The following is a 69,103-nucleotide window of genomic DNA, read 5'->3' as shown; positions in this document are numbered from 1 at the left end:
CTTCACACCTTTAGGGGAAAAAAAAAAAAAAAAAGGAAAAGGTAGAAAGAAACCCGTTTTATAATTCTGTTTGCAACTGTGCAGAACTATGTCACTAAGATACATACCAGAATGGCAAAATACCAGTATTTCATCCATGCACACCCTGGGCTTTGCACAGAATGATACTACACAGTACTTCTGTGTTGGATATCAACCTGCCCCTTCTGCAAGCATGACTGTGTGCATGTGGCTGAGCTGACACGCACAGCACTAAAGAAGGTCAGAAGGTGCCTTACACACTATCTGGGTTCTCCAGCCACCTGCACGGTGGCAAATGCCATTAAGGCACAAACAGCTACATAGGTAGCCCATCCTATCTGTTCTGAGCTCTGTGTTCTCTCTCTTTACCTTGCTGTGCATCCTCACCCTGGGCTGGAGGAGAAGCTGAGTAGGACTATGCAAAGCTGACTGAAGTTACCTGCAGGGCCCTGCTTTATCAGCTTCTTCTCCAGGTTAGGAAACGGCCTTTTCTGGTGGCCAGCTTTCCGAAGAGGGTCTCACACAGGCAAGAGACGAGCTTCTGCAGAACCAGAAGCAGGCAGGCTGTGTCCGGGCTGTGCTGGATGTGGCGTGCCAGACAGGAGAGGGGGTCTCTGCCTGTGCACTAACTCAGCCAGGGCCAGAGAGGTGCAGCACAGGCAACGCACAAAACCGACAACACGCTGTGCAGGATACAACAGGGACACATCATTTCCTTGATGTCCACAAGGCCGAACCAAAACCTGGTTCATGCTCATCTGCGACCCAGGCACGTTCCAGGCTGTCTGCCCTCCCTCCTCTCCCCTCTGTGTGTGTAGCTCTCCACATTACTCTTGACCTCTGCATTGATCCTTTTTTTCTGCAGCCACTAATTCTTCCCACTGACCGCAGAATGCCCCAGAGCTCTTGGATTATGACCTCCAGAAACTTTGCGCTAGCCTTTCCTCTTCCTTTAGTTTTCCAGAGGGAGGCAACTGGGTGTCTGTTATTATCCCTCCCATGGCTGGAGCTCTCTGGTTAGGGGCTTAGGGTGGTCTGTCAGTTGTCCAGGCTCTGCAGCCGCCGACTGCCTCTTGTACCAGGGAGATCCACCTTCATCTGGAAGCCAGAGCGGCCACCCAAGCTCAGCCCACCCCTCTCGCCCACCCACAACTCTCATCAAAATAGCTTTGGGGACCATGCTGAGTGCAGGAACGCGAAAGACCGGCCCTGCTTGTTTGCCCGTGATGTGACAGTCAAGCCACGGGATTTCATGTGGAAAACACCGAGGAAGTAAGAAGAAAGAGCAAGGAAAAGCAAATCTCTGAGACGGTAAGGTATTTTTCTGTTTGCTTTCCTTTTTTATCGTTAGTGTTTGTTGGGGGTTGCATTTTAGTCTGCAGGACTGTGTCACAGCCCCCGGACACACAGGAGAAACAGACACTTAAGGCAAACAATGTTTGCCTCATTAGCTTGCCCTTCTCTTGAGTAAGTTCACAGACGGCTTGTAAGAAAATGTCAGCGTCCCACAGAATCTGTAGTATCTGAAGCAGGAAAACAAACTCCTCTTTTCTTGCTGGTGCTTAAAGACAGTGACAGTCCAAAAACTAATGCTCTCTTCCATTTGGCTTAATGCATATGTGGTACGTCTCTTTCAATAGTGGAGAAAAGTGATAATTTTATAGGGAGATCAAAGCTTCAGGCACACTTACTGCATGACTAGTTTTCTGCTCTTTCCAAAGCCACAGCTAGTCACAGTTGCAGTATCAGATGCATCATTCACCCTTCCACTTCCGTCTGCATCGGGACTTGCAAGCAGTGAGCTGCAGACACAGCATTTGCCGTGCACCGAGCTTCATGTCTTCTAGCACCACATCTCAGCATTCCCTTGCAGAGTTCTGCGAAGAACACGTGCACACCCACCAGCCCCGAGCCCAGCCATCTGCAGGAGGATAGCACAAGAGAAAGTCTAAGACCCTCTCTGACTCCCTTCCACCACTCAGAGGCAAATCACACCATCAGTCATCAGGGGCTGGTAAAGACTGAACTTTTCTTCATACCTTTACTTTGGTCCGTCTCCATTTTCTCTGCTGTTTATAAATTTGACATGTTGAGGCTACCGCTCATTTGTGATCAATACCTTTCACAGTGAAGTGACTAAGAATATAAATTTCTTGTGTCTGCCACCTACTACACTGTGCTTTACTACAGAGCAGGACATAAAACAAGTTTATGGTGCCATTTTATCACTAAGGACCAAGTGAAAGCAACCTGAGATGGGAGCTGTGAGAGAAAAGCAGAGCTTGTTTTATAAAGTATAGTTTATATTCTTACAGATTTGAGCATTACTTTTTCATGGCAATGAGGCTTTGGGTTTCTTGTGTTTCCAAATTAAAAATATGATGCACAAATGGGCCATACACCAAACTCCTCTGTAAATTTTGCTATGGCAAATGTCAAACAGGGACAATGGTAGGGAAAGTGTGTTTTCCTTTCGCTTTCAGGAGTAACAAGGGGCATATAAATACTTAACTACTTTTGGGTTTGGGACATTTTCAATAAGGAACACCTGGGGAACTAGTTCAGCTTCTTAACCCTAAGCACAAAGCAAGGAACAATTCCACGGTTAGAGCTCAGGCAGAAGAAAACAGAGCAAAGAGGCAAAGCCGCCCAGCAAGCCCCACTGTTCCGCAGGGGGCAAGGTGAGGTCTGCGGAGAGCAGCAGGAGCCACAGGCAGGTGCAGGCAGTGGTGCCTGGCAGGGGCGGCTGCATGGGCGACATCGGCCCTGGAAGGTGGGAGATCAGCAGGGCGAAGGTGGAAATAGTATCTCGACAAGGACAGAGGAGTAGGATTAATAGCAAGAGTGGGAAATGAGGATAGCCACCCTCCTTCAGTTTACAACATCAGGAGAGCTCCCAAGATCTGGTAGGGGCAGCAATGCAGCAACTGGGGAAGCGAGGAGGGGCTGCGTAGCAAGGGAAGAGCCAGCGCACCTGCTGGGAAGGGTACGGAGAGAGGGGCACATGCAGCTAGCAATTACTCAACTTCTCCTTCACAACTAGAAGGGTCCTGGTGGCCTCTCTGTGGCCCTCATTAGCAGGGAGGGATTTGGGAAGCATGCAGCTAGCAAAAGAAAGGACAGTCCGCAGGAGCAAACCATTCCCGTTCTGCTGAGCTCAGCAGCCACAGGGAAATCTTAGTTGCTTCCAAAGCTTTCAGTGAGCAGGAGCGTGCTGCGGCTGGACTAAGGCTTCCAAACAGAAATGACCTTACGTGTTTAAAACCTGTGTCTCAGCCTGAACTTTCTTGGCCTCAATATACAGCTGACGGGTCTTTTTGTAACTTTGCTGAGTGGGATATCATCAGTTAGGCACAACATCTGCTGTCGCTTAAGAAGAGAAGCTGTTCCAAGTGTCCTGAGGGGAGCAGACCATAAGAAATGGCTGCACGGTGTCTAACCCTGTGTCCTGTCGCCAGTCGTGGCCACCAGCAGGTGCCTGGGGATGCAAAGCCTCCAGTGACACCTCCTGGTATGCACTCTTGCCAAGAATGTGCAGCTTATGGACCTCTCCAGAGGGATTCAGGAAAATCTTTGCATTTAATAGCTCAACAGGATTTCCTGTCCATGCTTTTACACAGTGTCCTCTTGAGATCGTGTAAATGGCCATCATTCATAGCATCCTACAGCAAGGCTTTCCACCAGTTTAACTACATATTGTATAAAGATTCACCCGGTTTTGTTCAGTGTGAACTTGCCTCCTGCGAGCTTCATTGGCTGAACCCTAATTGTCCCACAGGGAAAGAAAATAAACAATAAACTTCTCTGGCTATTTATGCTTTTATATGCCTCTGTCACATATTGGAGCTTTTCTGGGCTGAAGAGTCCTGGTCTGCACAGTCTTCCTTCACATGGAAGATACTCCATACCCCTGATCTTTGCTGTTCTCCTATGAGCTTTTTCCCACTCTGTCTTTATGAGATGAGGCAAATAAAGCAACACATTTAATAACTGGGTGCAAAATACATCTAAACAGTTTCTCAGTTTTGTTAGCAGCTTCTGCAGTCCTTGACAGTTGCTCCATCCTGAATAACTTCATATTATTTGTAAAGATCGATACCTCATCTGTCATTGATACCTACTCCTAAGTTGCTCGTGAAGGCGAAAAACAGCCTTCTGACCATTTACTGAACGTTTACCCTTATCTTCTGTTCCCTGTCTTTTACCCAGTTATTTAACCATGCAACTGCCTTCCTCCTTATAATGTCTGAATTTCCTTAAGAGCCTTTGGTGAAGGACCTTGCCAAAAGCCTTCTGGAAAACCAGCAGTCAAGCCCCTATTAATATGCTTGTCAACTCCTAGAACCTGCAGGTTGGCGAGACAAGACTGCTCATCACAAAAGCCACACGAGTCTGGCTCAGTATCTATATAATGGTCCAAATCTGCATTAGATACAAATTAAATTTCTAATACAAAACCAAAAAGTCCCAGACATTTGATGTGCGGAAGGAAGAAGACAGAAACAGGGCAGTCAGTAATACTGTTGGAGAAGAGTGCTTCAGCAGAGATGGTGAAAAATTATGGAGGATTAAGAAATATTTCAGAGGGAAATAGAAGTAGCAGTGATGAAATTTAACTTGGAGTAAGTAAACACACATTAGCCTAAAATAATCCCATACTTCAATTACTGAGCACAATTACTGTGCTCTAAGTAGGCAGAACCTCTCCATAGGAGCAAACATAAATAGCAATATCGATTTCTGCCCAGCCTCCACCAGAAGTTAACAATACAGATAACGTCTTTTTTAAATGAGCAGAGGAAAATCAAACATATGACATCTTTATATTCTTCAATGCTACTGTTGTATTTGAAATTATTTGCTAAAGCAAAGATTTTGAGACAAAGGGACTAGCTGAAATGGTAGCAGGAAAAATAAGCTTTAGAGGTCCTTTTACTGTAATATTTAGCAGTGTCAATGGAGAGAAAGAAAAGGAAAGATGCAGCGTGTTTTACAGTTATTGGGAAATATATTTAACATGTGTAAGTAAACTGTGGGATTCACCGCTGCAGGAGGCAAAATATCTGTGATGACCTTGAATGATTAAATGACACATCCCAAAGTATTGTGAAGGAAATCACATGGGCAAGGCCACAAACAGGAGTCAGAAAAAGATATTCCACATTAATCTGTAATATTAGAGAACTGACTAACAGCAATAGGAATTACTGGTCCTTGAGGAACTTTTCACTGGATGGATCAGAACATGGTGTGTGTGGGGTGATTTTCCTTTTGAAAATTGCAAAGTAATAAATATGAAATGTAAAAAAATTTCTATTTTTCAAATGCTAACTTAATCCCCCCTAAATTATAGAAGCAGCTAAGCCAAGCAATGTGTGATCAGCCAGCTAGCTGTCTGCAATATTTATGGGTGTCATGGGAATAACAGTAAATGTCAGAACTGAATGTATGCTGTCATGGCCACTAATGCAAAGTCACAGCAACTTAATTCTTCCGGTCTTGTTAGTGATACAAGGCTTAAAATGGTTTTAAATGCATTTGGAGAGTTCTTCGTTAAAAACCTTATGAATGTCCAAATGCTGGCATGTTTAAAAGATTTTTGGAATAACGTATCATGCTAAACTGTCTGAGAATGGCTATGCATCATTGTAAGTATCAGCCTGGCTTATTCATCTCCCAGACACTGTGAATTTGGACAATGAAGCCAAATCCAGAATTCTCATTTTGTTGTACCTGTCCTGACTTCAGTGGAGGACCTTCCTGAGCATGATCACAGCATTAACTGAATACAGGAAATTAAGAACACATTCTGCGTGATGGTGAACGCCTTAACTTGGATTGATTTCAGAGGAAATTAACTTTAGGAAGAGCTAAGAATCCTCTAGGGATGACCTCTTTAAAAAAACCAACCACCAAACCAACCACGACCCCCCAGCCCCCGAAATACAAAATCAGACAAAATTCCTGACAATATGTATGTAGAAGTCCTGATTTGGTCATTCTACAACCTTGGCGAAGAGTGAGCTACCAACTCTTCCTTGAAGATGATCATACTCTGATCTCATAGCCATTGATACATGAGAGTTTCAAAGATGTGTAAAGAGAGCAATGAATTTCACTGCAACAATGATGTAGCCAGGAGATAGCTTTTAAGGACCAGATTATATGAGCATGTAACAAAGCCACTGACTTCCCTATTGTCATATTTTGTTCGCCATTTTACATATAGTCATATTACAATAACGGTAAGTTTTCATTTCTGTGATTGATTTGTGAGGAACAAAACTTTGGGTTTATCTTGCCTGAGGTAGTTCAGATACTTACCCACCTGGATCTGAAATATCTATGCTCTTACGATCCAGCCACTTGTCCTACATCTTGGGAACACTTCAAAATTTTTCCAAATTATTTCAAAAAAGATGATCTGTGTGAATGGATAATTACAAGAGACAGCCATGTAAGGCTTGTCCTACCCTTAAAACTTTTTGTATCAGAAGATGCTTATCTAGCCAAACTGCTTTGCAACTCAGGCTGACCAGAGCACACCCGTTGCTACCGTAGCTCAGCTGACAGATAGTATCTTATGAAGCTGCATTAGCTTGGTGGATTAGGACCACCAACTAAATTCCTGCGCTCTGCACCCCAAAATCATGATAGTAGTGCATGAATTTTTGGGAGCATGAATTTATAGAGCACTCGTCTTGATAAACATCAAAGTCATCAACCCTCTTTCCTCCACAGACAATGGAGTAGAGCCCTATGCTGGGAGCCCTCACCAGCATCTTCTGGTTCTCAAATGCTGACTTAGGGGGGCTGCCTGTCCTTGGAGCGAGTGTGCCCTGGGCTTGGGGGGTGTCACCTCAGTACCCTTCCTGCCCCCACCCCCACCCCCGCAGACTGCTCACCCATCAGACCCCAATTCACAGCACAGAAGGGTGCTGTCTGCATCCTGCTGACCCCACACCAGGGAACAGCAGGGAGTGAAATGAAACCGGTTTTATAGAGGGTGCAATTAAAGGAAGCAAGAAGTTCATCATCCCCCTTTAACAGGTGGTGAGTTTAGGTAAGCTGCTCTGATGACAGAACTGCTGTGCAGTTGGATAGCCACAGACTTCTGAACTTTGTGGAAGATAGGTCTTTGGTTTACATTTTGGTCACAAAGGATTTTTCTTCCCACTGACATACAGTCCTTGCCCTGACATACAGCAGACAAGCTAACAATAACATTTTTGTTCAGCTCTGCAGAATCAGTTTGCAAAATGTATAATTTACATTGTTAAGTTGGTAGGGTTTTTTTGTACTATATATATGTATAAGCAAGAGAAATGTAGAAAACTAGGAGGTTATTACAAAAGGTTGGAATGGAGGTTAAGTACTGGCAGAAGAGGATTATGAATTTCTGGCAAAGGCCCACCTTCTCGTCTGTACAATGGACAGATCTCTGGTGTCCCGCAGCAGGGAAGGAGAAAGAAAGCTAGCTGCAGAGAAAGGCACAGCTGTGAGAGAGGCAGACGCCAGAGAGTAACTGCCATGGTACATGGCAAATAGGGGCGTGCGGGCTAACAGCAATTTGAGTTCACATGGGTGAAAAAGAAGGAAAGCACTGAGTTCATATGTCAATGATACAAATTAGTAATAAGCTATTTGTTCTTGCAGCTCCCATCACCTTTGGCTAATAACAATCTTTGACGATTAAAGTAACAATTTAAAGTCCTCAGGACCAAATTTAACCCACTGACCAAGAAGTGGCAAATGAATCCACTCTTGTGGCTGAAGTCAAGAATGGCCAGTGGTACGAAAGGGACCGCTGTTTCTTTGTGTTAGTTTTAGGGAATCATGCTCTGCATTTCAGTTATGGACTACGTATTGCTGGCTCTGCCCTGAGTTACGGATGATACACTAAAAACCTCACCTGTCCCACCATCAGGTAGTCATGGTCTTCTGGCACTCTTGCTGCACAAGGAGAGAGAAACCCAAATTCATTTCACCGAAGTAATGCAAAAGACAACCTCAGGAATGCCAAGAAGAATTTATTGTGAAATGGACATTTTTCTGGATTTTTCAGATTTGCTTTACTTAAGTTTTAGCTGTTTACACTGAGCAACATAATTCTTAATAAGTTATTACCGAGGGGAAAAAAATTGCAAAGCGTCTTGGGAAGATGACAGCATGAGCTTACTAGAATCGTAGGCCATTAATTCCTTGGGTAAAGCAGCATCCTTCTGTGGTGCTGGATTTCAGCTTTGATGACAACATTGACAAAATTTCTGCTTCTGGTTTAATTTGAAGTGTGAAACTCTGTTAAGCAACCCCACCCAAACATAATTTTCCTCACTTCAGCTATGCAGAAGAGCAGAGGGATTTTGCTTTCAGTTTAAAAATAGGAACAGTTTCCCATCAGTTTATTCAATTTTGTTCCCTTTCTGGAACTTACTGCGCTTTTACTTGCCTTGGTGGTTAGGGGCTGTGCTGTAAACCAAAGCAATAAGGACGACTTTAGTTAAAGAAGAGGTTTGGTTTTGTACCTTCTTGCTAAGAAATCTTACGACAACTCCAAGATAATGTATTTTGAGGTCACAAAACACACAGGTGCTCAGTCTTCTCACTACTGTCTTGCTTTGAGGGCAGCCAAGACAGAGGAATGTCATTTTCTTCTGCCACTGCTGGTGACCTGTGGGCAAGATGCAAGCAGAGAGAGAGATCACCGCACTCTTCCTTCCCTGGCTCCCTGCTCTTCTTTGCCTGTTGGTTCGTAGCAGATTCCTGTTCTGCAGCGGTAAGGATGGTTCTGCTGGTTCCTGCAGTCTGCCTGCAGTCACAGCTGGCAGCACAAGGCTGAGAAGAAGGCAGATCTGCACCAGTGCAGCTCAGGCACCGCCTCAGAGCTGTGCCAGCGCACAGTGCAAGCACTCGCAGTGACAAAGGTGCCGCTTTAAGAGTTCTAGTCTTTGTGAATGTAGCTAATCTTGTTCTTTTTTCCTCTCTCTTTTCTTCACACACACGCACCCCCCCACACCCTCCCTTAGCCAAGTAACATTATGGTACCCAAAACATCCTGTGGCAATTAGTTCCCCGGTTTCCCTGTGATTAAGTACCTGATTTGATTTCTCCTGTTTGAAATCCTCCATGAGTCGTGCTTGCCTCCTTTACACTAACTACAACTTTACTACCTATATTTTTATATAACTGCCCCTCTGAAGATTCCTTCTTCAGTATTTCCTTCCGCTGAAGCTAGTTCTTACCCTCGCTGCTGATTTTCTCTGCCCCATTTTAACTCCACTTGATCTGTTCTGGCGTGGGGATCAGAACTGCACAGGTCTGGGGGGTTTTGGGGCAAATGTGACACAATTCCCGATTTGTTCCGTGTTCCTCTGCACTCCTTATAAATTCGCTTTTCCTTTTGTGAACTGCCAGTGGTTTTTAAGCCGACACTTTTGCTCTGCCGGCTGCATTCCTCCCGGAGGGGTATGCACCAGCCCGGGGTGCCCCCGGCACATGGAGCAGCTCCCGAGCCCCCGCCGCCCGCGCCCCTCTCCGTCCCCGCCGCCCGCACCCCGCGGCAGCCGCGGCGCCCGGGCAGGTCCGGCTGCTCAGCAGAACCCGCCCCCGCCCCGCCCCTCCCTGGGATTCGATGTTGTGTCACGTGGCCCTGCGGCCCCGCCCCCTTTTCCGCGCGCGGTCCCGGCGCCGGGCAGCCATGGCGGGGCGCGGGGCTGCGGAACGCGTGTTCCCCGCTCTGCCCCGCCTGCAGCCGCTTTCCACGGCCCGGCGCCCACCCGCGCCGTGGTTCAAGGACGTCCAGGCTGCCCCCGGGACGGCTGTGGGCTGGCAGCGGGGCCGCCCCGAGCGGCAGCTTTCGGCCCCGGGCCTCAGCCGCCCGGTCGCTCACGGAAGCTACGGCAGATGCTGGTGGCAGCGGAGCTGAGGGGCCGGCGGGGTGAGGGGACCGGCGGGGCGGAGGGGGTGGCCGAGGGGACCGGCGGGGCGGAGGGGGATGGCGGGGCTGAGGGACATGGCCCGGCTGAGGGGACATGGGGAGCTGAATGGACGGGGGGAGCTGAGGGGGATGGCGGAGCTGAGGGGGAGGTTGAGGGGGATGGCGGGGCTGAGGGGGAGCTGAGGGGGATGGCGGGGCTGAGGGGGAGCTGAGGGGATGGCGGGGCTGAGGGGGAGCTGAGGGGATGGCGGGGCTGAGGGGGAGCTGAGGGGGATGGCGGGGCTGAGGGGGAGCTGAGGGGGATGGCGGGGCTGAGGGGGAGCTGAGGGGGATGGCGGGGCTGAGGGGGAGCTGAGGGGATGGCGGGGCTGAGGGGGGGCCGGGCTGCGGCCGTGCCGTGCCGAGGGACCGGGGCGCTGCGCGGACCAGCGCCGCGGCGGGGCTGAGGGCCGGGGGCCGCGCGCGGCGGGCAGCGCCTCGCAGGCGGGGCACGGAAGCGGAGGCCGCGCGGGCGGCGGTTGAGCGCGCGGCGGTTGGTGCCACCTACCGACACGGACGCGTCGCAGCAGCCCGTCCCCGTCAGTGCCGACACCTTCCCCGCCAGGCTGTGGCGGCTGGTCAACAGCCCGCGCTGCCGCTCCGTTCGCTGGGGTGCCTCCGGCCAGGGGCTGGTCATCAACCAGCCGCTCTGTGAGTGCGAGCTGCTGGGCGCCGGGCCGGCCGTCGCCGCGCAGCCGGGTGGCCGTGGGGCAGCGGCAGCCGCCGGTTTCTTCAAGACCACGAACTTCAGCAGCTTCATCCGGCAGCTCAGTCTCTATGGCTTCCGCAAGGTGGGGATGTTGCCGGGGAGCAGTGTGGTGGGGCCCGGGCCTGGGCCGGGCCCAGAGGGTGGACAAGGCAACGGTGGCAACTGCACTGGGCCCCTGCATCACTTCCGCAGCCCCCACTTTCGCCGCGACCGCCCCGACCTCCTTGTCCACCTGAAGCGCCTGACGAAGGGCAACAAGGCGAAGATGGCAGCGGGCCTGGATGTGACCAGCCGCCCACCCAACCGCTTCCAGCGCTTGCCTGGCACGCCACTGAACGGGCAGCCGCTGCCTCCGCCCTCGACGCTCAGCAGGCCTGGTGAGTCAGAGTGGGCCATGTGGGGCCTTGGTGGGTTTTTGAGAAGCGCTGGGTAGCATGGGATTTGAAAATCAACGCTCTCCTGAGGGAGAAGGGTTACCTGTCCTTGCCGGTGGCATCTCAGTTCAGCTGGTGTAGGGAAGCTGTTGTTGTTTATGCAGGTAGATCTGCTGCCAGTAAGCATGAGTAGCATGGTTCACATGTATTTCAGGCTGCCTGTAGACTACAGTACAGTCTCCATTGCGTGCTACACTAAGAACACCCTTGCTCGATCTCTGTGGAGCTGGCACAGCTCTACCAGATGAACGTTACTGCTTCTTGCCCGTCAGTAAGGATGCCCATCAGTAGGGATGCTTAATATGCTGTCATTACATGTGTGTGAAGCAGTGAGTTGTGTGAAGTGATAACTAGAGCATCCTGTTAGTTTTGTGCAAAGGAGACAAGACCTGGTAGTAAGATTTTTGTCAGTTGTCTCCTGAAAAAGAATTCACAAGCTACGTAGTTTTTAAAACTGATTGAATGAGTAGGTGAGAGCTAATTAGAAAATAATACTGCTGAAAAGCCCTAGAACGTGTTTTCTTTCTTTCTAACCCTCTTTGAGAGGATCTGAGTTTTCCCAAGACAAGTGTGAGCCCTCAGGATTATTCCACAAATTTTGTGTCGGCCCTAAAGCTTTGTAGTTGGTGCTGTGTAAGGAAGATGTGAATATCTTGCTTTGCAGTGCTCTTGGGCTGCTGCCAGAAGAGCACTCCGGCTTCCCATTCCCTTGGTGGCGTGTTAACTGTCATCTTCCTTGCAGCTGATACAGCAACGTGTTGGTTCAGCGCAGTGATCGGAGAAGACTTTAATAGCCTGGCTGGCTCTTGGACCCGAGTGATGCACCCCATGGGTGCAGAGCTGTAAGGCGCGGTGTAGGAGAAGCGGCAGGACTGTGCGACCAGGAGAAGGGGAGAAGCAGTTGACGGTACTGCTGTCTGCAGCACCGGCTGGCCTTTAGAGCAGAGTAGGGTATCCCCATACTCTTGGTTACTGTGTCAGGGTAGGAACTGTCATCTAATTCAAGTGGTGTTTTCCGTGATGTGTGTGGAACTGCACGTGCAATACCAAGAAGACAAAATGAAGCATCTGAGAAGGGATGGAACTTATTTCAGTAGGGAGGCTAGGAAACATTTAAACTAATGATTTGATGTTAACCTTGTTAAGGCTAAGATGAGTCATTGCAGACTTCAGTGACGTGGTTTGTCTGATGTAACGCAGACCATTGGTAAAGGAAATTATGAGAAAGAGATGACTTTCATTTTTTGTCCTCTGTTTTTATGGCTGCAGTTTCAGAGTTTTTGCTCTAGGAGTCTCATTTTCTAGAAAGACAGAACAAGGAAAACATTGGGGTTTCTATGCAGTCAAGTTCTGACAGGCTGACAATGCACTGTGCGCTCTGTACTGACTGTTTAGGGGCACGTCTGTTCCCAGTGTCTTGCAGGGTGTAACGCTCTGTTAAACATTCAGGAACAATTCCTGGACAGCAACTGGAGGTTGGTAACTTGGCATCCCGTGGTGTCTTGTTTACGTGTTAGAACTAGATAATCTTCATGTCCCTATCCAAAGGTAAAATATAAAGAAAAGAATTTTCATACCCCTGTTCCTTCTCTGTTTATAAATGGTGAAAGTACTGAACAGGAAATAAACGGTCCTATACATTAAGTCTTAGCAAATCTTCAGGGTCAGCTGGTATTTATTTAGTGATTCTTAATGGTTAAATGTGAACTTGCAGAATAATGACTGTATGTTACTGATTTCATCAGAGGAGTGCAAGAGGTAAATGTGAGGCTATTTTTAAAAAAAGTCCTTTTGGCTGAGAATTGGAAACTACAGGTCTGAGAAAGCCTGGCTTCTAGATAAACCCTATTGACGTGAACCATCCTGAAACTTGTAATTCTCATGGCTAAATGCAATCCTGCAGGGGAGTCACAAATGCAGTAGTTCTTGCAGAAATCAATGAGCACAGGCGTTTGTGGTGTTACTGTCAGTGTTTCCACAAAGTCACCAAAACAGAAATTGAGCTGTCATGGTATAAAAGCAAATACCATTTCATGAAACAGTAACTGTCTGAGAGAGGAAACTATAAAATAATAGAGAAGAATAAAAGGACTGTCTAAGAAATAACAAAATGGCAAAGACTGGGATATTTTAGTCTGCACTGAACTAGTTGAGCTGAGAAAAAATTGGCTTTGAAATTTTTTTCTTGACCAAATAAATGACTTGTCATAAAGTACTTGCAAAGTCCATTGGAGGATTTTGACATTGCCCTTCCCTTAGCTGTTTGTGAGCTGTCAGTAGTGGAGTTTGGTCAAATCTTGCTTTATGATGTCCCTTTTTTAGAATGTATTGTCTGATTTAACACACCGTACTTTCAAAATTGCTTTTGTTTGGTTTAGTAAGTTACTACACATTTTGATTTATAGCACATTTCTAAATATGGGTAACTCGTTACTGCCAGTTTAAGGAGATTGAATGCTACGCAGACACCTCTGTGTTGGCGCTTCACTCGTGTGCCACACAGCAGTTAGTGCATGCTCGGGTCTAAGAGTACAGTCTCCTTTCTGGATTAAGTACGCTGGAGCAAAGGTAGTCTTCCCAAATCATGTTGTAGAGCCTTGGCTCCTCATATTGCCTTTCTTTGCCTGTGAAAACTCCTTTCCTTAACACTTGTTTCGCTTTATTTTGTACCCACTGCAGGACTGCTGACTGTAGGACAGTTTCATCAACTTTACGGTCAAGGTGTTTTCCCTCCTTACTCCTACATGGCAACCTCGTGCCAAGCCCCCAGCACTTCACCAGCACAAAGATTAGATCCGACTCCAGTCCCTTCCACTTGGATCCAGCAGGGACCACTTGGGTTGCTGCCAGGGCAAGGGGCTTCCCCAGCTTTTCCAGATAAAGGGGCTGCCTTTCCTGTACTCCAGACACTTCCAACAGGAGCCACGTACACCCTCCAGCCTGTGGCTTCTCTTCCGCCACTTCAGCAAGGGACTCAAAGCGTTGCCGCATCCATTGCAAATTGCAGCAGCTCTGCATCTTCAGTGCCGTACTCACAAGCCTGCTATCCAACAGGTATGAAAAAAAATTTCTGCATTTGCTTTTCAAAAATAGATTTTAAAGTGAGACTTTCCAATATTTTTCTACAATACTCCGCCATGTGTATATCTCAAGTGAGAATTAGAAAGTGTCAAGTCTAAAAGGAAGATGGACCTAAAGCAAAAGGAGTTTCTGTTTGGTATTCGTGCCCTTCCTCCAGATTTTGTGTGTCCCCTGGTGATTTTCTGGATAGCCTTTCTGTTGAGGTGAAAGGGCGAGGAGAAGAATATTTGTCCATTACTAGTCGGTGTGAGGCTAACTTTCATTTTTGTTTTTTTAATTAAGCAAAACTTGGACAATGATATTAAAGCACTGAGACCTTGTTAAGAAGTAGTATCCTAGGCCTTGGTCTCATGTTTTTCCAGGTTAAGGTTTTAAACTCAAAGATCAGTCAAAAGTATTGTGCAGAACAGGGGTCCTCAAACTTTATAAACAGGGGGCCGGCGCGCGGATTAGATGGCAGGAAGTCATCTGCATCTGCTTGGTTTCCCCCTCCAACCCCCGGCACGGGTGGGGGTGTTCTGTAAATAGGGGGGGCTGGATTGAGGACCCTGGGGGGCCATATCCGGCCCGTGGGCCGTAGTTTGAGGACTCCTGGTGTAGAATATTTCATTCTGCTCATACTATTTTTGTATCTAAATTTTTTTTCTTGCTTAGCTTCTTTATGTTGTATTTTTTTATGCACTGAAAACTAGAAAGTACAAAAGTCTTGGCTCCTTTCTTTTTTCTAAATTATTTCTGCCACAATTGTCAGTCTCACTTAATCACTCAATTGCAAAGTAAATCAGTCTCACTGAAGTGTTTTTATTCTTCAGAAGAGGAGTTGAAGCAAATTACTGTTCTTTTCCTTGCCCTTACCTTGAATGGGAAAAAATCACATGATAGGGTATTTTCTGGGGAGTGGTGGTGTATTCGTTGTGGGTTTGTGGTGTTTTTTTTAGTTTCCCTAAAACTTCTGAAATTCAGAACAGTGACTCTTTCCTTGAACAAACTAAAGCTCAGTTGTTATTCTTTCCTTCTGCCTGCTCCTCCTTTGGCAGCCGCACCTTCACAAAGACAGCTATCTATCCCTGTTTAGAAATCCTACGCAGTGAAATCATTACATCTTTTGTGCATGTCTTCTGAGACCTCTGCTGAGAACATTTCGGACAATAATCAACAGTTTCTGTAACGTCATTTTTGTCAAGGAAGGGTTCTGAGGAGCTGGGCATTTCTTGTAGACACACTTAAATGTTTAAGAGACAGGCAACTTCTGCCACGTGCTCCTTATGCAAAGATTTCTGTGGTGGCCAGAGTGTGGAGCCTGCCTTACCAGCTGCTAACTATCAAGTCTTCTCCCAGGAGCAGGTGTCCTGAGAGTCATAGAATGGTTTGGGTTGGAAGGGACCTTAAAGATCAGCAAGTTCCCACCCCCCTGCCATGGGCAGGGACACCTTCTATTAGACCAGGTAGCTCCAAGCCTCATCCAGAATACTTGCTTAATTAAGGTGGGAGGTGGGAGGTGGTCCCCGCTTTGCGTTTCTATTGGTTACAGAGCATAGGCTGAAACTCATCATGATGAATTGTAGTTGTCTCTGTCTCAGCTAAGGCCCCAGCCCTCTCCCGTAGTCAAGGGAAGGAAAGGGGCGTCTTGGGTGCGATTTCACGTAGCTCGGTTTAGAGTTTGTCTTGGGGTAAGATTACTGGTGTCCTGGAAGTGCCTGTTTTGAAGTACTGCCTGTAGGGGAGCTGAGGGAGACCAGCGTAGATTTAGACATGAATATGGAGATCTCTCTCACTGGATGACGCTCGTTGCTTTAAGTTTAAAGGATAACTTGGCTATGTTGCTCAGGTAGAACCTTCTGGGGTGGGAGGTGGGTGTGAGAACGCAGCGAAAACATACCAAATTTTGCAAGGTGTAATCAAAACTAAAATACAGAAACTTAGGGAATCTGAGGCGTTTGAAACCTCCAGTGAATTAATTAGCGTTTCTGAGAGTGTAAGTGACATTTCACTGGAGTATGATAAATCTTTTAATTTTCACTGTCACTCTAGGACTGTCTCAGCGGTTTTACTTCTGTGCCTGTGTATCTCTTAATCTCTCCGCTATCCTTTCTTCTATATATTATAACATACAGAATGCTGAAAGCGTGTTTCTTCAAATGTCCACATGAAAAAGTCTGGTTTCCTTCATCATGAAAGCACAGCAGCAAGATTAGTTTGTTTGGAAAGTGATAGTTAACCTTAAGATATGTATTTAGTAAGTGAGAGAACTAAAGAATGTATGTTCAATCTTATTCTTGACTCTCTTCATTTCACTTTTGAAGTCCCATTAAATGAAATCAAAGTAGAACTTTGTCAAAAGATTTCTTTTTGTGTGTCTTCAAACTTGTTTGTTAACTTCCGTGACAAAAAGATTTCCCTGGTTTTTCATTATGATTCTTATTGAAAAGTCAGTAACATAAAATACGCTCATCTAAGTCTTTTTTTCCCCACTAGCCTTAGACCATAATTAGTTTAAGGATTTAGTTCTGTTTACTTTCAACTATCTGCAAAACCTTTGACAGTAGTAGAATCGCGTCAAAGAAATGCGTTGAAGCTTTATTATCCGAGAGTGTCTAATAATGAAAAATCAGTCATGGAGACCATGTGAGAAATATTAGTGCCACCTGACAATGCAAGTCCAGTCGCGCCTTTTGAATGCATCTGTGGCTGTAGGGTTCATTTACCTATGAAGACCTTTCTGGTGAGTGGTAGTTTAGGAGTAGTCATGATATTCTTCGGAATGATACACTCTTGGTTAAGATAATTCATTTTCTTTGTAAGTCTTAAAATTCACATGGTCACAAGTGTGTATGAACACCTAGGCTCAGCTATGTGAATACGCTTTCTGTGGTGTATTGTGACAAGAAACTCAAGCAGCCAAATCAGAGAGGTGATACTAAGACACAAAAGACTCTGATTATGAGGTTTCTGCATGTATGTGTGTGTGTTACCAGTTTTACAATATATATTTTTAATACATCTATACATATCTTAAATATTTTTAAGGTTAAGAAATTGGTCTTAAAATGACTTGGGAGGTAACAATAAATTTCTGGAATGTCGTTTACTGTGTGATTATTGAAATGTTTAATCAAAGTAAGCAATAGAACTGCACACCAGACACAAGTTCTGGCAGTCTGATAGCTGTGTTTGAATTCTTGCAGCCACACCACAGAGCTGTTCAGCAGCAGCCCACACAGATCCTCTGGCTGGCTGTGCTGGTCCTACTGCTTCAGCGTGCACCCACGACAGCTTTCTCCAGGTGAGCGTAGCCTACTGAAAGGAGGTGAAAGAGAAGGAGACTGTATGAATGAACTGCAGGTTTATACACTTGTGAAATTAAGGATATAAATTTGAAAACTGATCTGCTTGATGAAGTGAAAGTGATGTGGTTTACAAATACCTATTTCAAAGAACCACTGAATGTTAAACGGGTAGTTTTGTAATTCAAGTTAGGTTTCAGGGTAGCAGCATAGTGGGTGTCCTCATCAGTGGAGTGTTTTTGCTTGACTTCACCAGAATCACTTTTAGTTAATGAGCCTGCATTTGTATTTGAAGAATGTTCTTGCCTGGACAAAAAGAGATTCTTTAATATTATGAAAATACTGAGAAGCAGCTCCACTTCTTTGTCCCGGACAGCTTCCTGCAGTCCTGAGTTTGATTTGATGAACGAGGAAAACTAAGGTGACTTTGTGGAATGGGCCCCACCTCGGAGATCTCTTATTAAAGGTAACTCCAGTACTTCTTGTAAATGCTTTATGTAATTTTAGTGGAAACTGCGCCTTATTTGGAGGGCCTGGCTTATCAGATATCAGAAGATCTGAAGTAAAAATGCAAGAGCTTCCTTTTCTATTACAGCATAACGCATATACTTTTTTCCCCCTCACAGAGGACAAGCGAAGCAAGTTATGCTTATGCGTGTTGAAAAAGGGTTGACCTACCCAAGCTTGATCATCCAGTTTCCTGTCTTGCAAATATCAACCTTTCTCTTTTATTCGTGACTTATAAGCTAATCCAAGATGGGCAGGTTATGGCCAGGGTAACACGTTAGTGTAAGGCTATAAATAGCCAACAGCCAGTCATGCCGTCGATATTGTAGTATTTATTTTTCGCACACTGCATCTTTGTCCTCTCACTTTCATTGTGAGCTGCTTTTTTCATCCAGGACATGAGGATCCATCTGAGCGATGGGCAGTCACAATTAAATAGCTTATCTCGGAAGGCCGAGATCCATGGGATAGTAAATCATTCCAAAGGAGTTGTCAGAGGTGGTGTTGTGGCTAGATTGAAGGATAATATACAGTGTCCAAAGGGTCTAGTAAAAATCAGTTGTTTGGAGAAGCAAGTCCATGGGCGGCGTGTGGAGTCAGAAGAGCTTTCGGCCACTTGCTAGTGGTTGCTTTGTTTCCTGGAAACCCCCAGCAAAAAGCTGCCGAGCATCTGGGCAGACAGAAGGCCAAAGGCAAGCAGTGCCCTGTATCAGTTCCACCAGGTCAGTAACCGGCTGTCTCTGAGCAGGGTAACACAGCTATCGTACCGCGTGGATCAACGGGACTTCTTGAGATTTCCGAGTCTTAGCATAGCCTAGGTCATTTCTCCTGGAACGTGGTGACAGGCTGTGCAGGTGGTACAGAAGACAGCAGTTTGCCTGCGGTTCTTGCTGAGCTGTGGGGAATAATCAGTTTGCCTTTTGTGTGTTCTGGGGCATATACTTCCCCAAACTTCTGCTGGGGGATGTGGCAAGCTGCAGTATTGAGCATCCTGCCCGGCTGGTGTATTGATCATCCATCAGTAACCACTTGCACAAATCCTCAAAAGCGGTAAAATTTATCAGCCCTGGCTGACTAAGCATTTTTATTGTTCTTCACAAAAAATAGAACTATTGCATGGTATATTTCCTATCGTTCCACTCAATACCTTCTACCAGTTGCAGGAATTCAGTGCGATGCTGTTGAAGTGTGGTTTGCGGGGCGTTTTAGGCTGTTTGGTCACGCTGTGTGCTGCTAGGTAGGAGTGGCAAAGCCTATACGAAACTGCTGGACCAGTCCCGAAGACAGCGAACCGTATCGGCACACTAGTAGTCAGCAAGCTGGTTACCAGCCCCGTTTCTGTTGGATCCAGCCGGTGCTTTGTGGTCTCAGAAGGAAAAGCGGGCACTCTTGGACAAGGAAGCCTAACCTTGTGCTGTTCTTACTGGGTCTTGCAGAGAGCATCACTTTTAAGTTTAGGAGAGATTAAGACAGGTGGAGTTTCTGGGTCTTGGAGGCCAGCTGCTGGGCTTGTACAGTACGCACCTGAGCTGCTGAAAGTGTTAGGTGACCCTGACTGGAACATGGGCAGACCAGGCCGGTAACTAACTGGTTGGTTGGCTGCAGTTTGCTCTCCAGGAAAAGCTACAGAGAATTACTGCGTGGAATGGCAAGGGGACATAGGTGGTTATACCCAGACATGGTGGCTGATGATGGTGTATCTCACCAGGTTTCTGAAATCGGGGTTTCAGAGGTTTGTATTACACTCTCATCACGGTTGGTTACAAACCAGGGAGCTCAGGTACAACTTCTTACCCATTTTTCATTTGGGTTCTCTTAAGTGGGGTTTGGATTAGTGTGATGAATCAGTATCCTTGGGTAGGAATGAGTCTTTTGAGAGACCTCCTGCTATCTTCTGCAACAGCAGTGCTGGCAGCTCACAACCATTAGCTCAATACTTCCCCGCTGCTTTATCATAGATGTGAACTGAGGCTACATACGGGATTTCAGCGATTTTTTTTAATTTTTTTTTTCCTGCCCCCACCTCGTTTTGTTTTTTTTTAATAGCAGCCCTGCCGTTTGATTATTGCTATTACCATGGTTATTAAGCTGTCGGTATTTCCTTGTGGAACTGAAGCAAGAGGTAACGGGAAATGGAAGAAATAAACGTGCAAGAAAAAAGAAGAACTTTCTGACCTTAAAAGCAGTCCTAAGTAGTTTGCTTTTATTTGTAATAAGGAATGATAATCAGCCATGTTATTTCAAAAAGAAGTCAAGTCTGAACTAATTCCGATTGCCCAAGCACTCAAGCCAGATTTGTGTAGTCCTAGCGGTCCCTGAAAAGGTGTGGTTGTGCTTTAATTCCTGCACATGCCACGCTAATCTTGTAAGTGAAATGCCCGTCTTCTCTTTCACCACTTCTGCTAAGTTAGACCATTTTTCCTCTTGAGCTTGAATGACCAGCAAGCTATTAGTCTTTCAGGCCCTGACTTCTCAATCTTTTATCGGTTTTCCTTGTTTCATTGCTGCCTCCCCCCATCCTTCTCCAGGTGAACTAAAAGGATTTAAATTGTACCTTTGTGTGGCCCCTTTCTCCTGTTGGAAATACACACGAGATCCTGTAGTGCATCCAAGAGGACAATATGTGCTATAACAGCTTCAAGCTGAGGTCCCCTAAGAAGAGGCAGAAAAAGCTTCAGTATGGGTGGGTTGGTTGGTTGGTTTTTGGCAGGGATGATCTTATTCCTGGATGGTTTGGTAATCCAGATCTTACTTAGAATCCTGACTACTTATGACACTAAACAAGCAATGCAACAGAAATGAAACACCTTATTAACATTTTAAAAAAATAGAACTGAAAAAAAATCAAATGAGAGGAATAATGTTTGAACCTATCTCATAAAAACATAAAGGTGGCTTAGCCTTTAATGAAAAGATTTTGCTTAACTTAACCTAAATTTCTCAAATTCCAGGTTTTATTTCCCCCTCCGTTTCCCCCCACCCTCCACAGTTTGTGGCTATCTGCAAACTGGCACATGTACACGAATCCACACTAGGACTTGCCTTCACACACCCAGGAGACAGGATCTCATCTCTTTGTGGTATCTCCATCAGGGAGAGACCAAGTCCTTCACTGGCATTTGATCTGATACGGCTTTCCTAGTAGGTGATCCTGTAGCTTCCTGTTCTCTAATTTACTCGTCTCTGGAAGTAGCTTTTCATTAACCATGACCTCAGCTAAAAGGTCTAAGGATAGTCAGGCACTAAGGACTACTCCTTCATACTGGATCTCTTCCAAAAGAAGGCTGTATTTTAAATAGACCTGAGTTTCTGTTCAACATCATTGTATGACTTGTATTTGTCAGAAGAAATGACCCTTCTAGTGTCCTTTGACTGAGTCACCTCCAGAAGAAGTAGCAGTACAGACACTGGCTGTTAAAATGTCATCTATCATTTCACTTGGGTAGGACTTGCTGCTTTGGAAAAACTCTTTCATTGTCTTCATTCTGTTTTAAAGGTTATTCGATATATAGGAATGCTACTAAAAAAATCATCACTGGATTGCTGATTGTGTCCTGTCGTCCTGTGATGTTATTACAGTGAAAAATTTTAGTAGTGTTCAGACGTGATCTGTGATGGCAAAGGCAGTCTCTGTAGGTTCTACAAGAAGTGTTTCTGACCTGAAATTCTGTCGGGTTTTTATGCAGATCGATGCAGACTTTGGGTTGTGCCTCTGTGGGACATTGTCATGACCGGAGAGTCCAGATGTGAGGCTGTGACAGGCAGGGCAGTTTTGCAGTATTTGCTTTCACCGGTATTTGAACTCCCACTCATCCTGGGACTGGGGCGTTCCTGGGGGGCACCCCTTGTGTAGATGTGCCTATGGACAATCACTTGAGGAGGAAAATGGTATTATTGGTTAAGAAGCGGTGAGTTCCTCAAGTTGTGTTGTCCATATGCACATTTACAGCATGTGGACCTTTTTCTTTTGCTTAAAAATGATGTGGTTTATACTGATTTTTTTATACTACAACAACAGGAATGCTTGAGTTTTAGAAGGAACTGAAGGCGGGTGGATTTTCTCTCTCATTTTCTATTACGTATGTGGCACGTGAAGAGGGTGGTTCTAGTGTACCCCCACAGGTCCTACTAAGACCAGAAGTCTCTGATTTGAATGCTTGGGTATATTTAACACCTGCGGTGCAAAGGGTGTGCAGACAATGCATCTGCAGGCATACACCAGCTCCTAGTAAGTAACCTTCTCTCCAGGATAGACCATGAATAGAAGAAAAGAAGCGTGCCAAGAGTAAGGTGGTTAATGAAAACCAAGACAAAGCAGTAGCTTTTTTCTTTTTTCTTCTGGTTAAACTTGCTATTAAACTGAGAATAACGGACAATCTTTCAAGCTTTTGGATAAATGGATAAACAGAATCAATACACATCCTGTCATGGTAATTTTTTGATACACAAGTTCACTGTATTTTGTTTTTTCCAGAATCCTCCAATGCAGTCATCTTATGAAGCTGAACTGATGCCGTCTGACTGGCTATGTAATATATCTGAAGAAAACAAGAAGGCAGAAGTCAGTCTTGAAGCCACGTTTCAGGTTGCCGCTGAGGTGCATTCATCATGCAAAGCTGAAAAGGTGGGAGTGGCACCTGTAGAGAGCCAGTATTCGATCCTGGAGTTTAATGGAAATCAGGCACCGCCTGTTAATAGTTACGCACCACCTTCAACTGAGGAAAGCCAGCTGGAATGTCTCACTCTGTAACTTCAGACACATAATTTCTGGTGGAAGCAGATGGAGCACTGAATTTGTCTCCATTACAGCCTTCTGACATTCTTTGTGCTGCCGATCCCACTCTGTCTATAGAAACTGCTGCTGCTGCTAAAATACTACAAGAACTTCTGACCACACAGGAAGCAGATGAAAAACGGAGCAAAGAACCAGATCACCGCCCAGCTGAGTTCTCCCTCATGTTTTTTCAGGAAGAATTGTTCAGTCCAGAGCAGGTAAGGGGTAAGGGGAGGTAAACCAACATCTTTCTTGAGCTAACTATATTTGATAGTAATGCTAGGGTCTGGACCGGTAGCTTTTCAATATTCTTGCCTGCTTAAGAACTGAAGGCTTCTTTAATTAAGCTTTTAATGTACAGTGAAGGGTTTGCTTGGTAAAACAAGATATAAAAAAGAAGACGGAATGAAAAAGTATCCCATGTTTCCCATGTTAATGAGCATGACATGTGTCAGCCTGTTGGCCAAGTTAGGGTGCTCATTTGCATGGGAAACATGCGTAGTGCAGGTGTATTCGTGGTGATGAAGTGGATGCTTTTTTAGGTTGTAACATACCATCTTTAATCTCCAACAAAGAAGAGTATTTTGAGAATTGCTGCTGGAGGCAGATTTTTGCTTAAATTTAGATAAACGGTTAGATTGTTTCTGATAAATAGTTGTAAGTTCTGTTTTCTGTGGAAAGTATAGTTTATTGACATTTGACTGGTATAAAGCATCTTCATTGGTTTATACTTTGTGGTGTACAACAAGTTGTAATTGTACTTCGGTCTACCTGTACCTGGTCTTCCCGGTATGTAAAATTGTAAGTCTCATGAGGGGTGAGGGGCATTCTAGATGTTACTCTGTTAAGGCAGCAAATGCGTGCTCTGCTTTTTGTTTTGTTTTGTTTTGAAAACAAGGTAAGCTCAGGAGATTGACTGCATCTGTTTCTGCTGCATGAGACCTACCTTGCATGTAGGCACTCAATCTCATTTTTGTGTGTGCATTGAAGCTACTGTCTTATTGTTCTGTCGGTAGCTTGACGCCTTCACTGAAGTTTCTAGATCGGAAATCATCAGCTGGCGCAAACCTCCCGTTGTTGCTTTCAGCATTATAAAGATTAGTATCTTCCTCTTGGGTATCTTTCTAGAAAGGGGTGTGTATCCTGATCAAGCCTCTGCATAGCTCAAGCCTAGACTAGACCGTTCTGCTCAGTACCGTGTAGGGAAGAGCACATCCCTGTGCTAGTGCATAGAGTTGGCAGCACTCCTTAATTGGTGCCCACTCATTATATTAAGTGTTGACCGCACTTTAAATGTTGTCAGTTTTAGAATTTTGGAACTGCATTTTTAGAATGATAGGTTGTCCCTTGTTGAAGGCCTTTGGAGTCCGTGACCCGAACTTCCTTGTCAAGAACTGGGGGAATTAAGCACACGAACCACGTAGTTGTTTGGGAGGGAGGTTTTGTATATTTGTGAGAATCCTGATGTTGGTCCTGGACTGTAACGGGTTAAATAACTGGCCTCATTTTTTGAGCAATTGAAAAGCAATTCAGGGACTGTTCAGCGTTTTGTTTGACAGATTCCCTCTTTCTGTTAGAACTACTCTTCAACTAGTCTCCTCCTCCCAAAGTCGGGAGAGGGAAGGTTAACTTTAACACCCTACTTGTCCAGAGCCTGGGGTCATGGCAGGTGCAGAACTCTCCAGAGGAGGCTTCGGTGCCTGTACTCCTCACATCAGGCTCCAGCACAGTTCTCTTCCTCATCCCGGAATCTGGAAGCACTCAGGCTTTCAGTGGCTGTTGGTACCATGTGTTTTAGAGCAAGCTTATGACAGAATAGTGGGCGTGCACAGAAGACCGCTCTATTCCTCTCTACACAAGCAGAGGGGGAGCAAATTCCTCCACTGTTCATACAAGAGCATCAGAACAGCTCTGCTGGGTCAGATCAAAGGTTTGTCTTGCCCAGCGTCAAGTCTCAAAACAACAACTGTAACCTGATGTGTAGGGAAGAGCAAGAACAAGGAGCGCAAACAGAGCAGGGCATTCCTGCTTACACATTCCAGCTACTTTCAGCCGGAAGACTTGCGATGATACTGTGTACTTCATCTTGGGTTTCTGCTCTGTGGACTGAAGTCAGCCCTTGAAACTGTCGGTTTTAGCATACGGGACCTTTTGACCAAGCTGGTACTGTTTTGTTTTCTGTTTCGTTCACAGTATTTCCCAGCATTTAATTACTCTTGTGACCAGCACTGAGCCTTGAACTGTCTTCCTTGTAGAAGTAACAGTTTAGTAGAAACCTGCTTTATTCTGTTTTCCCGATTTCCTAAAAGACAGCAAATTAAAGAGCAGCTCTTTACATGAAAAGAGTTAGTACATTCAACAGGTCAGATCCAGCGTTGTCCTCTCAGCCTCAGTGAATTTCTGTCCTAGACTTTTAGAGGCTTTGGCCTTCAATGGGCACCTCTTATTCCACTCCTACTCCTAAGAAATGTTTTATTTTCTTCTTAAAGTGGAAATAGAACATTTCTGTAATGCTTGATCAAGAGGAATTTGCCTCTGATTTCGTTCAGTCTCCTTGGCAGCATACCTATGTGAAGGCTGAAACGCTTGCTTTCTTTGGGGAAGGTGAATCCAGCAAACCCTGTTCATGCGAGTTGCTAATTTTAGTACCTCAGCTTCCCATCATGGTTCCAGCTGGGTATAGGTATAGTCCAGTCAGTGTCTCGTAAGTCGTGTAAGTAGTGAGATGCAGCAGTTTTGGCGTTTTTCAGTAACTGAAGTGAAAAGGCAAAACTTTCACGTCTGTCAGCTTTGGTAGCTTTGCTTGATTCTCTGCCAAACAATGTTTTGGACTCTGAAGTTGCAGAAGTATTAGACCTGAGTGGAGGGTCTGTCCACAGGTGCAGTGAATCCATGGTCAGAAACATGTTCGCTTAAAAGACCGAACAATAAAAAAAAGGGATAGCTTGGGAACCAGACTTGTGTGGGCTAGGCTGATGCTGTTAGGATGAAAATGGTATTATTACCTATTACATTAGATTACTGAAGAGTTGGTGTGTAAGATTCTATAAACACAGTGATAAAAAGAAATCTGAAAGGGGTGCTGTGCAGTATGACTGCTCTTCAGTTTCCACACACGCAGCTGTAAGGGTTAAAATTGGACACAGCATTGGAAGTACAGGTTCACCAGTGAGGGGGAATGAAATTTCCTCAGTTTGCTGGCCACGCTCGTCCCGGTGTAGCCCAAGGTGTCGTTAGCCTTACTGGGCACTGCAGCATCCCCAGGTCCTTTGCAGAACTGCTAGTTAGAGTGTCTAGACTACTTTCACCACGTGTGCTAGTAACAGTTTCTTGATAATGGTTATCCCAATATGCATGTTACTTGTTTTTTCTTTATCAAACACTGCAATTTGGTATCTACATCCCCTGCCTGGTATTGCTTTTCATTAGTCTCTTCTTTTTAAATAATGAAGTTTGCAGAATTGTTTCTAGAGCAGTTGTCCGGTGGAATATCCGGTTTAGAATGCTTACCTGAGAAATCTTCCCTTCTCTCACTACTTGATGAAGGCTGCTCACTGATTTTTCTAGAACTTGCTATTATGGAAATGTCACCAGGAATAGAGAAGTCATCATCACTCGTGAGACTTGGATTCTAGCTGGTGAAGGTAGTGACCTACAGCCTGCCTGCCTTCTTTGTTTTTGTGCCTGGGAAGGAGTTGTGGTTCAGACATCAGACAAAAGGCACTGCTAGCCACGTGTTTTTCACGTGGCCTTGTTAACAGTACTAAAGCAATACATCCAGACAGCACATTTCAAAGAGGAAAAACCGAGTCAAATGGGTATCCAGCAAGTGCAGGAGGTGTGTGGGAGGGAACTAGTTCTCCCTGGAGTACTCCATTACTGTATTTGCACAGGCCTTTTTGAATGTTATTATACAACTTTGTCAAGCAATGTATGTGTGTTTCTATTGATACGTATACACATAGCCTGTTATATACTCAACATTGAGTAATGACAGACTCAAGGTGGTGAGCATGATTTTTGGAAAGACTATCTTATTACCAGGTGTGACCTCTTGTCTTCTGTAAACTCACACATAATGGTTTTCAAAAGCTTTTTTTCCCCTTAATAGAAGGAAACATTGCAGGCTCTGAGCAGTCATTCATCTTTAGGTTATTGATGCATAAGATATTTGCAGAAGAGATGACTATTCTAGAACAGGTGATACTGTGAAAATTTTTCTGTCTAAAGGTAGATTCCAGGTGCTTAACTTTGGGCCTGTACTGCCTCAGTGAAAATGAAACAGAACTTGGTTGTCCGGGTCTTTTTTTTTTTTTTTTTTTAAGCTACAGGTTTTTGCCACATGTTCATGGAAATGTACCAGTTTGCCAAATGGTTGCCTGCAAAATACATGTAGAGCAGCAGCAGAGGGCTCTAAAAAGCAAGCAACACGTTGTAACTTAATGTCTTAACGACTGGATGGGGTGGGGTGAGATTCCCAACCAGAAATGTGTGGTTCACGTGTGGTTCTGCATCACACAGCTCTGTCAAGTTGAGCTAGATCTGTCGTTATTATTACACGTGCTGGTAAGAATGAGTGCACCTATATTTCTTCTAGCTTATTTCTTCTAGCTATTTTAATAACTGAGGGAAAAGTTCAGACTGTGGGGACATGTACCCTAACTTTGTGTATTCTAGTTTTCTGATCTCATATTTTGCTTAATATGATGTTTTGTAAGAGGTTGTTTCAATTTAGCAACCTTAATTCTGAGTTAAAAACACTTACTATGTCAACTGTCTAGGCAGTGTTCACCACCTGTTAGATGCCCTTTTGGAGTGGAGAAGAATAGCTTTTATTTTGTTTTATTGGTTTTATATTAGTTTTATTATAAGATAACATTGAGTGATCTTTGGTTTTATTTCTTTTGGTGTTGTGTTGTGTTTTTTTAAGGAGAATACTAGTGTTAAAAGTGAATCCAGGACATCGGAGACAGAAGAGAGACAATTCACTTCAGGAGCTGAGCCTGTGAACGAATCTGTAGAACAGACAGATTCATCTGTAAAATCTTTCTCCCGGAAAAGACGCAGTTCAGACACAGGCAACTCTCTCGGTAAGAAAGATTCTACGTTTTCTCAGAGATTACGGTGACAGCTACTCTGAAACTAACTATTACAGAAAGGGGAGAGTAGAAGAATTGTTGTCTGCCATGTAGATACCTCATTGTTCCTTCAGTTAAAATACTAAACTTGTACAACCTCTTAGTGTACTTATCAACACACTTCAATAGAGACACGTATGCTAATTACTCTGATGTGGGAAAGGGTATAAATTATGTAAGTAAATAAAACTTGAAGTTCTGGGAGTTGCGCCAGAAACCTGGATGTCACAATATTGAGATTTAAGTCCATAGACGTGTTCGCTGGAGGGCGACAGTGCTGTGAAGGAAACACTGAGTAATGAGGTAACTATGGAAGTTCCAGGGGCAAAACCCACCAAACTGATGAAGCTAGTGTAGAAGTCTGAACTCTTTGTCTCAGATCACTGAACACATTGTACCAGTCTGGTAGTGTCCTGAAGCACATGAGAAAAACAAGCCACAGAGTATCTGAGGCTAAAAACTTCACAAATCTAGTAACTGAAGGGAAAACCTAAATGTCCACAGAATTAGAGAGACGTAAGAGGACACAAAAAGTACTTGGGATCCATTCTAGAGGGGAATTCGGTTCAGCCTGCAAGTCTCTAAGAAGCTGTTTCCCTCACAGCTGTTCATCAAAGAGCCGATGGTGGGGTTTGAAGAGCTGTTGCTCACTTCAAAGGGTGGTTTCTAGATTCCAGATCATGATGCTAGTTAATAGTTCAGCTCATAATGCCCATCAGTTTCAAACATTTAAGTAAGGAATAAAGTCTTTCTGTCAGGAAGCTGAGAAAAAAGGTGGGATGCCACCTTGAAAAAAGACAAGCTTTTGTTTAAAACACATAATCGAGAGTTCTTGTTCAATTACTTCCTGGTATCACAGATAACTAGCAAACTTCTCAGCTTTCATATCTGAAGCAAAACATTTGCTTAACGTGCCAGTTGTAAAGTTATGTACAGGAACATGTTGGAAAGCATTCCCATGGGATTGTTCCACAGGGATGAAACACTGTTATGCTAATGCTAATTAGCAACGATTGGCATAGTCTACTCTCTGGGAAATGTGACGGTCATCCAGGTCTGCAATTCCACTGTTGTACCTTTGGGGCTTGGTGTGCATGTTAAGGGTAGAGATAGACAGCACACCTGAGCCAAACGTGATCAGGCTCAAGCTAGCCCAAAGTCAGTTTGGGTGCATGATAGAAGCCTCCAAGCTGGCATAGCCTGTCGGCTGCATGTCAGCTGTAAGCCTGAAGCAGGCAGGCTCAAGTGCAAGCTGACTTGTGCTGCTCTGACTACACCTTTGTCTGTCAGCACCTCCTGTCCTCTGTGAGACTCTGGAAACAACTTCTTTTTTAATCTCTCTGTGCTAAAATGCATCACGATGATTTCCAGGTGTTTCTTGGCAACTTGCCCTCTGAGTGTGTTGGAGTCCTCTCTGTTTTCCTGTTTTCCTTTGGGCACTCCTTTGCAAGTTTTCTGAGCCTGCAGTTTGATACATGCACCCTGCTGTGAAAAAGGCTCTTCTTCCATCTATTTCAGTAGGCTGTTTTTTTCTATGTTAATGTCACTTTTCTTTAACATCACTTTTCTTTGTTACGTGGTGACACCAAGTTCTAGATACCACACAGCGAGAGCCAATATAATGTGGTACATTTCAGTGACTGGGAGCAGCTCTGAGCCCAACCCGAGGTGTTAATCTGTAAAAACGCACCAAGAATCAAACCCGCCTTTGTGGAGAGGGCATTGCTTCCCTCCAAAGAGTGGACTGGACTTCTTTGCATTTCACAGCTGTTCTGTAGCAAGAAAAGACAAGCGTCCTTTCCCTAAAACACCGTCCCCAGGGTTTCCCTCCGTAGCTGCCAGCCCATCTCTGCAGCACCATAAATCACTGAGATGGGTTATCTGCTTCCTTCAAATGGAAAACCAATGTATTTAACCAGCCTTCTCAGCTAAATTCTAGTTTACCAGTTTTAAGAACATTCTGCCCAGCAGAATCTAGATGAAAGGTGTCTCTAGTTCATTGTCCTGTCTCCAACAGTGTCTTCGGCATTTCTGTACCATTAAGCAGAAAAGGCCTCAGTAACCTTCAGTTGATTTTTAGAGTCCCTTTTTGAAGCTGTGCAAACATTTAGCATCCACTGTGGTTTTTGTAAGTTAATGTCATTAATGCAGATTAACTACACAGCGGGTGAAGAACCCTCCTCTTCAACTACTTCTGAGTCCTCCCGGGAGCCAGAGTCTGCTACAAAGGGTGCAGAACTTAACTCGGCGCTAAGATACATCATTGCAAATGATTACGGGCTGTGTCATCTGTTCCCTTCCCACTCTTTTTCTTGAGAGGCGATGGATATGGTGCTCTAGCTCCTGCCGTGTTTATCACACGGAGGTGCAAGGAATAGTTCACCTTTCAGGGACTGCTTTTTTTCAGCCCCAAGCTCACTCTTAGGACATAGATTTGAAGGTGCTGATGATGCATCTGCTTTTCCCACTACTTTCTAGCTGAGCTTGTCTGTTAAAATGGGAGTTTTGAAATAAATCTGTCCGCTTTTGTTGGCAGCATACACACTTGCAACAGGAGTCCTTTTGGACTTCACAAAGGATTGAGAGGAACTCTGTAAATACTTTGAGTCTCCTTCCCCATCTCCTCTGCATTGTGCTCCACAGGCACACTCAGCTAGTGAGCACAGCTGTACTGGACCTAATATCTGTGGCTTGTGCTTCCTCTTCTAAAAGAGCACGGGAGAAGGACCAGATTCTGATGGGAGGAATTTTTGTTTGCAGCCCGTCTTTCTGGAAATAGGCATCTCAGAATGGAGCAGGGGGCGTTTGTTACTTGTGGATTGAAGCATTTAAGCTGATGCTGAGACATTAAGCAAAAAATCTTTCTTTCTCGATGGCTGACCATATATTTTCTGTGAGTCGTCTAGTCCTGCAAATAATCTGATGACTTTCTCTGACTTTTTTTCTTTTTTATGCTGCAAGGTGCCCTAGACATTTACCACCCACTCCCATGCCGCTGCAGTTGTGTCACTGTGTGTTCTCTCTCATTCCCTCCAAGGTAAATAGATTTCTAGGTGCAATTGCTAAGGGCAAATCTTCATTCAGGCAAGGTCTCCCATGCTGTCATCTGTTCCCTTGAACTGTTTCCTGCACCTTCCAGCCAAAAATACTGTTAATGTTCATTTAGTTTTCCTATCCGGTCACAGTGAGATCTCTTCCTACAAAGGTGTTAAGAGTTAATGTGGGGACAGGCCTGGCCCTGAGCTCTTGAAGCTGAGCTGTGTGAAGCCCAAAGCGAAGTTGCTCTCGGGAGTCCGAGCGGCAGCTGCTTGCTCCAGCTCAGTTGCCATTACCTTGACGTCATTATATATTCATTGAAGGCATTTCAAATTGCCTGTCCTGGCAGTCTGCTCTTTGGGATGAGTGGGTGTCATACCCTGTGTCTTAACTTGCCATAATTTAGAGGTGCATTGTTACAAGCCCCCTCATTTCTCCATCCCTATGCGTTTTCAAGATGTGTTCCCAACAGAGTCTGCTTTGGCAGGAGGCAGGTGTCAGAAAGTGCAAAAGTGGTGCCTATTGGGCAGGAACTTTGTAGTACAGAGAACGAACAGAGGCTGGAAGATGTGAATGTGTTTGTTTAGAGGTTAAATTTCTTGTGGGTGATGTTTGCAGTGGTAGCGCTGTTGTGACTTTATCGGGGTACTTGTTCACTTTCTTGACCTGCAAGATCTGGCCATACGTGGGAAGTATCTCTGTGTTGCTGTGGATCGAGGTAACTGTCAAAAAAGGAGCCTCTTGTCTGTCCTCTCTGTGACGCCACGAGTTTTTTTCTGGGATCCTGGTGCTGGCTGTGGTGTGCTTTGAGGCAGTTGTGCCTTTTCTGGGTAAACAAAGGGATATGGCACAAGCAGGTCAGGCCTTTCTGTAGATACTGCCAGGGGCTTATAGTAATTAATGTTTGGCTTTTGGTATCCATGGTGGCAAAGGCATTTCTAAATAATACATACTGAAGAATGGGAGCACTTTTCTTATAATCTGCTTTGGGGTTTTATATTTAAATTTTTGAAAAATTGGAAGAATTCCTGTTTCTTTAAACAGTAGGCCTCAGGTGATCAGGTTATAGTCTGACATTGAAAGCATATTTTATAGTACCTGATAGAAATGCAATTGCTCTGTATGCTGCCAAGGGAAACATATCCAAGCACTGATACGTACTCAGTGTTCCCTTTTCTTCCTAGATCTCCGTCTACCGGTGGATGTACCTCGGAAGCGGGGGTGCTTTCTGGAGGATGAAATAAGAGAGTGAGAAGTGGGTGACAAATGTGCAGCAGCTGCCAGCTGGATTCCCCTGTCAGACTCCAGCAGCCGTGGAGCTTTGCCCACAACAGCCACTTTGGATCATTTCAGCTGTGTTTAAAAAAAAAAAAAAAAACAAACCCCAACAAAACACCAAAGACCACACACAAAAAAGCCCCAAACAAAACAACAAAAAACCAGCAAAAAAACCAGCCCCACACCACTCTATTTTTTGCTTTCTTTTTAACTTGGTAGGGTATTGTTCAGTAGGCCTCTTTCATTACATTTTCTACCTGTCAAGTTATAAAGCACCGAGTGGTCAGAGTAATTAATATGAAGTAATTCCTTAGCTGTTTGTATTCTTTAGATTTGGAAAGTCTGAACTTTACAGGAACCCTTAAACACTTTCTTGAGACATCCTTACTGGGAAGCAGATGGGTTTTAGTGCTCTGTTAGGAATCTGTTTCACTTATTTATTTATCTATTTAACGTTGTTGGGAGCTACAGTATGCTCGGCATAGGTGGTGGTTGGTGCTCTCGCTGTCTTTGCTTGCAGTCGTACCGTGGCCCTTTACTGGGGATCGTGTATGAAACAAAAGCATTGGAAAGTCGCAAGATTCTGGGTCTGAATGGGTCTGAGATTTCAGGAGAGCAGCTAAAGGAAAGATGAGCTAATTTTCTAAGTGATTAACCAGGAAACCTTCTTCCTTCCTGAACCAGCTCTCTGTTTCACCAGCAAGTGTATGTATGTCACAGCTGCTGATCTTTTACGTTCCTGGGGAATTCTTCTGGTTTAATAATTTCCTTTTGATGCTAATGGTATCTGTAATGATAAGTTATTTATTATTCTAGTACTCTGTTCTAATTATGTCTTGAAAATATTTTTTAAACTTTTAGAGGAAGATTGTACTTATGTTGATAGCAGATCTTAAGTTTTTAATAGCTATACATTTGTGTTCATGTTAAAATACTGTTTGAAGGATAAAGGGGGCACATCCTCTACTTGTGTTCAGGAGATCCATGTGGAAGAGCACCTAAACCATCCATGTAATGGCTTCATGCGTGTTCATACGAGCCAGCCCTGAGCAAAACGCACGAGAAGGGAGCAGAGAAGCTGTCAGGACCGCCTCGGCTTGTGTAGCTCCCAGCTGTGGCCGGGATGTGCTAAGGGAGCACCGGGCAGTAAGATGAACTGAGGCGAAACCTTTCCTTACAGCTTCTGTAATAAGATCTTTCTTAACCAGTAGTAACTTCTGTAATAAGATGGTTTGTAACAAGATACTACTTTTTTAAAAATAACTTTTGTAATAAGATGTTTTGTAATAAGGTATTTTAAATAAGTAGCACCTTCTGTAATAAAGATGTTTTTACCGATAGTCTTGTTACCGGGAGCAGGGTGGGATGTGGTTTCCCGTGTGTGCCCTGTTGTACCCCTGCCCAGGCAGGGTCGGCCTCAGGTGATCAGGTTCTAGTCTGCCGTTGGAAGCGTATTTTGTAGTGCCCGACAGAAATGCGGTTGCTCTGTACGCTGCCGAGGGAAACATACCCGAGCCCTGCTGTGTACTCAGCGTTCCCTTTTCTTCCTAGATCTCCGTCTGCTGGTGGACGCCCCTTGGAAGCGGGGGTGCTTTCTGGCGGTGACAGATGTGCAGCAGCTGCCAGCTGGCTTCCCTTGTCAGACGTGTAGCGATGTTGCAAGAAATGGAGCTTTGGCACGGCAACGGGTGTCGCATCGGTGTTCTCTCCGTGTTCTCGATGACCAGGGGTGAGTGTGTCACAGCTGGAAGAAACAGCTGCTTCCTGTTCCAGCGGTTCTCGCTGACACGTGTATCAGCCAGCGGCCGCTGCCCGGCGGAGCAGTTCCCAGGCCGGCAGCCGCTCTTCCTTTGCACCCAGTCCCAGTTCCTGCGGGGCGGCTGCGGCAGCGAGGGGGGCGGTGCGCGGGGCTTGCGCTGCTGCGGACACTCCGCTCTGCTTGGCCGCGCTGCCTGCGGCGGTGGGTGCTGCCCTTGATGCTGCTGGGGGCTCTGGGCGCCGCTGGCACCTGCCTGCCTGCTGCCTGCGTGCCACCGCGGGGACTGCCTGCTGGCTTTTAACCCTTTGTTATTAGAAATACCGACTGGGGGGGGGGGTGTGGGTTTAAAAACAGCGACCAGACATCACCAGACCCATGCAGTTTTCTTAAGCTGCAGGAAATAACTTTGGCCCAGGATTTACAGCCCAGTTTCCACCCGCCCCGGCCCTGGGCTTCCCGGGCTGCAAGCACACGTTGCTGGGCCAAGTTGAGCTTCTCATCCACCAACACCCCACAGTCCTTCTCCTCAGGGCTGCTCTCCATCCGTTCTCTGCCCAGCCTGGTGTTGCCCCAGCCCACATGCAGAACCTTGCACTTGGTGCTTCTTTCCTACTTTCCATTAGATCTAAAGATGTGGGTGACCTCCCTTCTACGGAACATGCAGCAAGAGCACTATGTCAAATCAAGGTTCTCTCTCTTTGAGGTTCAGATTTTTTTCACAGATTGGTACTTGCGTAATGGCTGCTTAGAAAAGAAATCTTTGCCCAGAGGAGCCTGCTGTGTGGCCCAGCCCTCAATGAGGTGTTCAGGCCTGGACATAACTTTTAATACCAAAGTGCAAACCAGTTCTGTTTTGATGGAGTTCTGAGAGTTCTGACACCGTTTAGGTAACAGCATGAAATGTTGGCATGTGGCTGAACTTTGTTGATTCCATAGCTGGTAAATATTCCCTGGTCAGCCTTCCAAAAGTAATCTGCCCAGGGGGATGCAGGAGGCTCGGCAGCAAGTAAAGCAGGGCTTTGCAGGGTGGGGGGTGGTTTCTCATTGAACGTGTCCTCAGGGAGACTGACATGTTTGAAGCAAACGGGAGGCTGGTGGAATAGGTGCACACAGCCAGTGTGCGTGTTGTAAATAGATGTTATGATTGCTAGCCTTAGACTCTGTGTTAGCAATTACTATATCCAAATATAAAAAAATTGGAAAATATCAGAGCTGCACAACAAAGGACAGCCCTGGGAAGCACAAAAGCCGGGAAACAAAACCAGTGCATTTACACGTACCTTAACTCTGCATCTTCGTGTTATATGGTTTGCTGTTAGATGCTGGCAAAACAGAGTGTATTACTTCTGGAAGAACTAAATTCTGCAGCAGAGTAATAATGGGTGCTGCTTATCGTATGGAGCCTTTCCCTCTTTGTAGACAAGTCAGCTAAGAAGTTAACTGTATTTGTGATTGCTTTTGCTAAAAATGGTCTGGCGCTGGAGGCTGTCCCAGTGTGCCTCCCCAGCCGAGGGCAGAGCCGTGTCTTTTTGCTACTCTAACGTTGTTCCTTACTTGATAATACCGCTGTAAGGGTACCCAGTAATTCACAAGTGGAGCTGCGACCCTTTGCAGCCTGGGATCAGATGAGAAGATGCCAACAAGTGATGTTGCAAGGTGGGACAAGTGCTTGCCCCTGTGTCTCTCTCACTTTCATGCACTCTTCAGCCTTTGCCCTCAAGATCGAAGTCTTTTGGCCAGGAGGCTCGATGAGGCCATGGCTGCTTCTGGAGTGCCTTGTGCTGCATGAAAGGGGAAGAGATGAGAAGCCCTACGCTCAGTTCCTCCTCCTCCTTGCTCATAGTTCAGGAGAGAGCGCAGAACCCAGCTGGAGTGTGTGCATCCCTGTAGGGACTCTGTAACCGTAAGGCTGGTAGACTTCAGAGCTTTGGGAGAGCAACTCTGAATTCATTGGGTCACAGATCTATACAACTTGCCACCAAAGGTACCACGTGATCAGTTTTCTATACAAAGTGTAATTTAGCTGTTAGGCAAAGCAGAAGTTCAGGTCTCCATCTCTGGGTCCTCAGTGGAGATGTACAGCAGAGATGCAGGAGCCTCCAGGCACAACAGTGAATTGTGTAAAACAACGCCAAGGATGCAATTAACTATTCAGCTGACTGCAGAGGCAGACGGGCACTGTATGCCAGCCGCTCCTCGTTATTACTCTGTCTGCACAGCCACCTTGAGAAGACCTTGGGACTATGTTAGCGAGAGAGCTCCTCACAGACGCTCAGCATCACCTTGCCTTGTTCATGCTGCAGTGGCTGTCGGGGCAGCAGCGGGAAACCAGCGGGCGTTGCTCCAGCACCATGGCTGAGCGCTCAGTCTCGGGCTCTTCAGATCACGCCAGAGTGAGCCAGGAGTTTAGTTGAGACTTGAGAAACGAAAGCACCTGTAGACGTGCCTCTCAGCTGGGAACCTTTAGGTGACAGCTGTGTAAACCCTCTCTCGGCTTTTTCTTGTTTCAGGCTAAGCTGTTTGGCTTTGCGTTGTGGATGAGCACTTTTACAGCCAGAAAATAAGAGAGGTTACTTGATGCTTTCTGGATGATTGCTGTGGGCTAAATGGCATGTACTGATGGTATCAGATGCACTTTAGCCTTGTGCTCCAAACGAATCTGGGAGTAAAAACTCAACTGATAAACTACAAATGCACCGCATACTCTGGCTTTGGGTTCTTGAGTCATTAAAAGTAAACTGAGGCTCTCTAAAGAATAATTTTGTCCACATATGTTAAAACACGATGGCACCTTCTGCCATTCCAGTTTCAAGAAAGGAGCTTTTTCCTTTCCCCCCCCTCCTCCTCCTCCTCCTCCCCCCTCCTCCTCCTCCTCCTCTGCGGTGCGCGGCGGGCAAGAGGCGCGGGCATCTCCTCTGCCGGGCAAGCTCAGCCGGCAGCCTCTGCACTGCGAGGCCCAGCCAACTCGGGCGAGTCGCCAGAGCCCCGGCGCGGCAAAGTCCCTTCAGTCCCTTCTGGCCACCCTGTCTGGACTGCGCGGCCGGGCTGAGGAGGGGGGCGGCTCCCCCATCTCTCCCTCTCTCCAGCTCCCGGGCAGGACGAGCAAGCCAGCACCAGTGGGAAGCGCGCGCACCATCATGTCAAAAAAAAAAGAAAAATGGACTCCGAGTGCGGGGTGTTCCAAGACAAGTGGACTTCTGATTATTTTTTCAGGGAGTACAAAGAGCGAGCTGTTTGTCTGATATGCCAGAATTCAGTGTCTACGTTCAAGGAATACAATTTGCGTCAACACTACGAAACTCAACATAAAGATAAATATGATTCTTTGGTCGGACAAGTGAGAAAAGTTAAAATATTAAGACCGAAACATGGGTTGACAACTCAGCAAAATACTTTTGTGAAGCAAAAGCAGCTCAATATATCATCACTTTGAGCAAGCGATCAAGTTGCCAAGCTTATAGCATGCGCTGGCAGAGCATTCATAGAGGGAGAATTTGTTAACGTGTTTTGGTAAAGCATTTAGAAGAAGAATTAAATTATTTAAACTAACCCTGGTACTGAATTGGAAATTATAATTGAAAACCATACCTGCATTGTGGCAAAATACGTAGATACACTATTCATGGTGGGTGGGTGGGTTTTTTTGTTTCGAATGATCTACTCACTTGCATAAAGTGCTTCATATGTGAAACTGTATTAGGAGTCATCTGAAAATACTGAGGAAAAATAAAATATTGTGGAGGCAATACTGAGGCAAAACCCATCACTCGGATGCCTGGAAAAGGCAAGAGCACGCCTGCAGTCCAGGCAGTGAGGCTGTGAAGAGGCTGTGTAAGGACACTGGTGATGACTAATACGTTGTCCTCTCTAGATGCAGACTTGTGTGGTTTGCAGCAAAACAAAATAGCACGTCAGCACAGGATACGGATGCATTTCCACAAGTCATGACAAAACAAGCTGGTTTGCCTTTACAATTCATTTATCAAAGCCGCGGGGGTCCCGGTCCCGGTCTGAGCCCCGTGGTTCCCGGCCCGGTCCGAGCCGCAAGGGTCACTATCCCGGGGTTCCCGGTCCCAGTCTAGGTCTCGAGCCCTAGTCCGGTGAGTCCCGGTCCGAGCCCGGGGGTCCTTGTCCCGGTCGCGAGCCACAGGGGTCCCGGTCCTGGGGGTTGCGGTCCTGGTCCGAGCCGCAGGGGTCCCGGTCCCGGTCGTCCAAATCCCGAGCCATGGGTGTCCCGGTCCCAGTTCCAGTCCCGAGCTGCGGGGGGTCCCAGTCCTGGTCCCGACCTCAGAGCCTCGTCCCGGTCACGGTCCCGAGCCGTGGGGGCGCCGGTCCCGGCGATCCCGGTCCCTGTCCCGGTCCCCAGCCGCGGGGGTCCCAGTCCCTGTCCCAAGCCGCGGGGGGTCCTGGTCCCGGTCATCCCGGTCCCGGCGGTCCTGGTTTCAGGCCCGGCCTGAGCTACGGGGGCGCCTGTCCTGGCTGTCCCGGTCCCTGTCCCGGTCCGAGCCGCGGGGGTCCTGGGCCCAGACATCTCGGTCCAGGTCCCGAGCCGCGGGGGGCGCCAGACCCGGCTGTCCCGGTCCCCGTCCCTATCCGAGCCGCGGGGGTCCTGGTGGTCCTGGTTTCGGAACCAGCCTGAGCCGTGGGGGTGCCGGTCCCGGACCCGGTCCCGAGCCGCATGGGTCACGGTTCCGGGGGTCCCGGTCCAGGTCACAAGCCGCAGGGGTCCCGGCCACGGGGGTTTCGGTCCCGGTTCGAGCCGTCAGCCGCAGGGGTCACGGTCCCAGGGCTCCAGGTCTTGGTCTCGCTGCGAGACGCAGAGGGTCCTGAGCCGCAGGGGGTCCCAGTCCTGGTCCCTGATCCAAGCCGCGGGGGTCCCTGTTCCGGCCGTCCCAGTCCTGGTCCCCGTTCGAGCCGCGGGGGTCCCAGTCCTGGTCCCTGATCCAAGCTGTGGGGGTCCTGGCCCAGGGATCCCGGTCCTGGTCCCAAGCTGCGGGGGTCCTGGCCCCGGAGATCTTAGACCTGGTCCCGGTCCGAGCTGCGGGGGTCCCGGTCCCGAGGGTCCCGGTGCCGGTCTCTAGCCGCGGGGGTCAAGGTCCCGGGGGTGCCGGTCCCAGTCTTGAACCACTAGGGTCCGTTTCCCCGGGGTCCCGGTCCCGAGCCACGGGGGTCCGGGACCCGGTTCAGTCCTCAGCCGCCAGGGTCACGGGTCCCAGTGGTCCAAGTCCCAGTCCTGAGCTGCGAGAATCCCGGTCCCAGTCCCGGTCCCGGTCCCTGTCCGAACCGCGGGGGTCCCAGTCCCGGGGGTCCGGGTCCCGGTCTCGGTCCCCAGCTGCGGGGGTCCCGGTCCCGGGGTCTTGGCCCCAGTCCCGGTCTGAGCCGCGGGGATAACTGTCCCTGTCCCGGTCCCGAGCCGCGAGGGTCTCGGTCCCGGGTGTGGCGAATGAAGTGACGGGACGCCGCTTGATGCAAGCAAGTGTCCATTTATTAGTGATTTTCTTACAATTATATATGTTTCTACCTTCTACATATTACACACTGATTTAACCAATCTTAAGCGTAAAAAACACTGATTGGTTAATATTTAAGGCACACCGTTAGAACAATAGGTACTTACTAGTTTATCTTGACATAGCAATAATTTCTATTCCAAAGTTGGGGAGTTTCTTTCTACGCGGCTTTCTTGATTACATATTGGCGCCATCCGTTCCCTTATCTGGCTACTTGTTTCTCTGTCCGTCTGGTTGCCTCCTCAACTGTAGCGGCTCAGGGGTCTGCAGTTAGCTTGTTCCTTTGCTCCCAGGGCTTGTGCCCTACAAGTTCTAACAAGTCTCTGTTCATCAGGCTATCAGTACTTGGACTCTTGTCCTTGAGGCCTTGTCCTACATCTCCCCCTTCCTGTTGCACAAAAAGAACCCCTGAAATCGAGCAAAAACAAGGCACAAGTAATAGAACAAATAAAAAAACAACCAAGACATATTATCAATGTCAAAATAACCCACTGTCTTTGTTCCGTACAATTTTACAATTTCCCCTTTTTGTTTTTGAACAGCTAGTACCAGGTTTGCCATGTTCTGCAGGGCCCTTGCAAACATGACAGCAACCAAGGTAATAGCAAACAAACAATACTGCCAATTGAGTGAATGGATGCCAAAAAAGGCTGAAATTTTCTCAGATTTTGATAAAATGTTGCTGCAATGGGGCGCCTAAAATCCACGCAGCACATACCATCAAAATCCTCACAGCCATGTCCTTGAACCAACAACAAAAAGCAGTGGCAATTTTGACTCACATTCTTAACTGCCTACCAAACAAGGTGATTTAACTCTTTAATGCTTTCCCTGCTGTTACTCTGGATAAGAGAAGAACCGTGCGACACGTTCCCATCATAGCCTCCTACTACATTAGCATCTACAGAAAGACAATTATCGACATTCAAAGTGTAAACAATATCAGCTTCTTTTGGATTAACATTATACATAGGTGGAAGGGCACACCAAACAAGAACTGGTTCAGTCAAAAAGTTCGAAACATCGCATGCCTTCTCTGAACATACCTCGGGGTCATTCCCTTCATTCCTTCTCTTTTTTTATGCAAAGAGAAACACTTTTACCATAACAGAGAAGCCCCTATTTACATCTCTGAGCCCGGACACAAACCGCAGCTGTATGCTCCACCAGGCTCAGGGCAGAAATCGTTCATGTAGTTACATAGCTATATATCTCTACAAGCATGCAGACACCTATTAGACACTAGATAACCATGTTTATCTTTCCTAGTCTCCTTCACAATACCCAGCTGTTCTCTCATCTCTTGTTAGGTCAAATATTCTCCAGCTTCCTCTCCTACATCTCTCTTCAGACATTCTCTATCCTCCTCTTTTTTGCTTGTTAATTGTGACAAGGCAAAGGGTGTGTGTAGCTGGGTGACCATGACCTGCTTTAAGTTACAATGAACTAAACACTGAATACAGAAGAAAAAAGCATGGGAGACATAAGGCAAACATCAATAAGGTGGTTAAAGATAATTATAACAAATCCTGTAATACTTTTGAGTCAGGGCCCAAAGTTTCCCAGCCGTGAGAAGAGACCAAAGGCCTCCCGCCCCTGGCTCTGCTGCAGATCTTTGTTTTAAGGCTTTTGAGTTTTGTATACTTTTGTGAATTAATTCACAGTGGTCACTCAGATTCACGTAACACATCCTATCAAAGTCTTCACACTTGTGTCCCTGTGCTAATAATAAAAATCAATAGCAACTCGGTTCTGTAGCAACATATGATGGACAGAATCAACATCTGTTAATAAGCCAGGAAAAAAAATAGTATTTGTAGTATTACTTTGTTTAGCAAGCTAGCAGCCTAATTTACTAAGCAAGTTAAGAGCGTGTACTATTCTTACAGAAGAGATTAGAGAAGCAAAAATCTGTTATGCTGCATTCCAGAACTCAGCCTGAGAATTACAGTCCGCTGTGAGTTCTGCGTTACAATCATTTGACACATGTTGGGGTTGCGATTGTGAAAGTTGCCCGTTTACAATTTTCATTGACATTATCACAGCTAGTTGTTTTAAAAGCAACCCTTGAGCTTCCTGATGTTCGACTTGTTGCAAAATATTCTGAAGCCAATCAATCAAGTTAGTATTAAAGTTAGTGACTCTCTAGGACCCTGCAAGACTGTGGCAAGACTCCCGCATCCTGACTGCCTTAATAGCCATCTCATTCATTTGCAAACAGCTGTCCCTGGGATACCTTGCCTGACTCACAGAATCAGCACAGTTAATTGCTCCAGCCAACTGCTCATAGTTAACAGCAATTCCCCGATTAAGGTTTTCAGTCAAGGCCACTACACATAGCTCACAAAAATCAGATAACCACATCATATACTGTATCAGTTAGTACCATACAAAGCAATGACTTCCAATCATGCAGTGTGAGTGTATAAGGCTCTGCCATCACTTCAAGAAGGGACATAGCAAATGTATTATGAATCCTCCCTTCCCGCACTGCTTTGCTTAACTCTTTAACAGCCTCGTATTGCACAGGCTGCCACTCTGCAGGTTGATTTGTCTGACAAAATACTGAACATGCCATAGCGACTCCCAAAACCCATCACTGAAGTGTTTCCCACTTGCATTCCTGCCACCAATCCCTCAGACCCCCTTTCACCCTCCCCCAAAATACAATCAATGCATCAGGAGAGACAAGGGGGTGGGGGAAAGGTCTAGCTCCTTTTCCAGATCTACAGGACCTGGATCAAAAGGTTTATCAGTGTCAATAAAATCATTGTCCGAGTTGTCCTGTTCCCGTGCTTGGTCCTGTGTTGTGAGGGTCGCTGCAATCAGTGACAGAAGCTTTGGGGGCAGAGGAGGTGTGGATGGAATCGCCATCGCTGACAGTGTCTTGAGAAGAGTCGCGCTGTCGGTGGAATTTACAGCTTCCTCTGGTTTAGCACCGTTAGTAGAATTAGTCCACACTTGGCAAAGAGTGCGATGAGCGAGGGGAAGCATGTGGCCGACTCAATGTGAGTGATAGAGCAAGCTTCAATTTATTATGGCGCGATTATGTCTTATATACAGTTCCAGTTAATTATGCCTCCAAATCATCTGCTGATTGGCTAAGCTCTAAAGGATTACACTTTCATACATCCTCCTATTTGCAGTTTCTGCGGATAGCTAACTACATATATTTTTTTTTCTCTCTTATCTATGTGAATTCCTCAAAGTTATTTACAAGGTCAGCATAACCTTATCTCTCTTCCCTTATTAGCAAGCCTGGTAATTCTCCATTTTTAGCAAGCCTGGTAATTTTCCATTTCTAGCAAGTCTGGTAATTTCTCGCTGCGGCCTAGCTTGGTTCACTCCAGACTTATGTCAAAAAGCTGTATCACACAGTCCTTCTATGGAACCGTGGCCGTTCTCTTTCGTCCATTCTGCAACAATTCCCCCTTTTTCTTTTTGGACAAGGAAAACTGGTCCAGTTACACGCTCAAATAATTTTTGAATACAAGAGAGAGCACAGCTTAAACATATAAATCCAATGATAACAATTATTACTATAAGCAACACACTTTGCAACAGTCTTTTTAACCAGCCTCCTATCCCAAGCCAGTTTGTTAAGCTTTCAAGGCCAAAAAATCCAACATCTTGTTGAATTTTTTGAGAATGTTCCATCAATTGTTTGATTTCTTTATGTATGGAGCTTGAATTATCTTCAAGGTCCATACAACACATGCCTTCAAAATCTTCACAGCCATGTCCACGTGCTAATAGTAAAAAGTCAATGGCCATGCGGTTTTGCAAAACAGCATGTTGAGCAAAAGTTAAACTATCAGCTAGGTCTGATAAAACTCTGCTGGTGAGGTTGGCTTGTTTAACCACCCAACAAGACAGCTTTTCTAAATTTTTGTGGGCCCGAGCAGCGGCGGCACCTGGGATAAATAACAAAGCAAAAAATACCTCCCATTTGTTCCAAAGTTGAACGTTATCATCACAGGTGTTACCAAGGATCTGGGAAGTGTCTCTTCTCCATCTCACTGGATTTGATTTGTTAGGATGAATATGTGGTAAGGCTAAACTCAGACGACCGATGGTACATGGACCACCTACAGGCATTGAGGGTATTCCATTCCATGCTCTATTACCACAAATAAAAAACAAACCAGGGGGTAATTTCCTAGGATATAATACTCCAGGTGCAGGATTAGACAGATTTCGACTGGTATGGTTACACCAAACACTCCAATTAAACTGATTCTTAATTGGATATACGGGAGTGATAGCAGTTGTACTACAAGGCATGTTAGAGGCTTCACCAGCACAAGGGTACCGGGAAGAATTCAAATATACACAATAAGAGGCATTTAGTGAATCGACTAGTTCGATTTCTTGAGGGCTAGGACCAATTGGGAGTTTGTCATCTCAGTTATCAAATTTTTCAAAAAAGCTGCTCATATTATTACCTCGAGCCAATATGGTAACTTTTGGCATCTGGTTAAGAGACTGGTTAAGGGTGATCCAATCTGAGTCATTTAACGGCACACCTACTAAACAAGTTAAAAAGGGTACGCTAGGGGTTGACAAACTTGCACAAAACGTGGTTGTGTTAATAGCTCTACTTAAAGTTACCCATACATTTTCTCGCAAATCAAACAATGATTTAGGCACAAAAGCTACAACTACGACAACAAAATTAATTAACACAACAATTCTCAACATTATGCTTAAAATATAGCTAAAACAATATTAATAAATCAATCACAAGTTGACATTGGTTACTGGAGCATCAGTCACTGCTGCTTTGGTCCATTTTGCTGGGATCCACTGCGGCCCTGTGGGGGTAAGTACACACATATAACCTCTTCCAGCATACTTTACTTCTGCTGGCCCTTTCCACAAACCAGTTGAAGGATCCCTGTACATAACAAACATTGGAACATCATCTTTACATGTTTTAAGATACCCATGTAACCATGCAGGTGATTCTTGCTGTTCTGCAAATATACATAGATGATTCAACACAAAAAGAACTTTAGCAAGTCTCTCTTGTACATCTGTAATCTTCTCAAACTTTTGTAAATATTGCTTTAATGTCTGATGTGTTCTTTCAGTGATTGCTTGTCCCGTGGGAGAGTGAGAAATACCTGTAATATGTCGCACTCCCCATGCTTGACAAAAACGTCTCATTTTTTCACTGACATAAGCAGGGCCATTATCAGTCTTTATTGTCTGTGGCACCCCCATGACAGCAAAACAACTTGTTAAATGCCTTATTACATGGAGTGCTCGTTCCCCTGTTTGTGCTGTAGCCCATACAAATTTACTATATGTATCAATTGTAACGTGTACATATTTTAATCTGCCAAATTCAGCAACGTGAGTGACATCCATTTGCCACAACTCTCTGGCTTTAAGTCCTCTGGGGTTCACTCCGATACCTAGTCCCGGTCCATGATGACTGCATGTAGGACAAGCTCGTACAATTCCTCTAGCTTCTTCCATTGTAATGTCAAATTGTCGATGCAGTCCCCGCGCGTTTTGGTGAAATGTGTTGTGTGATTCTTGTGCTTTAACAAACTCGCTTAGTGGAGCTGCTACAGACACGAGCTGGTCAGCGCGCACATTCCCTTCCCCCAAACCTTCAGACCATTTATGACTTCTAATATGTATAACGCAGTAGGGTTACGTGCGCTGCTGTATCGCTGACAACAGTTGCCTAAGGAGTTCAAACAGCCGTTGACTTTGCACTTCTTTAAGGCGAGCATCTTCAATTCGGCTTACGATTCCAGCAACATACATCGAGTCCGTTACAATGTTTAACCTCGCATGTATCCATTGGGTGCACACCCATACAACAGCAGCTAGCTCTAAAGTTTGTAACGAATCTCCTGCTTTCGCAGGAAGGATTTGGTGGTGCCATTGATTGTTCTCGTGCCATGTTGCTGCTGCTTTTCTTGAGCGTTTCCCTGCATCCGTATAAACTGTGATAGCATCCGCTAAGGGTCGCTCACTTCGTTTCGGACGCTTTAACCAGTCATAATTACTAATCCATTTTAATATAGGTGCTTTTAAAGGCTCAACTTTAATCTCCAGAGCTTCACTTAATAAACTTAACTGTAAAGCTGATGAATTCTGCAACCACCACTCCAAGTCTTCTCTGCGTATTGGTAGATACACGACATTTGGCTCCATTCCGGTAATTTGTAAAATTCGCGTTCTTCCTTTTCGAATGATTTCTGCCAAATTTTGCGTTTTTTCTTGGATGGTAGTCTTTGGTTGCATTTTGGTAAAGATCCACTCTAATACTCTCACAGTCTCCCCCTTTTTCTGTTTGCACCGTGTAAGTGCACCAGTAAAGTGTGAGGGACCATTTAACACAGTGAGGTCTACAGGAAGATTAGCGTCAATTCGATCTACTGCACGCTCTACAACCCGCTCACTGAGTTGTTGAATCATAACTTGTTGATCCTTAGAAACAATAACAGGATTAGATGGATCTGTTCCTTTTAATAAAGGTCGTAACACGTCTAGTTCATCATTGGTGATGCCTGCTACTGGGCGTAGCCATTGGAGGTCACCCAATAACTTTTGAGCATCATTGAGGTTATGCAGATCTTTACAAATGGTTAATTTTTGTGGACTCACTTGTGACTGAGTAATATTCCAGCCAAGATATTTCCATGCGGGTGAACGCTGGACCTTTTCAGTCGCTATGACGAGATTTTGCGTCTCTAACTGTCACTGTAAAAAGGTCTCCTGTTGTTCAGTGAAAGGCTGTTTTTGAGCAAATAGAATATCATCCATATAATGGTAAATAATAACATGAGGCCATGCTTTTCGAATAGGTTGGAGAGCAGCATCAACAAATAGCTGACACAGGGTAGGGCTATTTTTCATGCCTTGTGGTAACACAGTCCATTCAAATCGCTGGTCAGGTCCCTCTCTGTTAACCGATGGCAATGTAAATGCAAATCGTTGAGTGTCATTGGGGTGTAGCTGAATTGTAAAAAAGCAGTCTTTTAAGTCAATTATTAATAAATGCCATTCGGTGGGCAACATAGCAGGATTAGGAAGACCCGGTTGTAAGGCTCCCATTGCTTGCCTTTGTTGATTCACTGCTCGTAGATCATGTAAAAGCCGATATTTTCCTGATTTTTTCTGGATTACAAATATCGGTGTATTCCAAGGACTGGTTGACGGTTTAAGATGACCTTGTGTTAACTGGTCTTGAACTAGCAAATGTGCTTGTTGCAGACTTTCCTTTTTCAACGGCCACTGTCTGATCCAAACAGGCTCTTCTGTTAGCCATTTCATGGAATCGGGAAAGTCCAATTGACAGTGACCGTTCCTAAAAAGGTGAATTTGTAGTAAGTAGTACTCCTAATTGATTCAACACATCTCTTCCGATGAGTACATTCACTCCACTAGGTAAGGGCATAACAGTAACATGTAGTATCGCTGTTTTTCCATCTATGATGATTTGTATTCTTTGTTGACTGCGCTGAACAGGCGCTATTCCCCCTACTCGTTCAACTCCTCCAGGGACGTGTTGCAGTGGCAAATAAGAAGGCCACTGACCACGTGCGATGATTGTGATATCGGCACCAGTGTCCAAAAGCGCTGTCATGTGTTTTTTATCAGTCCCATGTACAAGAATAATTTGGGCGAGTGGTCGTCGGTTCATAGGTACAGTCAACATCGCTAAGCCTCCTGTGGATCCAAAACCATCTGTCCCACGATCGTGATTGGAGACTGCAGACATTTGGTGAGTTAAGTGTTGGAGTGGTATTGAGCAATGCGACTACCTTTAGGAATATATATAGGTAGAAAACTTGTTTGAACAATTATAAAAATTTCTCCTTTATAGTCACAATCAATAAGTCCTGGTAAAACAAAGAGTCCCTTGAGGCCACTGGAAGAACGACCCAGCAGCAAAGCTCCATGAGGTTGTCCGTTTATCATTATAGGTCCTTTGATTCCTGTGGCAACTTTCTGTGGACGATTATCAAGTAGAGTAATGTCTATTGCTGTTGCCAGATCCAATCCAAGGCTCCCTCGGGTTGCTGGTCGTAAATTTGTGGCTGGTTGAAGGCGGGAGGTGTTGGTTGTTGGTTGGGGAGCTGGCTGGGGACAGTCATCGGCATGCAGGTTGCTGGAGCCGCTATTGGGGTCGGCGCTCCGCGACTCCTGGCGCTCCACTTCCCGTTTCCCGAACGCCGGCAAGCTGCAGTGTTATGATTATTTATTTGACAGTTTTGGCACCATACTTGGCGTTCTCGACACTGCCAGTGCGTATGACCCGAACGTCCACAACGAAAACATATATAGTCCCTTCGATGGTGTATTCTGTCTCGACGTTCATCCGGAGGTTTCAGTGGAGCGAGGGCTGCAAATGCTTGCTGCTGAGCCTTAACTAAATTGTCCTCTTCCTCTCTAAGCGCCTCAACTAACAGAGCTTGGGGTCCTACAGGAACTCTGCTCATTCGCTCTAACATGGTTTCAATAGAGGCATCCAGAGGAAGAGTAACTAAAATGCCTTTTGTATAAGAGTTACAATTTTCCAGCAAACATTGTCTTAACAAAGGTCCTTTCATAAAGTCAGCCATATCTGCACGATTAATAGCATCTGTAACCCTATCTACAAAAGAGGCAAAAGATTCATCCCTTCCTTGTTTGACTGACATATATGAGGGCGTAGCTGGTGTAGTTTTTAAACGATCATTCGGTGCACGAGGCATATGTACAGACAGTTCACAAACTTTCTGCCAATGGGCTTGCCATAACAACTGTTGTGATTGTTTCAAAATGAGTCTCATTATATTTTTAATGTCTTCTGGACAAAGCATTCCGCTACTCCAAATATAGTTTAACATTTGCCTTGCAGGTTCGCCATGTAAACCTGACTCATTAACTGTACTCCGTAACTGATTTAATATTTTCCAAAGTATAATGTTCTCCTGTCATTACTCCTGCATTATCAACAGTGTAAATTACTGGATAGGCTTGATGATTAATTTGAGCTACGACATCAAAGTCTTTTTGTTCCATCGCTTCTCGGACTCTTTTGTCCCAACATACTCGAATTAGTCGTGGCTGCGGGTGAAGGCAAGGCGGTTTAAAAGTTTTATTAACTGAATCAGTTTTTAACTTCCCATCGTCTGCCCCCTCATTTTTGTCACTTGTCTCCTCCTCAGTTTCACTTTCTTGTGATTCTCCCTGCACCTCCTCTTGAGGTGGTGCCGAGGGACAAGCTTTTTCTTCCGGAGGAGGAGGGGGAGGAGGATGGTCTGAGGGTCGGCGAACAACAGGAACAGGGATTCCCGAGGCGGGGGGGGTAGAATAATCACCTCCTGCCGTAAGACACCCAGCAGCCGGGTCAGACCGTTCGAGTCGGCTGGAAGCAGCTGCTGCCATTTGTTTTTCAACTTTATATCTTTTTAAACAATTAATAACTTCTCTCCAAGGTTTCATTAATTTCTTAGCAGCTTTATCATCATCAATTACTGAATCCCATAAACAATCCCCATAATTACGCCATTCTTCTACTTCAAACATATGCTCAGGATCTGCAAAATATGCTTTTGCTCTACCTAATGCAATTAACGCGGCCAGATCTTTTAAAAGGCCTACTCCCCGCTTTTCTAAAAAGCATTGTAAAAGAGCGAGTGCTACCTCTTTTTCCATAGCGCGCTTTAAACAGTTCTTTTCCTTGATTAAGATGCAGCCTTTTCCCTGGGTAGTCACTCACGGACGGCGAACCTTTCCTTGATTAACGTTTGTTCAAGCACGGATCGGGTACGATCATCAGTCGATCTTTGCTCCCTGGTCGCTGCTACCAGTGCTTCTCCGTCCTCGCTGTCCGGTGAAGAACAGGGATTGGGGGTCCCTGTTCGGGCGCCACTTGCGACGAGCGAGGGGAAGCGTGCGGCTGACTCAATGTGAGTGATAGAGCAAGCTTCAATTTATTACGGCGCGATTATGTCTTATATATAGTTCCAGTTAATTATGCCTCCAAATCATCTGCTGATTGGCTAAGCTCTAAAGGATTACACTTTCATACGTCCTCCTATTTGCTGTTTCTGCGGATAGCTAACTACATATATTTTTTTTTCTCTCTTATCTATGTGAATTCCTCAAAGTTATTTACAAGGTCAGCATAACCTTATCTCTCTTCCCTTATTAGCAAGCCTGGTAATTCTCCATTTTTAGCAAGCCTGGTAATTTTCCATTTCTAGCAAGTCTGGTAATTTCTCGCTGCGGCCTAGCTTGGTTCACTCCAGACTTATGTCAAAAAGCTGTATCACACAGTCTTTCTATGGAACCGTGGCCGTTCTCTTTCGTCCATTCTGCAACAAAAGAGTAGTCAGAATTTGCCACCAAGGTGCTAAATGCATTCCCGACACGGAGTTCCCCTCTGCGGCAGCATCATACAATTGTCTGCTGACCGCTTTAATTTCTTTCAAAGTCTCTAAAGTTTCTTGACTGCTCGCCTGTCTCAATGAGTACAGGTTTCTAAAGCTTCTTAAAATTTCTGCAAATATTTAAAATCTCTAAGGTTTCTTGGCTGCTCACCTGTCTCGATGCATACAGGCGTTATCCTCGGGGTTTAGGTTGTCCGCCTGGTCCAGACAGCAAGACGATCCTTCAGCCAAGCCGTCTCCTCCGGAACGCAGCCCTATTCCACGAGCTGTCTTTTTTCCGTCCTTATTCTTCCAAGGCTTCGGAACACCACCATAGGGGTCAACATTTGAGGAGACTGAGGCACGGACTCCCTGATCTGACTAGAAGACCCTTTATGAGTCCATATACATCTCTTTCTGGGGATGAAGCCTGATTCCCCGTTACAGATTTCCCACAGCTCACCTCTCAACTCCGGAGGGATTTATGGCCAGCCGGCTCCTGCTTCCTTTCAGCAGATCATTCAAAGTTCTGTGGGATTCACTGCATGTCGCTCAGATAGGCGATTCGAGAGCCCTTCACGTTAGATCCTTAAACGTATCACGTCGGGGTCACCAATATGGGGCGAATGAAGAGACGGGACGCCGCTTGATGCAAACAAATGTCCATTTATTAGTGATTTTCTCACAATTATATATGTTTCTACCTTCTACATATTACACACTGATTGGTTAAATCTTAAGCGTAAAAAACACTGATTGGTTAATATTTAAGGCACACCGTTAGAACAATAGGTACTTACTAGTTTATCTTGACATAGCAATAATTTCTATTCCAAGGTTAGGGAGTTTCTTTCTACGCGGCTTTCTTGATTACATATTGGCGCCATCCGTTCCCTTATCTGGCTACTTGTTTCTCTGTCCGTCTGGTTGCCTCCTCAACTGTAGCGGCTCAGGGGTCTGCTGTTAGCTTGTTCCTTTGCTCCCAGGGCTTGTGCCCTACAAGTTCTAACAAGTCTCTGTTCATCAGGCTATCAGTACTTGGACTCCTGTCCTTGAGGCCTTGTCCTACACCCAGGAGTCCCGGTCCCGGTCCCTGGTCCGAGCTGCGGGGTTTCCGATCCCGGGAGTCTTGGTCCCTGTTCCGGTCCCAAGCCGCGAGCTTCACAGTCCGGGGGGTCCTTGTCCCGGTCCAGGTCCCGAGCCGCGGGGGTTCCGGTCCTTGGTGTCCCGGTCCAGGTCCCGAGCAGCAGGGGTCCCGGTCCGCGGGGTCTGGAGGTCCCTGTTCTGAGCCACGGGGGTCCCAGTCCTCGGGGTCCCCGTCCCAGCCCGAGCCGCAGGGGTCCTGGGCCCAGCCATCTCGGTCCCGTTCCTGAGCCGTGGGGGTGCCAGTCCCGGCTGTCCCGATCGTCTCCATCCCGGTCCGAGCCGCAGGAGTCCCGGTCCGCAGCCGCGGTGGACACGGCCCCGGTCATCCCGGTCCCAGCGGTCCTGGTTTTGGGCCCGGCCTGAGCCACGGGGGTCCCGGTCCCGGGAGTCCCTGTCCCGGTCCCTGGTCCGAGCCGCGGTATTTCCGGTCACCGGGAGTCTCTGTTCCAGGACCGAGCCGCTGGGGTCTCGGTTCCGAGGGTCCTGGTCTCGGTCCCTAGCTGCGAGCGTCACCGTCCTGGGGGTCCCTGTCCCGGTCCCGAGCTGTGGGGGTCCCGAGACCCGGGGTCCCGGTCATGGTCCCGAGCTGCGGGGGTCCCGAGCCCCGGAGGTCTTAGTTCCTGGTCCTGGTCCGAGCTGCGGGGGTCCCGGTCCCGAGGGTCCCTGTGCCGGTCTCTAGCCGTGGGCGTCAAGGTCCTGGAGGTGTCGGTCCCGGTCTCGAACCGCTAGGGTCCGTGTCCCCGGGGTCCCAGTCCCGAGCTGAGGGGTTCCGGGGCCCAGTGGTCCAAGTCCCAGTCCTGAGCTGTGAGAATCCCGGTCCCTGTCCAAGCCGTGGGGGTCCCGGTCCCCGGGGTCCGGATGTCCGGGTCCCGCGCAGAAGGGGTCCCGGTCCCCGGGGGTCTGGGTTCGGTCTGAGCCGCGGGTGTCACGGGTCCCAGAGGTACAGGTCCCAGTCCTGAGCTGCGAGAATCCCAGTCCCGGTCCGAGCCACGGGGGTCCCAGTCCCCTGGGTCCCGGTCCCGGTCCCGAGCCACGTGGGTCCCGGTCGCGGTCCCGAGCCGCGGGGGTCCTGGTCCCTGGGGTCTAGGTCCCGGGCGGGTGCAGTACCCACCTTTGGTCAGGAGGTGGCAGCAGGTCCCCAACAGCCCTGTGCTGAGCACCGGCCGGGCGAGCACTGGGCAGGGTCTCAGCCCAGTTTACACCTCCGGGCCCCGGGAGTGCTCGCTGCGGCTGCGGGGTTCCCTGCGCTCTGCCCTTTGCCCACTCGCAGCCCGGCATTCACACTCATTGCCTCCGTATGCAAAAGCATTTCAGTCCTTTGCGTATGATGCGCTCTGTTTCGCTGTGGGAAACGGGTGCATTTGCTCTGTTTACATTTGGAAGCAGCTGTTAGTAAGAGCACGTTTAAATTAATTTTTCAAAAATAGCAGAGACTTTGCAATACTGCACTTTCTGAGTAGGGAAAAACAAGCGGTGTAAATATGTGGCTTAGGAAAAGCTCACACTAGGTTTCCCCTTGCACAACTAAGCATTAACGAGCTCTTCTGTTCATAGCCCCTCCCTGTGATGGGAAAGAGAGCTGTTACCTCAAGAATTCCTTCCTGTCTCATTGCGCGGTGATGTTGTGCATGGGGTGTGCCTTGGAACAGTTTGGCTCCTGAGGTTCCCCATCTCAGCCCAGAAAGCAGGTAGAACAACTTTTGTTGTGCCTCTCAGCTGCCTACCGGAGCAATGTGGGAACTACCAAAAGAACTCCTGTCTGGCACCTTCCCCGGTGGAGTTGTGCATGGGCTGTGATTGGAACTTTTTGCCACCAGCCGACTCCAAAATTCAGCCGTTCCCCACCTCAGCCCAGAAAGCAGGTAGAAAAACCTTTGTGGTGCCTTTCAGCTGCCTACCGGATCAATGTAAAAATTACCCAAAGAACTCGTTTCTGGCACCTTCTCTAGTGGAGTTGTGCATGGGCTGTGTTTGGAACATTTTTTCACCAGCCTAGTCCAAAATTCAGCGATTCCCCATCTCAGCCCAGAAAGCACGTAGAACAACTTTTGTGGTGCCTTTCAGCTGCCTCCAGAAGCAATTTAAAAACTACCAAGAGAACTCGTTTCTGGCACCTTCCCCGGTGGAGTTGTGCATGCGGTGTGTTTGGAACGTTTTGTCACCATCAGAGTCCAAAATTCAGGGATTCCCCACCTCAGCCCGGAAAGCCTGTAGAACAACTTTTGTGGTGCCTTTCAGATGCCTACCAGAGCAATGTAAGAAATACTAAGTAATTCCTTTCTGGCACCTTCTCTAGTGGAGTTGTGCATTAGGGTGTGTTTGGAACTTTTTGCCACCAGCCGAGACCAAAAGTCAGCGGTTCCCCACCTCAGTCCAGAAAGCCTGTAGAACAATTGTGGTGCCTTTCAGCTGCCTACAGAAGCAATTTAAAAACTACCAACAAAACTCCTGTCTGGCTCCTTCCCCGGTGGAGTTGTGCGTGGGGTGTGTTTGGAACATTTTGTCGCCAGCCGAGTCCAAAATTCATGGATTCCCCATCTCAGTCCAGAAAGCCTGTAGAACAACTTTTGTGGTACCTTTCAGCCGCGTACCGGAGCAATGTAAAAACTACCAGAGAACTCCTGTCTGGCACCTTTCGCCGTGGAGTTGTGCATGGGATGTCTTTGGAACATTTTGTCTCCAGCCGAGGCCAAAATTCAGCTGTTCCCCATCTCTAGCCCAGAAAGCAGGTAGAACAATTGTGGTGCCTTTCAGCTGCCTACAGAAGCAATTTAAAAACTACCAACAAAACTCCTGTCTGGCTCCTTCCCCGGTGGAGTTGTGCGTGGGGTGTCTTTGGAACATTTTGTCGCCAGCCGACTCCAAAATTCATCGATTCCCCATCTCAGTCCAGAAAGCCTGTAGAACAACTTTTGTGGTACCTTTCAGCCGCGTACCGGAGCAATGTAAAAACTACCAGAGAACTCCTGTCTGGCAGCTTCCCCGGTGGAGTTGTGCATGGGGTGTGTTTGGAACTTTTTGCCACCATCCGAGGCCAAAGGTCAGCGGTTCCCCATCTCAGCCCAGAAAGCAGGTACAACAACTGTTATGGTGCATGTCAGATGCCTACCAGAGCAATGTAAGAAATACCAAATAATTCCTCTCTGGCACCTTCCCCGGTGGAGTTGTGCGTGGTGTGTGTTTGGAACTTTTTGTCTCCAGCTGAGGCCGAAATTCAGCTGTTCCCCATCTCTAACCCAGAGAGCAGGTAGAACAACTTTTGTGGTGCCTTTCAGCTGCCTCCAGAAGCAATTTAAAAACTACCAAGAGAACTCCCCTCTGGCACCTTCTCTAGTGGAGTTGTGCATGGGCTTGTTTGGAACATTTTGTCGCCAGCCGAGTCCAAAAGTCAGCGATTCCCCACCTCAGCCCAGAAAGCAAGTAGAACAACTTTTGTGGTGCCTGTCAGCTTCCTACCGGGGTAGTGTAAAAACTACCAACAGAACTCCTTTCTGGCACCTTCCCACGTGAAGTTGTGCATGGGGTGTCTTTGGAACTTTTTGTCTCCAGCCGAGACCAAAAGTCAGCGGTTCCCCACCTCAGTCCAGAAAGCCTGTAGAACAATTGTGGTGCCTTTCAGCTGCCTACAGAAGCAATTTAAAAACTACCAACAAAACTCCTGTCTGGCACCTTTCGCCGTGGAGTTTTGCATGGGATGTCTTTGGAACATTTTGTCTCCAGCCGAGGCCAAAATTCAGCGGTTTCCCCATCTCTAGCCCAGAAAGCAGGTACAACAACTTTTGTGGTGCCTTTCAGATGCCTACCAGAGCAATGTAAGAAATACTAAATAATTCCTTTCTGGCACATTCTCTAGTGGAGTTGTGCATGGGCTGTGTTTGGAACATTTTGTCGCCAGCCGAGTCCAAATTCATGGATTCCCCACCTCAGCCCAGAAAGCAGGTAGAACAAGTTTTGTGGTGTCTTTCAAATGCCTACAAAGGTAGTGTAAGAACTACCAAGAGAACTCCTTTCTGGCACCTTCCCACGTGGAGTTGTGCATGGGGTGTGTTTGGAACATTCTGTCACCAGCCGACTCCAAAATTCAGCATTTCCTAATCACATCCCAGAAATCAGGTAGAACAACTTTTGTGGTGCCTTTCCGCTGCCTCCAGAAGCAATTTAAAAACTACCAAGAGAAGTCGTTTCTGGCACCTTCCCCGGGGGAGTTGTGCATGGGGTGTGTTTGGAACTTTTTGCCACCATCCGAGGCCAAAGGTCAGCGGTTCCCCATCTCAGCCCAGAAAGCAGGTACAACAACTTTTGTGGTGCCTGTCAGATGCCTACAGAAGCACTTTAAAAACTACCAACAAAACTCCTGTCTGGCTCCTTCCCCGGTGGAGTTGTGCGTGGGGTGTGTTTGGACCTTTTTGTCGCCAGCCGAGTCCAAAATTCATGGATTCCCCATCTCAGTCCAGAAAGCCTGTAGAACAACTGTTGTGGTGCCTTTCAGCCGCGTACCGGAGCAATGTAAAAACTACCAGAAGAACTCCTGTCTGGCACCTTCCGCCGTGGAGTTGTGCATGGGATGTCTTTGGAATATTTTGTCTCCAGCCGAGGCCAAAATTCAGCGGTTTCCCCATCTCTAGCCCAGAAAGCAGGTAGAACAACTTTTGTGGTGCCTTTCAGATGCCTACCAGAGCAATGTAAGAAATACTAAATAATTCCTTTCTGGCACCTTCTCTAGTGGAGTTGTGCATTAGGGTGTCTTTGGAAGTTTTTGCCACCAGCCGCGGCCAAAGGTCAGCTGTTCCCCATCTCAGCCCAGAAAGCAGGTACAACAACTTTTGCGGTGCCTTTCACCTGCCTACACAAGCAATTTAAAAACTACCAAGAGAACTCGTTTCTGGCACCTTCCCCGGTGGAGTTCTGCATGTGGTGTGTTTGGAACATTTTTTCACCATCCGAGTCCAAAATTCAGGGATTCCCCATCTCAGCCCAGAAAGCAGGTACAACAACTTTTGTGGTGCCTTTCAGATGCCTACCAGAGCAATGTAAGAAATACTAAATAATTCCTTTCTGGCACCTTCTCTAGTGGAGTTGTGCATGGGCTTGTTTGGAACATTTTGTCGCCAGCCGAGTCCAAAATTCATGGATTCCCCACCTCAGCCCAGAAAGCAGGTAGAACAACTTTTGTGGTGCCTGTCAGCTTCCTACCGGGGTAGTGTAAAAACTACCAACAGAACTCCTTTCTGGCACCTTCCCACGTGAAGTTGTGCATGGGGTGTCTTTGGGACATTCTGTCACCAGCCGACTCCAAAATTCAGCATTTCCTAATCACATCCCAGAAATCAGGTAGAACAACTTTTGTGGTGCCTTTCACCTGCCTACACAAACAATTTAAAAACTACCAACAGAAGTCGTTTCTGGCACCTTCCCTGGTGGGGTTGTGCATGGGGTGTGTTTGGAACATTTTGTCACCATCCGAGTCCAAAATTCAGGGATTCTCCATCTCTAGCCCAGAAAGCAGGTAGAACACCTTTTGTGGCGAATTTCTAATGCCTACCATAGTAACGTAAAAACGACCAAAAGATTTCCTTTCTGGCACCTTCCCCGGTAGAGTTGGGCATGGGCTGTGTTTGGAACTTTTTGCCACCAGCCGAGTCCAAAATCAGCATTTCCTAATCACATCCCAGAAATCAGGTAGAACAACTTTTGTGGTGCCTTTTTAGATGCCTCCAGAAGCAATTTAAAAACTACCAACAGAAGTCGTTTCTGGCAACTTTGCCGGTGGAGTTGTGCATTGGGTGTGTTTGGAACATTTTGTACACCAGCCGAGACCAAAATTCAGCTGTTCCCCATCTCTAGCACAGAAAGCAGGTAGAACAACTTTTGTGGTGCCTTTCAGATGCCTACCAGAGCAATGTAAGAAATACTAAATAATTCCTTTCTGGCACCTTCTCTAGTGGAGTTGTGCATGGGCTGTGTTTGGAACATTTTGTCGCCAGCCGAGTCCAAATTCATGGATTCCCCACCTCAGCCCAGAAAGCAGGTAGAAAAAGTTTTGTGGTGTCTTTCAAATGCCTACAAAGGTAGTGTAAGAACTACCAAGAGAACTCCTTTCTGGCACCTTCCCACGTGGAGTTGTGCATGGGGTGTGTTTGGGACATTCTGTCACCAGCCGACTCCAAAATTCAGCATTTCCTAATCACATCCCAGAAATCAGGTAGAACAACTTTTGTGGTGCCCTTCCGCTGCCTCCAGAAGCAATTTAAAAACTACCAAGAGAAGTCGTTTCTGGCACCTTCCCCGGTGGAGTTGTGCATGGGGTGTGTTTGGAACATTTTGTCACCATCCGAGTCCAAAATTCAGGGATTCTCCATCTCTAGCCCAGAAAGCAGGTAGAACACCTTTTGTGGCGAATTTCTAATGCCTACCATAGTAACGTAAAAACGACCAAAAGAACTCCTTTCTGGCTCCTTCCCCGGTGGAGTTGTGCATGGGGTGTGTTTGGAACTTTTTGCCACCAGCCGAGTCCAAAATCAGCATTTCCTAATCACATCCCAGAAATCAGGTAGAACAACATTTGTGGTGCCTTTCAGCTGCCTCCAGAAGCAATTTAAAAACTACCAACAGAAGTCGTTTCTGGCAGCTTCCCCGGTGGAGTTGTGCATGGGGTTTGTTTGGAACTTTTTGCCACCATCCGAGGCCAAAGGTCAGCTGTTCCCCATCTCAGCCCAGAAAGCAGGTACAACAACTTATGTGATGCCTGTCAGATGCCTACCAGAGCAATGTAAGAAATACCAAATAATTCCTCTCTGGCACCTTCCCCGGTGGAGTTGTGCGTGGGGTGTTTTTGGAACATTTTGTCTCCAGCTGAGGCCGAAATTCAGCTGTTCCCCATCTCTAGCCCAGAAAGCAGGTAGAACAACATTTCTCGTGCCTTACGGCTGCCTCCAGAAACAATTTAAAAACTACCAACACAACACCTGTCTGGCACCTTACCTGGTGGAGTTGTGCATTAGGGTGTGTTTGGAACTTTTTGCCACCAGCCGAGACCAAAAGTCAGCGGTTCCCCACCTCAGTCCAGAAAGCCTGTAGAACAATTGTGGTGCCTTTCAGCTGCCTACAGAAGCAATTTAAAAACTACCAACAAAACTCCTGTCTGGCTCCTTCCCCGGTGGAGTTGTGCGTGGGGTGTGTTTGGAACTTTTTGTCGCCAGCCGAGTCCAAAATTCATGGATTCCCCATCTCAGTCCAGAAAGCCTGTAGAACAACTTTTGTGGTGCCTTTCAGCCGCGTAGCGGAGCAATGTAAAAACTACCAGAAGAACTCCTGTCTGGCACCTTTCGCCGTGGAGTTGTGCATGGGATGTCTTTGGAACATTTTGTCTCTAGCCGAGGCCAAAATTCAGCGGTTTCCCCATCTCTAGCCCAGAAAGCAGGTAGAACAACTTTTGTGGTGCCTTTCAGATGCCTACCAGAGCAATGTAAGAAATACTAAATAATTCCTTTCTGGCACCTTCTCTAGTGGAGTTGTGCATTAGGGTGTTTTTGGAACTTTTTGCCACCAGCCGCGGCCAAAGGTCAGCTGTTCCCCATCTCAGCCCAGAAAGCAGGTACAACAACTTTTGTGGTGCCTTTCACCTGCCTACACAAGCAATTTAAAAACTACCAAGAGAACTCGTTTCTGGCACCTTCCCCGGTGGAGTTGTGCATGGGGTGTGTTTGGAACATTTTGTCACCATCCGAGTCCAAAATTCAGGGATTCCCCATCTCTAGCCCAGAAACAGGTAGAACACCTTTTGTGGCGAATTTCTAATGCCTACCATAGTAACGTAAAAACGACCAAAAGAATTCCTTTCTGGCTCCTTCCCCGGTGGAGTTGTGCTTGGAGTGTGTTTGGAACTTTTTGCCACCAGCCGAGTCCAAAATCAGCATTTCCTAATCACATCCCAGAAATCAGGTAGAACAACATTTGTGGTGCCTTTCAGATGCCTACCAGAGCAATGTAAGAAATACTAAATAATTCCTTTCTGGCACCTTCTCTAGTGGAGTTGTGCATGGGCTGTGTTTGGAACATTTTGTCGCCAGCCGAGTCCAAATTCATGGATTCCCCACCTCAGCCCAGAAAGCAGGTAGAAAAAGTTTTGTGGTGTCTTTCAAATACCTACAAAGGTAGTGTAAGAACTACCAACAGAACTCCTTTCTGGCACCTTCCCACGTGGAATTGTGCATGGGGTGTCTTTGGGACATTCTGTCACCAGCCGACTCCAAAATTCAGCATTTCCTAATCACATCCCAGAAATCAGGTAGAACAACTTTTGTGGTGCCTTTCCGCTGCCTCCAGAAGCAATTTAAAAACTACCAACCGAAGTCGTTTCTGGCACCTTCCCCGGGGGAGTTGTGCATGGGGTGTGTTTGGAACTTTTTGCCACCATCCGAGGCCAAAGGTCAGCGGTTCCCCATCTCAGCCCAGAAAGCAGGTACAATAACTTTTGTGGTGCCTGTCAGATGCCTACCAGAGCAATGTAAGAAATACCAAATAATTCCTCTCTGGCACCTTCCCCGGTGGAGTTGTGCGTGGTGTGTGTTTGGAACGTTTTGTCACCAGCCGACTCCAAAATTCAGCATTTCCTAATCACATCCCAGAAATCAGGTAGAACAACTTTTGTGGTGCCTTTCAGCTGCCTCCAGAAGCAATTTAAAAACTACCAACAGAAGTCGTTTCTGGCACCTTCGCCGGTGGAGTTGTGCATTAGGGTGTCTTTGGAAGTTTTTGCCACCATCCGAGGCCAAAGGTCAGCTGTTCCCCATCTCAGCCCAGAAAGCCTGTAGAACAACATTTGTCGTGCCTTTCAGCTGCCTACAGAAGAAATTTAAAAACTACCAAGAGAACTCCTGTCTGGCACCTTACCTGGTGGAGTTGTGCATTAGGGTGTGTTTGGAACTTTTTGCCACCAGCCGAGACCAAAAGTCAGCGGTTCCCCACCTCAGTCCAGAAAGCCTGTAGAACAATTGTGGTGCCTTTCAGCTGCCTACAGAAGCAATTTAAAAACTACCAACAAAACTCCTGTCTGGCTCCTTCCCCGGTGGAGTTGTGCGTGGGGTGTGTTTGGAACTTTTTGTCGCCAGCCGAGTCCAAAATTCATGGATTCCCCATCTCAGTCCAGAAAGCCTGTAGAACAACTTTTGTGGTACCTTTCAGCCGCGTACCGGAGCAATGTAAAAACTACCAGAAGAACTCCTGTCTGGCACCTTTCGCCGTGGAGTTGTGCATGGGATGTCTTTGGAACTTTTTTGTCTCCAGCCGAGGCCAAAATTCATGGATTCCCCATCTCTAGCCCAGAAAGCCTGTAGAACAACTTTTGTGGTGCCTTTCAGATGCCTACCAGAGCAATGTAAGAAATACTAAATAATTCCTTTCTGGCACCTTCTCTAGTGGAGTTGTGCATGGGCTGTGTTTGGAACATTTTGTAGCCAGCCGAGTCCAAATTCATGGATTCCCCACCTCAGCCCAGAAAGCAGGTAGAACAACTTTTGTGGTACCTTTCAGCCGCGTACCGGAGCAATGTAAAAACTACCAGAGAACTCCTGTCTGGCACCTTTCGCCGTGGAGTTGTGCATGGGATGTCTTTGGAACATTTTGTCTCCAGCCGAGGCCAAAATTCAGCGGTTTCCCCATCTCTAGCCCAGAAAGCAGGTAGAACAACTTTTGTGGTGCCTTTCAGATGCCTACCAGAGCAATGTAAGAAATACTAAATAATTCCTTTCTGGCACCTTCTCTAGTGGAGTTGTGCATTAGGGTGTTTTTGGAACTTTTTGCCACCAGCCGCGGCCAAAGGTCAGCTGTTCCCCATCTCAGCCCAGAAAGCAGGTACAACAACTTTTGTGGTGCCTTTCACCTGCCTACACAAGCAATTTAAAAACTACCAAGAGAACTCGTTTCTGGCACCTTCCCCGGTGGAGTTGTGCATGGGGTGTGTTTGGAACATTTTGTCACCATCCGAGTCCAAAATTCAGGGATTCCCCATCTCTAGCCCAGAAAGCAGGTAGAACACCTTTTGTGGCGAATTTCTAATGCCTACCATAGTAACGTAAAAACGACCAAAAGAATTCCTTTCTGGCTCCTTCCCCGGTGGAGTTGTGCATGGGGTGTGTTTGGAACTTTTTGCCACCAGCCGAGTCCAAAATCAGCATTTCCTAATCACATCCCAGAAATCAGGTAGAACAACATTTGTGGTGCCTTTCAGCTGCCTCCAGAAGCAATTTAAAAACTACCAACAGAAGTCGTTTCTGGCAGCTTCCCCGGTGGAGTTGTGCATGGGGTTTGTTTGGAACTTTTTGCCACCATCCGAGGCCAAAGGTCAGCTGTTCCCCATCTCAGCCCAGAAAGCAGGTACAACAACTTATGTGATGCCTGTCAGATGCCTACCAGAGCAATGTAAGAAATACCAAATAATTCCTCTCTGGCACCTTCCCCGGTGGAGTTGTGCGTGGGGTGTGTTTGGAACATTTTGTCTCCAGCTGAGGCCGAAATTCAGCTGTTCCCCATCTCTAGCCCAGAAAGCAGGTAGAACAACATTTCTCGTGCCTTACGGCTGCCTCCAGAAACAATTTAAAAACTACCAAGAGAACTCCTGTCTGGCACCTTACCTGGTGGAGTTGTGCATTAGGGTGTGTTTGGAACTTTTTGCCACCAGCCGAGACCAAAAGTCAGCGGTTCCCCACTTCAGTCCAGAAAGCCTGTAGAACAATTGTGGTGCCTTTCAGCTGCCTACAGAAGCAATTTAAAAACTACCAACAAAACTCCTGTCTGGCTCCTTCCCCGGTGGAGTTGTGCGTGGGGTGTGTTTGGAACTTTTTGTCGCCAGCCGAGTCCAAAATTCATGGATTCCCCATCTCAGTCCAGAAAGCCTGTAGAACAACTTTTGTGGTGCCTTTCAGCCGCGTAGCGGAGCAATGTAAAAACTACCAGAAGAACTCCTGTCTGGCACCTTTCGCCGTGGAGTTGTGCATGGGATGTCTTTGGAACTTTTTTGTCTCCAGCCGAGGCCAAAATTCAGGGATTCCCCATCTCTAGCCCAGAAAGCAGGTAGAACAACTTTTGTGGCGAATTTCTAATGCCTACCATAGTAACGTAAAAACGACCAAAAGAATTCCTTTCTGGCTCCTTCCCCGGTGGAGTTGTGCATGGGGTGTGTTTGGAACTTTTTGCCACCAGCCGAGTCCAAAATCAGCATTTCCTAATCACATCCCAGAAATCAGGTAGAACAACATTTGTGGTGCCTTTCAGCTGCCTCCAGAAGCAATTTAAAAACTACCAACAGAAGTCGTTTCTGGTTGCTTCCCCGGTGGAGTTGTGCATGGGGTTTGTTTGGAACTTTTTGCCACCATCCGAGGCCAAAGGTCAGCTGTTCCCCATCTCAGCCCAGAAAGCAGGTACAACAACTTATGTGATGCCTGTCAGATGCCTACCAGAGCAATGTAAGAAATACCAAATAATTCCTCTCTGGCACCTTCCCCGGTGGAGTTGTGCGTGGGGTGTGTTTGGAACATTTTGTCTCCAGCTGAGGCCGAAATTCAGCTGTTCCCCATCTCTAGCCCAGAAAGCAGGTAGAACAACATTTCTCGTGCCTTACGGCTGCCTCCAGAAACAATTTAAAAACTACCAAGAGAACTCCTGTCTGGCACCTTACCTGGTGGAGTTGTGCATTAGGGTGTGTTTGGAACTTTTTGCCACCAGCCGAGACCAAAAGTCAGCGGTTCCCCACCTCAGTCCAGAAAGCCTGTAGAACAATTGTGGTGCCTTTCAGCTGCCTACAGAAGCAATTTAAAAACTACCAACAAAACTCCTGTCTGGCTCCTTCCCCGGTGGAGTTGTGCGTGGGGTGTGTTTGGAATATTTTGTACACCAGCCGAGACCAAAATTCAGCTGTTCCCCATCTCTAGCCCAGAAAACAGTTAGAACAACTTTTGTGGTGCCTTTCAGCCGCGTAGCGGAGCAATGTAAAAACTACCAGAGGGACTGCTGTCTGGCACCTTTCGCCGTGGAGTTTTGCATGGGATGTCTTTGGAACATTTTGTCTCTAGCCGAGGCCAAAATTCAGCGGTTTCCCATCTCTAGCCCAGAAAGCAGGTAGAACAACTTTTGTGGTGCCTTTCAGATGCCTACCAGAGCAATGTAAGAAATACTAAATAATTCCTTTCTGGCACCTTCTCTAGTGGAGTTGTGCATGCGGTGTGTTTGGAACATTTTGTCGCCAGCCGAGTCCAAAATTCATGGTTTCCCCACCTCAGCCCAGAAAGCAGGTAGAACAAGTTTTGTGGTGCCTTTCATCTTCCTACCGGGGTAGTGTAAAAACTACGAAGAGAACTCCTTTCTGGCACCTTCCCACGTGAAGTTGTGCATGGGGTGTGTTTGGGACATTCTGTCACCAGCCGACTCCAAAATTCAGCATTTCCTAACCACATCCCAGAAATCAGGTAGAACAACTTTTGTGGTGCCTTTCAGCTGCCTCCAGAAGCAATTTAAAAACTACAAACAGAAGTCGTTTCTGGCACCTTCCCCGGTGGAGTTGTGCATGGGGTGTGTTTGGAACATTTTGTCACCATCCGAGTCCAAAATTCAGGGATTCCCCATCTCAGCCCAGAAAGCAGGTAGAACAACTTTTGTGGCGAATTTCTAATGCCTACCATAGTAACGTAAAAACGACCAACAGAATTCCTTTCTGGCACCTTCCCCGGTGTAGTTGTGCATAGGGTGTGTTTGGAACTTTTTGCCACCAGCCGAGTCCAAAATCAGCATTTCCTAATCACATCCCAGAAATCAGGTAGAACAACTTTGTGGTGCCTTTCAGATGCCTCCAGAAGCAATTTAAAAACTACCAACAGATCTCGTTTCTGGCACCTTCGCCGGTGGAGTTGTGCATGGGGTGTGTTTGGAACATTTTGTACACCAGCCGAGACCAAAATTCAGCTGTTCCCCATCTCTAGCCCAGAAAACAGTTAGAACAACTTTTGTGGTGCCTATCAGCCGCGTAGCGGAGCAATGTAAAAACTACCAAAAGAACTCCTGTCTGGCACCTTTCGCCGTGGAGTTGTGCATGGGATGTCTTTGGAACATTTTGTCTCCAGCCGAGGCCAAAATTCAGCTGTTCCCCATCTCAGCCCAGAAAGCAGGTAGAACAACTTTTGTGGTGCCTTTCAGATGCCTACCAGAGCAATGTAAGAAATACTAAATAATTCCTTTCTGGCACCTTCTCTAGTGGAGTTGTGCATTAGGGTGTTTTTGGAACTTTTTGTCGCCAGCCGAGTCCAAAATTCATGGATTCCCCACCTCAGTCCAGAAAGCCTGTAGAACAATTGTGGTGCCTTTCACCTGCCTACACAAGCAATTTAAAAACTACCAAGAGAACTCGTTTCTGGCACCTTCCCCGGTGGAGTTGTGCATGGGGTGTGTTTGGAACATTTTGTCACCATCCGAGTCCAAAATTCAGGGATTCCCCATCTCTAGCCCAGAAAGCAGGTAGAACACCTTTTGTGGCGAATTTCTAATGCCTACCATAGTAACGTAAAAACGACCAAAAGAATTCCTTTCTGGCTCCTTCCCCGGTGGAGTTGTGCATGGGGTGTGTTTGGAACTTTTTGCCACCAGCCGAGTCCAAAATCAGCATTTCCTAATCACATCCCAGAAATCAGGTAGAACAACATTTGTGGTGCCTTTCAGCTGCCTCCAGAAGCAATTTAAAAACTACCAACAGAAGTCGTTTCTGGTTGCTTCCCCGGTGGAGTTGTGCATGGGGTTTGTTTGGAACTTTTTGCCACCATCCGAGGCCAAAGGTCAGCTGTTCCCCATCTCAGCCCAGAAAGCAGGTACAACAACTTATGTGATGCCTGTCAGATGCCTACCAGAGCAATGTAAGAAATACCAAATAATTCCTCTCTGGCACCTTCCCCGGTGGAGTTGTGCGTGGGGTGTGTTTGGAACATTTTGTCTCCAGCTGAGGCCGAAATTCAGCTGTTCCCCATCTCTAGCCCAGAAAGCAGGTAGAACAACATTTCTCGTGCCTTACGGCTGCCTCCAGAAACAATTTAAAAACTACCAAGAGAACTCCTGTCTGGCACCTTACCTGGTGGAGTTGTGCATTAGGGTGTGTTTGGAACTTTTTGCCACCAGCCGAGACCAAAAGTCAGCGGTTCCCCACTTCAGTCCAGAAAGCCTGTAGAACAATTGTGGTGCCTTTCAGCTGCCTACAGAAGCAATTTAAAAACTACCAACAAAACTCCTGTCTGGCTCCTTCCCCGGTGGAGTTGTGCGTGGGGTGTGTTTGGAACTTTTTGTCGCCAGCCGAGTCCAAAATTCATGGATTCCCCATCTCAGTCCAGAAAGCCTGTAGAACAACTTTTGTGGTGCCTTTCAGCCGCGTACCGGAGCAATGTAAAAACTACCAGAAGAACTCCTGTCTGGCACCTTTCGCCGTGGAGTTGTGCATGGGATGTCTTTGGAACTTTTTTGTCTCCAGCCGAGGCCAAAATTCAGCTGTTCCCCATCTCTAGCCCAGAAAGCAGGTAGAACAACTTTTGTGGTGCCTTTCAGATGCCTACCAGAGCAATGTAAGAAATACTAAATAATTCCTTTCTGGCACCTTCTCTAGTGGAGTTGTGCATGCGGTGTGTTTGGAACATTTTGTCGCCAGCCGAGTCCAAAATTCATGGTTTCCCCACCTCAGCCCAGAAAGCAGGTAGAACAAGTTTTGTGGTGCCTTTCATCTTCCTACCGGGGTAGTGTAAAAACTACGAAGAGAACTCCTTTCTGGCACCTTCCCACGTGAAGTTGTGCATGGGGTGTGTTTGGGACATTCTGTCACCAGCCGACTCCAAAATTCAGCATTTCCTAACCACATCCCAGAAATCAGGTAGAACAACTTTTGTGGTGCCTTTCAGCTGCCTCCAGAAGCAATTTAAAAACTACAAACAGAAGTCGTTTCTGGCACCTTCCCCGGTGGAGTTGTGCATGGGGTGTGTTTGGAACATTTTGTCACCATCCGAGTCCAAAATTCAGGGATTCCCCATCTCTAGCCCAGAAAGCAGGTAGAACAACTTTTGTGGCGAATTTCTAATGCCTACCATAGTAACGTAAAAACGACCAACAGAATTCCTTTCTGGCACCTTCCCCGGTGTAGTTGTGCATAGGGTGTGTTTGGAACTTTTTGCCACCAGCCGAGGCCAAAGGTCAGCTGTTCCCCATCTCAGCCCAGAAAGCAGGTACAACAACTTATGTGATGCCTGTCAGATGCCTACCAGAGCAATGTAAGAAATACCAAATAATTCCTCTCTGGCACCTTCCCCGGTGGAGTTGTGCGTGGGGTGTGTTTGGAACATTTTGTCTCCAGCTGAGGCCGAAATTCAGCTGTTCCCCATCTCTAGCCCAGAAAGCAGGTAGAACAACATTTCTCGTGCCTTACGGCTGCCTCCAGAAACAATTTAAAAACTACCAAGAGAACTCCTGTCTGGCACCTTACCTGGTGGAGTTGTGCATTAGGGTGTGTTTGGAACTTTTTGCCACCAGCCGAGACCAAAAGTCAGCGGTTCCCCACTTCAGTCCAGAAAGCCTGTAGAACAATTGTGGTGCCTTTCAGCTGCCTACAGAAGCAATTTAAAAACTACCAACAAAACTCCTGTCTGGCTCCTTCCCCGGTGGAGTTGTGCGTGGGGTGTGTTTGGAACTTTTTGTCGCCAGCCGAGTCCAAAATTCATGGATTCCCCATCTCAGTCCAGAAAGCCTGTAGAACAACTTTTGTGGTGCCTTTCAGCCGCGTACCGGAGCAATGTAAAAACTACCAGAAGAACTCCTGTCTGGCACCTTTCGCCGTGGAGTTGTGCATGGGATGTCTTTGGAACTTTTTTGTCTCCAGCCGAGGCCAAAATTCAGCTGTTCCCCATCTCTAGCCCAGAAAGCAGGTAGAACAACTTTTGTGGTGCCTTTCAGATGCCTACCAGAGCAATGTAAGAAATACTAAATAATTCCTTTCTGGCACCTTCTCTAGTGGAGTTGTGCATGCGGTGTGTTTGGAACATTTTGTCGCCAGCCGAGTCCAAAATTCATGGTTTCCCCACCTCAGCCCAGAAAGCAGGTAGAACAAGTTTTGTGGTGCCTGTCAGCTTCCTACCGGGGTAGTGTAAAAACTACGAAGAGAACTCCTTTCTGGCACCTTCCCACGTGAAGTTGTGCATGGGGTGTGTTTGGGACATTCTGTCACCAGCCGACTCCAAAATTCAGCATTTCCTAACCACATCCCAGAAATCAGGTAGAACAACTTTTGTGGTGCCTTTCAGCTGCCTCCAGAAGCAATTTAAAAACTACAAACAGAAGTCGTTTCTGGCACCTTCCCCGGTGGAGTTGTGCATGGGGTGTGTTTGGAACATTTTGTCACCATCCGAGTCCAAAATTCAGGGATTCCCCATCTCTAGCCCAGAAAGCAGGTAGAACAACTTTTGTGGCGAATTTCTAATGCCTACCATAGTAACGTAAAAACGACCAACAGAATTCCTTTCTGGCACCTTCCCCGGTGGAGTTGTGCATAGGGTGTGTTTGGAACTTTTTGCCACCAGCCGAGTCCAAAATCAGCATTTCCTAATCACATCCCAGAAATCAGGTAGAACAACTTTTGTGGTGCCTTTCAGATGCCTCCAGAAGCAATTTAAAAACTACCAACAGATCTCGTTTCTGGCACCTTCGCCGGTGGAGTTGTGCATGGGGTGTGTTTGGAACATTTTGTACACCAGCCGAGACCAAAATTCAGCTGTTCCCCATCTCTAGCCCAGAAAACAGTTAGAACAACTTTTGTGGTGCCTTTCAGCCGCGTAGCGGAGCAATGTAAAAACTACCAGAGAACTCCTGTCTGGCACCTTTCGCCGTGGAGTTGTGCATGGGCTGTCTTTGGAACATTTTGTCTCCAGCCGAGGCCAAAATTCATGGATTCCCCATCTCAGCCCAGAAAGCAGGTAGAACAAGTTTTATACTGCCTTTCTGCTGCCTACAGATGTAGTGTAAGAACTACCACCAGTACTCCCCTCTGGCACCTTCTCTAGTGGAGTTGTGCATGGGCTTGTTTGGATCATTTTGTCGCCAGCCGAGTCCAAAATTCATGGATTCCCCACCTCAGCCCAGAAAGCAGGTAGAACAAGTTTTGTGGTGCCTGTCAGCTTCCTACCGGGGTAGTGTAAAAACTACCAACAGAACTCCTTTCTGGCACCTTCCCACGTGAAGTTGTGCATGTGGTGTGTTTGGGACATTCTGTCACCAGCCGACTCCAAAATTCAGCATTTCCTAATCACATCCCAGAAATCAGGTAGAACAACTTTTGTGGTGCCTTTCAGCTGCCTCCAGAAGCAATTTAAAAACTACCAACAGAACTCCTGTCTGGCACCTTACCTGGTGGAGTTGTGCATTAGGGTGTCTTTGGAACTTTTTGCCACCAGCCGAGACCAAAAGTCAGCAATTTCCCACCTCAGTCCAGAAAGCCTGTAGAACAATTGTGGTGCCTTTCATCTGCCTACAGAAGCAATTTAAAAACTACCAACAAAACTCCTGTCTGGCTCCTTCCCCGGTGGAGTTGTGCGTGGGGTGTGTTTGGAACTTTTTGTCGCCAGCCGAGTCCAAAATTCATGGATTCCCCATCTCTAGCCCAGAAAGCAGGTAGAACAAGTTTTGTGGTGTCTTTCAGCCGCGTACCGGAGCAATGTAAAAACTACCAGAAGAACTCCTGTCTGGCACCTTCCCTGGTGGAGTTGTGCATGGGATGTCTTTGGAACTTTTTGTCTCCAGCCGAGGCCAAAATTCAGCGGTTTCCCCATCTCTAGCCCAGAAAGCAGGTACAACAACTTTTGTGGTGCCTTTCAGATGCCTACCAGAGCAATGTAAGAAATACTAAATAATTCCTTTCTGGCACCTTCTCTAGTGGAGTTGTGCATTAGGGTGTTTTTGGAACTTTTTGCCACCAGCCGCGGCCAAAGGTCAGCTGTTCCCCATCTCAGCCCAGAAAGCAGGTACAACAACTTTTGTGGTGCCTTTCAACCGCGTACCGGAGC

General features: G+C 46.7%; 1 protein-coding gene across 1 annotated transcript; it reads left to right on the top strand.

The window, feature by feature from the left end:
* The first annotated feature begins 9,652 nt into the window (after positions 1 to 9,652).
* Positions 9,653 to 33,207, top strand: LOC129785000 (heat shock factor protein 5-like). The gene is made up of 7 exons (XM_055812025.1): positions 9,653 to 9,926; positions 10,406 to 11,083; positions 13,820 to 14,194; positions 17,407 to 17,504; positions 22,487 to 23,004; positions 27,717 to 27,876; positions 32,145 to 33,207. Exons 1-5 carry the CDS (start codon positions 9,653 to 9,655, stop codon positions 22,760 to 22,762), a joined length of 1,701 nt encoding a protein of 566 aa, XP_055668000.1. The 3' UTR covers positions 22,763 to 23,004; positions 27,717 to 27,876; positions 32,145 to 33,207.
* Positions 33,208 to 69,103: the final 35,896 nt, after the last annotated feature.

The sequence above is a fragment of the Falco peregrinus genome, chromosome 8 (assembly GCF_023634155.1).
Source record: "Falco peregrinus isolate bFalPer1 chromosome 8, bFalPer1.pri, whole genome shotgun sequence".
Lineage (NCBI taxonomy): Eukaryota > Metazoa > Chordata > Aves > Falconiformes > Falconidae > Falco > Falco peregrinus.
Note: the sequence above shows the minus strand (reverse complement) of the source record. Positions and strands in the feature narration are given on the sequence as shown.

Bases quoted from the DNA above. Each gene is read 5' to 3' on its own strand.
- LOC129785000 (XM_055812025.1), top strand. From the start codon at position 9,653: ATGTTGTGTCACGTGGCCCTGCGGCCCCGCCCCCTTTTCCGCGCGCGG. The intron at 11,084-13,819 runs GTGAGTCAGAGT...TACCCACTGCAG, and splicing joins CTCGACGCTCAGCAGGCCTG to GACTGCTGACTGTAGGACAG. The intron at 14,195-17,406 runs GTATGAAAAAAA...GAATTCTTGCAG, and splicing joins ACAAGCCTGCTATCCAACAG to CCACACCACAGAGCTGTTCA.